This window comes from Aplidium turbinatum, chromosome 1, assembly GCF_918807975.1.
Source record: "Aplidium turbinatum chromosome 1, kaAplTurb1.1, whole genome shotgun sequence".
Classification (NCBI taxonomy): domain Eukaryota; kingdom Metazoa; phylum Chordata; class Ascidiacea; order Aplousobranchia; family Polyclinidae; genus Aplidium; species Aplidium turbinatum.
The window spans coordinates 28,401,273-28,473,361 of NC_137472.1; the positions used below are offsets into that span (position 1 = coordinate 28,401,273).

General features: G+C 38.5%; 3 protein-coding genes across 4 annotated transcripts in view; 1 reads left to right on the forward strand and 2 right to left on the reverse strand.

Moving 5' to 3' along the window:
* Positions 1-6,676: 6,676 nt before the first annotated feature.
* LOC145771685 (solute carrier family 22 member 21-like) lies at positions 6,677-24,890 on the reverse strand. The gene is made up of 12 exons (XM_082583420.1): positions 23,970-24,890; positions 23,270-23,343; positions 22,619-22,745; positions 18,891-18,994; positions 13,635-13,789; positions 13,145-13,316; positions 12,643-12,778; positions 12,078-12,190; positions 11,577-11,791; positions 11,141-11,323; positions 9,656-9,800; positions 6,677-9,296 (listed from the first exon to the last, which is right to left on the reverse strand). The coding sequence occupies exons 1-12, from the start codon at positions 24,210-24,212 to the stop codon at positions 9,233-9,235; spliced, it is 1,731 nt and encodes a 576-aa protein (XP_082439546.1). The 5' UTR covers positions 24,213-24,890; the 3' UTR covers positions 6,677-9,232.
* A 42,275-nt stretch (positions 24,891-67,165) lies between these two features.
* Positions 67,166-69,346, forward strand: LOC145771763 (large ribosomal subunit protein uL18m-like). Its single transcript, XM_082583497.1, has 4 exons — positions 67,166-67,321; positions 67,468-67,678; positions 68,461-68,550; positions 69,082-69,346. The coding sequence occupies exons 1-4, from the start codon at positions 67,273-67,275 to the stop codon at positions 69,344-69,346; spliced, it is 615 nt and encodes a 204-aa protein (XP_082439623.1). The 5' UTR covers positions 67,166-67,272.
* A 20-nt stretch (positions 69,347-69,366) lies between these two features.
* The window catches only part of LOC145771748 (required for meiotic nuclear division protein 1 homolog), an 18,451-nt gene continuing 15,728 nt past the window's right edge, over positions 69,367-72,089 (reverse strand). For both annotated transcript variants that reach the window (XM_082583490.1, XM_082583484.1), the window contains 2 exons: positions 69,684-69,828; positions 69,367-69,493 (listed from right to left, as the gene is read on the reverse strand). In XM_082583490.1, the coding sequence (XP_082439616.1) occupies positions 69,413-69,493; positions 69,684-69,828 (226 nt within the window). In that variant the 3' untranslated portion in view covers positions 69,367-69,412. The remainder of the gene's footprint in view (positions 69,494-69,683; positions 69,829-72,089) is intronic.

Here is a 72,089-nt window from a genome sequence, read left to right on the forward strand (position 1 = left end):
CAAGCAAAACCGTTTTAATATGCGACCAACTTTTCAAGCAACAATTTTAAGAATGAGAGAATAGATTACGATCAGGGTTGCCAGATTGATAAAACAAAAAAGGCCAAATGCATCCCCAAAAAAGGCCAAATTATAGAAAAAAAGGCCAAACCTGAGGTTTTGTTCTCTTTGTTGAAATCAGTGGTGTTTTTGCACTTACTTTCAACAACAAATTAGATAATATTTACCCAGTTTCTATTGTTCTACATGTTATCTGTTAAAGAAGAATCGCTTAGTAAAATTCCTGAAAAAATGCAATCCATAAAATACAAACAGATAGGTATGGAAACAATTACAATACAACTGAAATATGCATACAACATTAGGCTAAGCGTCATCCTGTAGACTAAAAAGCCATTAACGTCCACCAGTGAGACCTAGGTGACTAGTGAGAAGGAGTTAATATTGGCATATCACTTAATGCAATATGAAATAGTATATATATACAATATTTATACCCAATATAATTACTTGTAGGCTACATTAAACACCCAACACTGCAAAATCAAAGAAATCAATTGCATTTATGCCCAACATCTTTCCACAATGAACACTCCATATTATAGGAAAGCTAGCGCCTCTGCCATTTCGTTACTACTAGTTTCACCATAAACAATATCAGATGTGAAACGCCTTATCATTATGGCACTGCCATCAAAGTTTGTGCAACATTTTCCATTCAGCAGCCTGTCCGTTTGTATTCGCAAAATCGTTTCCAAAAGCTCAGTCTGCATTTTGTTTCGTGTTTATTTTCACTGCAGTAAGTAATAAAAAAATCCTCTCTGCTACTGCATTACTGACAGGGATGCAGAGACATGTTAAAGCATAGCTAGCAAGGTCTTTGAAATGGGCATGATGTAAAACGCTAAACCAAAACTTTTCACTGTTGCTAGGGATAACCAAAAGAACTATAAAAACCAAAAGAAAAAAAGGCCAAACAAATGCCAATCGGGAAACTAAAAAAGGCCAAAAAAAGGCCAAGCGGCCAAACAAAAATTGTCCAGCCAAACACTTTTCAAAAAGGCCAAATTTCTGACATTTGGCCGTAAAAAGGCCAATCTGGCAACCCTGATTACGATATTTCCAACGTACGTAACCATCTTCTGTGACGTAATAATGATAAGCATTATGAAGCTATTCAAGCACCTGTTAAATTTGGCTTACACCAGTGGTTCTTAACCTTTTTTTCCCCAGCGCCCCTTTTCAGAGATTTCCATAGTCTGGCGCCCACCATAATATAAGGGCTGTAGCCTACTAATGACATTTTCTTCCAAGACTATAAGGCTAGCCTACAGCCAGTAGTAATTAGTTATTAGTTAGTAAGAAAAAACTAGTTTAAGCCGATGTTAGTTTTAATACTAAAAAATCAGCACAGATGTGCCTTAAGGCTCTTAACTTAAAAGTCTTAAGGCACATCTCTGCTGATTTTTTAGTAGTTAGTAAGAGTTACACTAATAACCATTATTGACTGACTATTATTATGACCAGTCCTTATGGTTTGCTTGCACTGCCTGCCCGCTGTCCCTGCCAAAAGCTGACCACAAAATGCCATTTACTTACTACAAGGAAAGGGAAACAATGCCCATTATCAACAACAAAGGCCATGCACAACACCATCCGACGTCCACGCTTGTCGGATGGTGTTGTGCATTGTGCTGTATAGGCCAACATAGAATGCTCTGAGAGAGAATCACTACTTCCCTTGTTAAACACAATCTCTATACTGTATATAGCTCCTCATCCTCGGTGGATTCTCGTACCCCCAGCAGAACTACTAAAGCAAATTTGCAGTGAGGAAAATATCGTTACACCTTCTGAATGTAGCGCCCCCTATAACGCCCCCTGAATATTTCCGCCCCTCTAAAAGTTAACAGCGCCCACTAGGGGGCGGTAGCGCCCAGGTTAAGAACCACTGGCTTACACCATATCTCGTAATTCAAAATTTAACGATTATGTAATGTTTCACAGGTGTGACAAAGGTGATGCAATCTTTGCTTATTTCGAGCAACCGATAACAGTCCATGACGTAAGACGCAGGTTCAGTAGACAACGGTTTTATGTGACGTTTGATTCGAAGATTGTCCGTAACAAAGCTACCTTTAATAAGTTAATGGCTGTTTATCTACTAATAAATTTCATACAAAGATTGCCCTAAAAGTGTTTCCAGAAAGCACTATAATCCATTATTTGAGTGTAATATTGCAAAAATTTCCCGGGGGGGCATGCCCCCGGATCCCCTGGAAAACACGTGGCTTCGGCACGCTCTAATCCCCTACGAGTTTCATTGCTTCCCTTGCTAAACCAACCAGGATACGCCACTGGTAGGCTACGCTTATCGTGATCCTGCATAGTGCATGGTAGTCAACAGCATTGAACACTGCACCATATTATTCACATCTTAACTTGTTCATGATCAACTTCCTACTTTTTTTCAGGGATATCTAGAAAAGGTGATTTGTTATAACAACCTGCATTGCACTATTACAACCAGGTATGAATATTCAATGAATGCTTTACAGTACTGTACACCTATAGCCAACTGCAAAGGTTTTGTCAAAAAAACAGCTAAACTGGTAACCTTCCAACTGTCTTTTCAAACAGGTATTCTTTAAATATGTTCTACATTACACTTGCTAACTGTCTTGTGTAGCTAAGTGTACCAGCTGCACTGCAAAACTTTCTGCAATTTTAAAAAGAACCGCATGTTGAACGCGGTACCAACTACCGCCCTTCTAGTGTCATGAGAATCAGCAATCGCTCTGAGCCTTCGTATCCTCTTCTTTAGATATTCCTGCTTTTTTTGACCATAAACATTAAAAATAAACTTGTTTCATATAATTGTTATGACAAACACTTCACTTCAGATATAGTTCTAGCAAGTTGATTGATTGATTGAATCCTTATCCTCGGACTGGGAAAGCTTCTTGCGGAGCTTAATCCTGGCAGTTTCGCATACTTGTAGAGCAGAGCTTCCCGATTGGGGATGCTCGCACACCCTAGCTAAGAAAGCATTGTAAGTTTTGGTTCCATTTGCCGGTACCACTACCACCGGTACCACTTGGCTGTGTGAATCGGGATTTTCATCTCTACTTTACATGAAGAATAAATACCGCTACGCCCTGCACCCCGAAAATGATCTGCGCATTGCATTGTCCCACAAGGTTTCCAGTGTCGAACAGATAATTGCAAAAGAAGAGGCAGGAGAAAAGTCAAAGATCTTGATTAACGCCATTATGTTCTCAGTTTGTGTTATTTCTTTATTTAGCCTATTCGCTTTTGCATTTTGTGTGATTGCGTTGTTAAAGGCTGCCCTTTTTCGTATTCGTTAGCCATATAAAGGCCGGTGAGCTGCTTTTCTGCGTTGTTTTCGTAGGGGAAGTGCGGGACCGATGGGACACGGGGACCGAAGGGACAGCGCGATATCTTGCCCTCTAGTGAATAGTTTTTGGCAATATTGATTTTGGACACGAAATATGTATCTCAGGTTGCGCACGTGAAAAGAGTAGGATCTAGCTCAACTGTGTAAACAATGATGGCAAAATATTAATTTTAAGACACTAAAATAACTTGTAGCTATAGGATTAAAAAAAATCTGTGGAAAATATCAGACATAACAATGATTGACAATAAAGTTGTTTTAAATCAGTGATATAAGAAGCAAGGTTTGTGATACTAATGGAGTTTCAGATGTCAACAGCATGGACAGCAGAAAAATATTTTCCAAAATTGTTGATTGCGGGACCGATGGGACAAGGGCATTTTAAATAGGCATTTTAATTTGTCTTTCCAAACAATGAGGATGTTGCCTCAATTTCTTAAAAAGATAAAGAAAAAATAATCCTTGCCACAACCAGTTGATATGACAACACGCCTAAGCGGCATTCCACGTTTCTCAGAGATTGTTTCGTCTGTATAGACCAGAGGCGTGCAACATACGGCCCGCGGGCCAGAGCACGGCCCGCGGTACCCATTTACGTGGCCCGTACATTCTTCATCAAGTAGCCCATTATTTTTAAATACTTTTCACCGTTAGATCGGAGGATGTTGTTATTTGTTAACATATTTCCTCATTTCAAGCAAAACTACAACTCTTTCGATCTCAGTTGAGCAAAGCATCCCTGACTCACTTTCCTTGTCTGGAAAGTATAGAAGGGTTCAAGTTCAAGACTGTGAAAAATAGCCTATGTTGGAATGGTTGAAAAGTTAATTTCGGCATTTGAAGCTCGCTTTGAAGATTTTCAAAACACAATGCCGACTTTCAACTTTTTGCTCATCCATTTGACCTGGTTGTGGAGAATATTCCATCTAGCTTTCAATTAGAAATACTAAAATTGCAAGCAAACGTCGATCTCAAACGAGCCTACAATGAAAATGATTTACTTTCTTTTTACAGAAGCTACGTGTGTGGAAATTACACAAATCTAGAAAATCACGCGAGAAAAATTATCTCTCTTTTCGGAAGCACATAGGCCTACTGCTGTGAGCAGTTCTTTTCAAAAATGAAGTTGTTCAAGACAAAATACAGGAATCAGCTTACAGATGAGCACTTGACAAGTCAACTTCGAGTTGCCACTTCTTCTGTCAAAGCTGACATTGGCAAGATCTCTGGACAGAGAAGATATCAGACATCTCATTAATCACTCACTCAATGTGTAACTTGATTGTGTGTACTTTTCCATTAAATAAATTGTTCATATAAATTCATGTGTTATTCGATAAACTGGCCCTCAGCATCATTATAATTGTATGTTGTGGCCCATTGCGATAAACAGTTGCACGCCCCTGGTATAGACAATCTATACATGGATATTGCAATTGCTTACGAACATTGACGAAGGAACTTGACTTTTTATGTTGATTTTTCACTTTTAATGTAAATAACCAATTTCAGTTCATAAAATCATTTTTTGTACTTCTTTTGTGCAATTTTGGATATGTCCCATCGGTCCCATAACACTGTCCTATCGGTCCCATAGGTATGGGACCCACGGGACAACCAACAACATTGATGAAATGTTGAATAACTCAATAACTAATTATAACATTTCAATAATTTTTACATCATAACTTGTAAGTCTGTGGATCTACAAACTATGAAAAAATGGACGACGTAGTATTTATGTTGGAGTCGCTATTAACAAATAAAAAAATCTGTCCCATCGGTCCCGCACCTACCCCGTATTTTGAATTTTTTCTCAGAACCACTCCGCTTCAAAACAGGGGGTGCGAGATTGGCTTCATCAATCCCATGGGGTGTGGGGTGATAAACGAATCGGGAAGCCCTGTTGTAGAGGCTTTGGATCTGTTACGTTTGTGGGTATTGCAGAATTGCTACAGAAACTCACAAACGTAAAGGAATTGAAAAGAGGTCTTAACACGAGTAGAGCTAAGTGTACGTAGGGGAAGGGAAGGTAATTTGATACACTTTTAACATTTTTGCCTGTTAACTGAAAATTATCTGACACAAACTATTGATTTTAAGCTGAAATGAAAGTCTGATCCCTTACACACTTTTTAAAAACATTTTCACTTTTTTATTTTTGTTACTTTTTTTTTAATTGAAATTTTAAAAACGTCACTCAAATGTATCAATTTACCTTCCACGGAAGGTGAATTGATACACCCGGAAGGTAATTTGATACAGTAAAACTAATACAGAAATCCCCTTTGACAGCAAAGCAATAAATGAAAATTTAATATGTGGTTGGCGTGCTTGGGTGCAAAGATGACTGTTGAGGCCCATGTGTGCGGCGAAGCTTCTGCAGCGGGATGGTCATGGGAAGGATCATTGGCTGGAGTTCTTATTCAAGGGGAGTGCTTTGCACTTTTCTCATTTTTTGACAGCAGATAGCGTGTAGGCCTACGAAAGCTTATATACTCGTTGTTTCCCAAAGTAGCAGGTCTTGTTAATAAAGAATAACTTATTTAAATCAAGTAGATCAATGTCAACATTTATTACAGTCACAAAAAAGAATTTAATATACTGTATCAATTTACCTTCTCCACATGTATCAATTTACCTTTTTCAAAAAAAGTTATAAAATACTGATTTTTGTATGCTTAGATGCACATTGCAGAAAAAACGTGACATGCCCTTGAAGCCTTATCAATGAACTGTCAAATGAGTTTGGTTTCATCTTTCAGAAACTTTTCTTTAATTTTCCAGACGAAGATAATCATGAGTTAAAATTTTTACGAAAATACTCAAAAAACACACTTTCACAATTTTATGCCATAAAAGCACGAGTTAGCTGCATGGTGCAATTTTTGTAGGCATTATTTTCACAAATCTTTCACCTAATGACAATATTTTTGACCAATATTTTTTGTACATTTTTGTAGGGGGGGTGTATCAAATTACCTTCCGTATCAAATTACCTTCCCTTCCCCTACAAGTGACAAATCACTGTGTAGTGGTTACCAAGTCCTGCTGCTATAATTATAAACTACTCGCAGCCACAGAGCGGCACGACGTAATCAAGCGCACGTGACTCGGTGCAATGCACTAAGGCAATAACCTTAACGCAAAACTAACGTTACTGAGCTGTATCAGAATCACTGACGCCGGCCCGGTCACGAACTTTTTCCCCCAAGAACTTTCTGTCTCAGTTGCATATTTCTGTAAGTGTAATAATAATCGTGTTTTTATTTGCGACCATTGCGATAACATACAGTATCCTACACTGCGATCACAGATGCGATACAACCAGGGGCGCCGGAAGCGGGGGTCAGGGGGGCGGCCGACCCCCCTGACCTCAATTTTTCTGCAGATGGAGGGGCAGGGAGGGAAATGGTGCCCTTTCAAATTCATGTAAGCTACTGCACATTTTGCAATATAACAATTTCTGCTATTCGCTTTTAGCCTAATTATAATCTTTCATTTTTGCCTCAAAATAATATATAGGCGGCTAGGCCTACGGCACAAATTTTTGCAACACAGTACAGGCCTTAAAACTCGTTTTTTTTCCGCAACCATCGTGGTCTACCGGGAGCTCCTTCTCGGCGGCTAAATCTGCGTGCTTGGAGGCCAAAATACAAAATAAAAATAACGATAGCACAAGTAAATAGAATTAAACTTGAAACAATGCAAAAATGATCACTTAGCGTTGTTGAAGTCTGGGCCTGGGCGACGTCCTACAATAGAATCGTTGCACCACGCAATAACTGCTTTATCGGGATTGTAATCCAGTGCTGCGGGACCATCTAACAACACTCGCACGAGTGTCTCCAATGTGGCTGATTTTAAAGAAGTACGCCACTCCCCTAGAATTCTGTTTAGCAACGAAAAATAACGTTCGACATGTGTTGACGATGACGGCAAGGTAATAAAATAAGTATTTCAATGATGTGAAGGACATTACTAAAAGAAGCATAATTTTTGCAAAATATGATCAAAAAATGTTTTCCCCTCGGATGTCAACTAACCTAGTTCTCCTTTTTAATGTCCGACAACATCGAATCGACATAAAAACGACAGAAGAGACCGGCGGCCAAACTTGGCCGATTGAGGAGGTAGCACCGGCGGTCATTCAAGCACTACTTAGCGGCCATGGCCGCAGGCTGCTTTAAGGCTTGACAGTAAGTTACATCATTACAACATAGCATGATGCCCTTCTTTGTATACCGGACACTTGTAGGCTATCATTACTCAATACATAGTGAGCTGATAGATTAGGATTGTCGCTATATCTTATCTTAAAACTTGAAAAAAAAACTGGCCTTTTAGTAAACAAAAGTGCCCTTTTTTCGTAATCTTGCCCCCCCAGTCAAAAATCGTTCCGGCGCCCCTGGATACAACAGACGACAGAAAGCAGCGAAGTGACATATAGTAGCCATTAGGGAGGCTACGGCAGCCTTCACAAAAAATGATCTTGTTTCTTGATGTTTAAGATCACATTATTTTATTTGGTAATCTGATCTAGATCTTCAAGACAATATATTCTTGGTGATGTTGATCTTCAAGATCACTAAAACTGGTGATCTTGCCCATCTCTGTGCATAGCCTACACTATGTCAGATGTAGATCCCTAACTTAGCCTTAACTAGGCTACAGGCCTAGATATGGATTAGGTTGAATCCGATTGTTATATTCAGTTTCACAGAAAACAACAAGAATAAAGCAGCGGGCAAATTAGTCCTGACAGTGAATCCACGTCCGAGAAACAAGATTAATTTCCTGGCTGAAAAAATGCGATGGGCTAATAAACATGTTGTGAATAATTGGAATACACGTAGACAAACTATAATTGTAAACTACGATAATCATGTAGGCTAGTGTATTTTTACGGTAGGCTACATTTAACTTTAGGCTATATAATCTATCTCCATTAACACTGAAATTTAGGTTTGGAGTGAATCGATTGTGGCAGTTTATGGCAGGGGAAACAACAATCAGATAAAGACGAGTAGGCTATATTGCTTACGTTGCTAGCATAACATACTAAATATTGCGCCACAGCAGGTAGGATAGAATTACAGTTGTTTAGCCTACTTGTCATTGTTTGCATTTAGCCTACATATAATTAAATGGTCAAAGAATTATTAAGAGCTTGTGCTGTAGCCTACTATCCTACTACAGAAGATAGATTTGTTTCGAAACGACAATAGAAATTTTTCACATTAATTTTGATCACCATCAGTCGCCATCTCCGCTTGCAGCAGATTGCACATGAACATGGGTTAGTCTAATTGTTTCCAAAAGTGAGGATTTTAAGCTAACTCGCCCAAATTGAGACAGGACCTTGCGTGCAGAGCCGGATTTAGCTGATGGGGAGCCGGGGGCACTTTTAGATCTGGGAGACCCCGTGCAAAAAGTTTTCGCGCCACGGCGCGAAACACAGCATTATTTCAGCACTGCACTGCACAGCATTTTGCAGAAACTTCAAAGGCTGAAGGGAAAAAAATAATAACACAAAATCACATTTTTTCCACGTCGGGGGGCTTTCAAAAGGGGGCCCGGGGCACCTGCACCCTCTGCCCCCCTAAATCCGGGCCTGCTTGTCTGAATGTTGTTTTGCCACAGTTTTGATTGCCTGCCGCAATTTATTTCTCCTTCGACTTTACCTTCTTTGCAGACTTTAGGCTACTGATTCTGAATTTGATCTTTTGGTGTGACCGAACAGTTTTAAAACTTCAGATTTTATTGCTGCTGCAATTAGATGTAGCTTTGTCATTGTCAATAGATCTTATAAATTTAGATTTTTCTGTTTGGTAATAGTGGTGGCCTCTGCTTTCCAAAGTTCTGGATCCAATGAAACCTGAAAAGAATAAAGTATTTGTTTTGCAAAGCAGTAGTTGACAACCAGGAGCGTAGCCAGCAAAAAAATGGGGGGGCAGTTTCCATTGATTAAGCCTTGTTTTTTTTGTTGAGATTAGTGGCTGAACATGTATTAAGATCAACGATAATAACATTACATAATTCGACAATAAGGACCCGTGCTTCAACGGCTTCAACCAATATTAGAATTGAGCGAATAAGAGAGTTTTCCAACATTACTAAATTTATACAGTAGCCTATACTGTGTATTACGGATTGGAACTATGGCGTGTTGAGCCATTGAACGTTATGCTGTTCCTCCAATCCTATCAATTCAGTTTTCTCTTATTTAACGCATACCTGCGATTTTCTAAAGCAATTGCGTCTTCCAGAGTGTCAGGAAGAACAGCCTTTGAGGTTTCTGGTAACAGAAACGTCAGCAAAGGAGTAACCAAACATATTGTACCCAGGACGTAAAAAGGAATGGAAAGATCGAATTCTTCTCCTGCAACAGAATAAACACTAATAGCCTACTCTTTTGTAGAGATAAAGCTAAGGTAGGCTACTATTACATCAAAACGAGAACACATATGTTGGTTGGTTTTGAATCTTTATCCTCGGACTGACAAAGCCTTGATAGGTTATTCCTGGTAGTTTCGCATACTTGTAGAGGCTCTTGACGCAGTGCTGATTACCGAGATTGACAGAGTGAAGTTTTCCGATTGTTGAAGTGTTGTTGCCGAAAAAATTATTCCAACTATTAGGTGCCGTTAAATGGAGAGCAGTTAGAATGCGTTGCTCAAGCGCACACCCCGAGAGTCGAACCAGCGCCGCGTGATTTTGAGCCGGGCGCGTAACCACTGAGCTATCGGGGCGGACTATAATGAGCCATGCTGTTGAGTAGACAAGAGTAGTCTAAGTTACTTGAAATGCAGGATAGCATTGTATGTTGCAATGACAATACTGACTTGCATGATTAAGAATCGTGCAAGTTTTCAGCACTTACAATACCAAAAGCTGGTAGAAACTACATTAAGCAGGGCAGTGCAGGAGAAAAACTGAAAAATTATTTCATCCGTTAGGTGCCGCAGAATGGGGAACCGTACTTGAAATGAAATTGCTCAATTGCATTCCCGCAGAAGATAACAAGCCATGCTTAAACTTGATATTTCGTTGTTCACAAACTCGGGCGCTTATGCTGCTGAGCTAACTCACTTCGATCATGCCTGGTTATAGTCTTATATTGCAAAGCAGTTTCTTCAAAGACTTGCGGCTTATGGACTAATAGCTTGTATGATTGAATCTCGCTCCTTTTAAAAATCTGTTTAAGTTTGTCTGTAAGAAATGAAATCACCAAAGAACGAGTACAAGTTGGAGACCTGAAAGACAAGCTGAGAAAGACACGTCTTAAATGGTTAAGTCACGTCGTAAGGAAGACGAAGATTATGTCGGAAGAAGAATAAGACAATTAGAAGTTGGTAAAAGGAAACGAAATTGGCCTAAAAGAAGATAGAGAGATTGTGTGACAAAAGATATGGAAATAGTAGGAGTGAAGGAAGAAGATGGTGCTGACAGAGTGATGTGGAGGGTTGCAATCTGTACCGGCAACCCCACTTGAAGTGGAAATAAAGCCAGAAAAAGAAGAAGCATAAAACTTTGTCTGTGATTGCTGCACAAAGTTAAGCTGACGTTTTGATTCTAATTTAAATGCAAAACCTATCCGGTTCGTAAAGGCCTGTTTAAAAGAAAATACGCTTCAAAGCTGAAATAGCGTTTTTTCTCGCATCTACATTTGTTTTTCATTTGAAGATATACAATACTATCAATGAATAGCCGATGACTTACCAAAAAATATCACAAACGGAGATACTATACTTCCTACTCTTGCCGACATGGAAGCAATTCCAGCGCTTGTACTACGAACCAAGGTTGGAAATAATTCTCCAGTATAAAGTATTATCAAGACCATTGAAGTGGTTATGAAGAACCTACCGACCATAGCACTTGCAACTCCAGCTGCATTGTGGACTGAAACGACAAAGTTGATTTACGCAGCTAGAACCAAATTATTTCAACTATCAAGCTAAAAACTATTTTAAATTAAGCTACGTTTATTTTTAGGAAAATAAGTATTATGAATTGAAATTTTATAAAGTGTTAAAAATTTAATTTATGGGATATAGACTGCTTGTATGAAATTCTGCAAAAAGGCATTGAAGATAACTCACATGCTATCTGCGACGCATTATTTTAGGCCACATAAAACTCATTTTTTGATTACCAGATTTCAATGAAGGAGACAAAACACAAAACAATCCACTAAGACCAGTAAGAAATGCAAAAGAATTTCTTCTTCCAAATTTATTAACCATTGCTGCCATGAAGAGAGCAGACACGATATCAACTGCGCCTCCCACAATATTATTTACGTATATATCTCCACCCAAGTTCGATGAATTCAACGTTAAGGTGTAATATCCAAAAAACGAAATGTTCCTTAAAAATACAAACATTAGAACAAAATTAATTTTTTCAAGAATTATGTCTATGAGCATTGAAACTTTAAGATACTTTTAGAAAAGTATTTAACATTAAAAGAAATTTTAAATCAAAAATACAAACGCAAGGCAGACATTTTATTGTTATGAACTTTTTATTTTTGAAACTATAGCCTAGTAAGTGTAAGTTTTTACAAAGAGTAAAACTATGGCTACATTAATACTGATAGCCTATTATGAATTGCAACGGATAGAATAGAAGTAGGCCTACTGGATAAACTTACCATAAAAGACAAATAATAATAATTCTTTTACGTAGTACTCTATTCGCCAGGAACAAATAAATAGCACTTTTCGATTTTGTTTTCTTTTCCTTTTTAATCGTTTGTTTTGCATTCTGAAAAGGAAAACGTAGGGTACGCTGTATCCTAAACGTTCCAATATGAGGTAGTCATAAAGCAAGCTAAGGCTTAAAAAATACTCACACTTGGATTATATTTAAATAAGCTAAAAATAAGCTGAAGGTGCTATTCTATCAAAGCAAGAATTCTGTTGAACATGAATATTAAAACTCTTCGTCGTCAAGTGAACTTCTGGGGCCGAGGGTCTATCCTTTTACCACGCCAGATTCACGATGGTCCAGGACTACACTGGAAGGCTATTATAGAGCAGCCAGTTTTGGTTTCATCTTCCATGACGCGCGCAGACCTTCCACTCCGTTAGGTGGGTTGAAGATGGTACAGTCATTGATGATGTGGTCTGCGGTCTGTTCCTCGGTACCACATTCACAGGAGGAGAAATATTAAAACTGAAGACACTGATGCAAATACACGTGATAAACTTCTATACCTTGAAAAGTTGAGGATCTTTGACCCAGATCTCGCTGATGTCAATTTTATTGACTTTAGCCATCTTTTTCAATAGTTTAACGGCTTGAGAGTCTTTTCGTTTTTGAATCAACCACTTCGGAGACTCTGGAACAAGACTGCAAAACATATGCTGAAAAGCTTCATGACATTTTTAATATTGTTTGCTGAGTAGTGTAAATTTAAGGCGTTTTTTAAACTGCTGTACGAGAAGTGATCGCTGATGAATGATTAGCCACTACATTCTATTAATATAGCCTTCTTTAAATTACTGTCATTTATTTACTTTTATCTATATTTCGTGTATCACAAGTTATGTACTTTTATCTATATTTCGGGTATCACAAGAGTAAATGCCTAACTTGTAACTTTTTAGGAAACTTCAAGAAAAAATAGCCCATGGGTCGACGTATAGAGGCTAATATGTTGCTATTGAAGCCAGGTCAAAAATGCAACCACGAGTGAAATATTTTAAAAGTTTGTACCAAAGAATAGGAAAATATGCTGCAGAAGCAATAGCAAAGCAACGATAAATCCATTTCCAATCTCGAATAAAATAAGCTACCGAAGTCAATAAAGCTGTGCCGAAAGCAAAGCTCACATTCATTGATAAAGCCGCCAAGCTCCTTTTCTTTCCATCTTGAACAAATTCCTGGGCTAAAAAAAATTTATATTTGATGACAACAAAGTAGGCTATAGGCTATAATCTCATTTAAGCGATTGTGTTTTCAAAATACACTGGTTGCCAAAATGATAGCAGGTTCAGATAGGTTACAGCTTGACAACTGGAGCAAACGCTTTGCTTCTGACGAAAATTTTTGTACGCAATGCATGAGCCTAATTTGAAGGTATAGGCTACAATAGCCTACCATAAATATACGTTTTTCTTTTGTAAAATATTCCTTTAGCAATCAACAACCAACCAAATATTCCTTTAGCAAATTTACATCAACCAACCAGAAAATGGTAACTTACACCAAACAAATACGGTAATATAGACAATGATGTGTGCCAATCCCAACAAAAATAGGAATACCACGTAAAGAATGTAAGACTTGACGAACGAGATGGCAGCTTCAAGAATGGAATGTATCGCAAACCCAACGAGAGCAGTTGTTTTTCTTCCAAATCTAGATTAAAAAGCAAATGTAAAGCGTTGCAATTGAATATTTGTTGTTTGTTTATTTTTATCCTGCATTGCGGGAAAGCGGACTTGAGCGCTATGCATGGGTGTACGCCTTCCGACATACACCTGACCCACGCTGCAGCCGACGGCAATGTCTGTTTCCGGTTGTCTACTTTACTTATGACTTAAATTTGGTACTACCTATTACTCGAAATCGATCACTGGGTAGAGGCAATTATCGTAAAGTTTCTTGCCCAGAGAAACAACAGCAGGTGCGGGTGGCTGGAGTCGAACACGCAGGCTCTCGACTGCGAGCCCAACGCGCTAACCACTCGGCCACTGCTGCCGACGGCCACTGCGACGGCCACTGCTGCCGATTTAATAGAAGGATGAAGATTTAATATTAAGTAGTAGACAAATGTATTTAGGCTAGGCCTAATATAAAAGAAATATGACCACAGCACTACAGAGTCGGACTACCACACAATCTGCTTTGCTTAAGCGATGAAATGATTTTGCTATTTTAGACCGGGTGTTCTGAACTTTATGCTCACTTGTTTTTGATAGGAACACTCTGGCACTAAATTTGACAGTCTTTTGTCTGTTTGCTTGACCACGCTGACGAAACCCAACTAACGCGAACCAATCTGTGCATGACCTTTTGTTTAATTCTGTGGAAAAGTGGGTGATTTGTTACCCGTAAGATAGGCCAGTACCTGAGTCCAGGGTTATGCGTTGACAAAGCTTTGCATAGTAGCCCATTAGTTTGCACGGTATTGTCTTTCAATAAAATTTCGAAAAACTCGTCTGAGGTGTCTCCATCTTCCTTTATAGTAGGCTAATAAAAGGCTGATTTTTCCTCATATCTCCACTCTACTGGAAGAGTTAATTTACTGTAATTGTGAACAGGGCCGGATTTAGCTGATGGGGGGCCCGGGGCACTTTTAGATCGAGAGGCCACCGTGCAAAAAAATTTTTTGCGCCTACGGCGCGAAAAACCACCTCTACGTCTTCAGTAGCATCAGTCCAGTACTGCACAGCAAATTGCAGAAACTTTAAAGGCCAAAAGGAAAAAATAAACACAAAATCACATTTTTTCCACATAGGGGGGCCCTTCAAAAGTCGGGGGCCCGGGGCAACTGCCCCCTCTGCCCCCCACTAAATCCGGGCCTGATTGTGAACTAGCTGAGTGAGTAATGTATTCACTTCGAATAAATTGCAGCATTTTCTTAGCCGTTAAAAGACACATTAAAAGCTTCTACCGGTACCCCTTATTACTCCATTGTTGGAAACACGGTTAACCAATTCCAAGGAAGATTAATCCAATATGACGGAGAGAGTGAGGCGAGCGAAAACTTTTCGCAAAAAAATGCAAAAAGGATAAGCTCGAGTCCAGGTTCCTCCTATGTGAGCTACTATCACAGACCGTAGAAAGTAATTATGGATCGGGTATTTAATGTACGGTATGTATAGAGCTTTTGTAATTACTTGTTATCTCATTAATATGTATACTGTGGTATTATAATATTAACAACATTGCTCAAGTGCATGACGCTAGCTCATGGTAAGAGGTAGAGCAAGTTCATGAAAGCAAAATATTATCAAGAAACCAGAACAGTTTGTTTCGTCTCAAAGTGACATCTTCAAAAAATTCTTTCTCTAAATATCCCTTTTGTGACGGAAACAGAGGTGTATACTTTTACAAGGTTTCAAGCTGTCATGCAGCAACATCGATTGAATAAAATGTTGCACAGACAGCAATACTTGAATAAGCGGAAATGCTGCTCAAAGTAGGCCTAGTGAGAAACTTTTAAAGCTTTGGAATTCGATTACCGGACCTGCATCCGTGATTTAAAGCCTAAACAAAAATACGAAGCTGCCATGATTAAGCTTTTGTGCACAGGCAGTGGAATGACGCAGAGAATAAGGTAATCGCTTTACAATCATGCAATCCTGGTTCGATTCCCGGCTTAACCTGGTTGTTGAAAGACACTGCTCAGAAAAACACCAGAGTGTAATAAACAGGGTGGGGTAGTTGCTGAAGGAAAATCGGCCGAGAGAAAGGAACTGCCACCCTACTCTCGTTAGTGCGAAGGCTTAGTGTGCTATGATTCAAGTGTGAGACTCACCTTTACCTTTACCATATGCAACCACTTGCTCTTGCACTCGTCTATAGCACTGTTGAATATGCTGCTCTGGCCTTGTGTTGCACTACACATGTCACAACAGTTGATGCTACCCTCAATGACACGATGAAGATGATTACCGGTTGTCTTCGCTCCACTCCCACTGACTTCTTACTCCACTCCCACTCCCACTCCACTCCCTTAGACAAATTCGTACACCAGCCATACACATCAGCGAGCGATACTGCATAAAAAACAGCCCTTGAATAAATTGATTTTCATGGCACAAATTTCAGAGTCTGAACACCACAAATCTTTCCGACCCTTTCCTCACTATACTACACAGTAGGCCTACACACCTCCATGACTCCAATTTTAACCTCCAAGCAGCGTCTGTGGATGAAATAATATAACTGCTACCAATATAACTACCGGCTTATATGTAAAAATATAGATTAAACCATCGAAGAAAGCTTTCTCAGTTCAAGGATAAAGATTACCACAAACAACTCAATTAACTCATCATCATCATAATCCATCGTCGGTTTGTTCCCCACTAGTGGGGGTGGCCGATTGTTTCCGCGCAGCAATTGTTTTAATCCCTTTTCTCCATTTCACTCTGTCCCTTGCATCTTTCTCCTTCAGTCCGACTTTTTTAAATTCATCCTTAACTAGCATGTTGATTGTTGAAGTACACAGTAGTTTACCACACAGAATACCCTAGACCAGGGGTGTCCAACCTTTTGACCAAAAAAACACATGGGGTTTAAGAATGATAGCGCGGGCCACTTGAGTGTTTACTGCTAATTTGTAATTTTAGAAATGGCTGTCTTATAATTTCTAGATAAAACCCTCACACCAAAATTCTAATCTGAAAAATGTGTAATATCCTCTTTTACAATTTTAAGAAGAATAAACAAATATACCAAGATATGGTAAAGTCAACAAAATTTCTACTACACGTCGACATTTCAATGTAAAGTTTGGCACTTTTTCTATAACGAGTTTGGCAATATGTGGTGAGATGGACGATGTAGCAATGCGAAGCGAGTTTTCCATGTGGCTGTCAAACATTAGTGATCTCACATCATTATGGGATTTGACATGGTTCATCCGCGAAAAAACTTGCTCGCACAAGTTTCTGCTGCCGAGTAATGAGGTCATAAAAACTGCTTATCTGTAAATCCTCTGATATTTTTCTACATAGAGGCATATTTTTTTGTAAAATGTAAAAGCGTTGCTTGCTTTTTAATTCAATTTTATGTATTTTTGCATTGCTGGCGCGAACCTGTAGAGAACGATGAAGTAAACTCATGAATTTGGCACCTACAAAAGGGAAAGATGGCAAAACCAAAAGGTTTAAAATAAGTTTCGATAAAACAGTGGAAAACACTATCTTAAAAATGCACAGCCACCAAACCTAGAAAAGAAAGATAAAAAAGGAAACTTTTATTTGGTCGGTTGTTGTAAAAATAGGCCTACAAAATAAAGTTGCGAAAATAGGCCTACAAAATAAAGTTGCGAAAATAGGCCTTTTTGTTTCCTATTTGACATATTCTATATCATTGCAGAGTGCAGAAAACATTTTACTGCTAAATGCGTTTTAGGCGAGTCTCTGATATCAGATGTACCTCAATGAAGTAAGAAATATTAAAGAAAGGTATGGACCAATGAGCCATCTTTTCACATTAAAGGCTATAAATGGCTAACCGATCATTCTATGATGACAACATTTTAACACAATATAATGTGATCACTTCAGGAAATTGTATAAAAAAAATCAACCACATATGATTAGAGGATTAGAAAAAATATTTGAAAACACTGACGGTCATCAGAGCAACTTGAGTGTTCAAACGTGTTTGGACTCTTGAGCTGCCGGGTATGGACCGTTGAATCACTCTGATGACTTCGACTTCAAAAATATTTAGAGCAAGTTTTTGAGGTACAATGAATATAATTGTCAAATGCACACATTGTTAACAGTGTGCCGATATCATGTAACGGTTTTACAATCTTCCACCGCTCTTTTCATTTCTTCTTCCTCAAACTGACCCTTCTTCTTGTGTAATGTCAACATTGAATACTCACCAGCTTCACTATTCATTTTATAATATTTAATACACCACTTACAGAACACAATAATGTTTAAAATAAATTAAACGTGTTTATTGTCTCTCATTCAATAATGTGTAACCCATAACCCATGGCTCAGGAAAAACATTTTTGGTGGATCAAGGGTCACAACAGTCAGTGACTAATTTTCATCTGAGCTTAACTTGATTATGATGAAGTGAAATCTAAAATAACTTGATTAACTCCTACATTAGATAGCTAATTACAATTTCTGAACTTTAATTAAGTTACTGATGCTAGCGCTATTTAAATTTGTCTAAAACTCTAAACGCAAACATGAAAATTAACTAAAACATCCCAAAATCACACTTCACCCCTTAAACTTGCAAAATTTTTGAAACTTTAACTCAGAACTTTCTACGAATCAAAAATGAACCAAACACAACGTATTCAATCCACAAAAAAGTGTATGGTAACCTGTTATTTGAATTTAAAAGAGGGTGGCTGATGGGTCAAGCATGGTCATGGGTCCATACCTTCCCTACTGACCGAAACGATTTTGCGGAAAGGATGTGGACGTAAACAATGTGGATAATGTGATGCGTAACAATGTGCATTATGATGCCATAAAATTAACTTGAACAGTTGTGCACCCCTGCACTATACAGTAGAAATTATAACGTAATAGACAAAGAAACCAAAGAATAAATGCCACTATCTCGGAATGTAAGTTCGCCATAAATTTCGTGGACGATTAAGTTGATAATATAAGCCATTTCAAAAAATACCACGCGGGCCACTCAGAAACTTCCGGCAGGTTGGAAACCCCTGCCCTAGTAAACTATAATAGGCCCACTATGACAGGAAAAATAAACACTTCAACGAAATATAGGCTAATGCTACCTGTCTGCCACATGTCCACCTATCGTACTGGAAATCATCATGCCAAACATAAACGCCGATACAGTGATTGGTCGTTTCCAGGCAGCTTCACAAATTAGATCGAACTGAAAAAAGCATTGGAATTTGTTGAGACAGCCGCTGGCATTTTCATCATAATCAAAATATTTGTATTGATGATAATAATTTAAGCGAGAACATCTTTCCAAGTTACAAAATGATATGAAAATGCAAAGACCCATTGAAATGAACACCGTCTTTTCTATTCGAATTACAATCTCCTGACGACTTATTAAAGTAAAAAGATTGATTGCTTGTGAGAATCTTTATCCTCGCACTGATAAAGCTTCTTCAAAAACTTAATCCTAGCAGCTTCGCATACTTGTAGAGGCTTCTGGCGCAGGTCCGGTCAACGAGTTTGACTGAGTGAAGTTGCCGATTGTTGAAGTGTTCTTGTCTGTAAATTATTACATACAACAGGTAGCCTACCACTGAATGGAGAGCAGTCTTTGAAATAAGTTGCTTAAGCAGCGCATACCCCCAGAGTCGAACCAGTGTCGCTTGATCATGAAGTTTCTTTGTTCGTAAAGTCGTTTGCCTAATCAACTGAGCTATCGGAGCAGGTTAGCGTTTCTCAAATTGAAATCTGTGCTTGGCCATGGACGCAAAACAATTTTTACTAGTCTTACGTAAAGGTTTTTAGCATGGACTTCTAAATAGTAGCATCTGGACTGGAAACGCAGTGGGCAACAGTAGGCCAAACAGTTGGTACAACAGTTGGCCAACATGGTTAGTTACTTGGCTGTTGGCCCACTGTTGGCCAACTGTTGTACCAACTGTTTGGGCTACTGTTGCCCACTGCGTTTCCAGTCCAGATTCTACTATTTAGAAGTCCATGGTTTTTAGAAACACATTGATTATGCCCTCTCCAGCACCATCGAGTAATGTTACATTTTTTATACCAAAGATCCGAAACCATTGATACTAAAATAATTCAAACCAAGTAGTTCGAGTAGTGATTGAGGAAACCGCACCTCGAAAATATAAGAAAGTAATTTTATTCACCATATATTTGTAAGATCGGAATGAAAACATCGTCTGTACATTTATCAGTCATTTTTTTTTTTTCACTATTGCATTATCACAGCATGATTTTGGTGCATTGTTGAATGTTTATCTTCCTTACATGAGCAGTGCCGGTTTCAAAGTGCAGAAGCAAACTATTGCATGTACTTCACAATGTAGATTTTAACGACCTGTTTTAGCCTGATGCTGCGAGATCGCTGTGGTAATAGCGGATTGCACTGGCTTTTGGAACACAGTTCCCTATAGTCATGTGCTATGACGAATGGTGTTGAAGCCAGTGATTCGTTCTTTCATGCGTTTTTTTTTTTGTTTTTTTGTTTGGCTTGAGGCTACTGGCTGTTGAGTTTCTGTGTTGTTAGGCGTTATTGGTGTGAAATTTTGTTGAATCAGTTGATTAATAGATTAGGTGACGTAGTTCTTCCCTTTAGGCACGGTTGTTGATTTTCAAAAATAGCTTCAAGCCAAACAAAAGAGCCACATAAAAGAACGACTCACTGACTTCAACACCATTCCTCATAGCAACCAGCTCAGTGGCCGAGTGGTTTCGCCTTCGGCTCTGGTGCTGGTAGATCTGAGATCGATTCCAGGTCGGGTCAAACCGAAGACTTTAAAAACGGTACCGATTGTGTTCTATCCTGCATAGCGCAGTGAGAATGAGTCGGGTAATAATGTGATAACATCGTAAACCTGATATAAATTAAAAATGAGCCCTGTCGCTAAAAGACCTTAGCTGTTGTAGAGCGACAATAAATAAAACCATAACATTATTATTATTCCTCATAGCAACCAGCTCACTGGCCGAGTGGTTTCGCCTTCGGCTCTGGTGCTGGTAGATCTGAGATCGATTCCAGGTCGGGTCAAACCGAAGACTTTAAAAACGGTACCGATTGTGTTCTATCCTGCATAGCGCAGTGAGAATGAGTCGGGTGATAATGTGATAACATCGTAAACCTGATATAAATTAAAAATGAGCCCTGTCGCTAAAAGACCTTAGCTGTTGTAGAGCGACAATAAATAAAACTATAACATTATTATTATTATTCCTCATAGCAAACCAGCTCAGTGGCCGAGTGGTTTCGCCTTCGGCTCTGGTGCTGGTAGATCTGAGATCGATTCCAGGTCGGGTCAAACCAAAGACTTTAAAAACGGTACCGATTGTGTTCTATCCTGCATAGCGCAGTGAGAATGAGTCGGGTAATAATGTGATAACATCGTAAACCTGATACAAATTAAAAATGAGCCCTGTCGCTAAAAGACCTTAGCTGTTGTAGAGCGACAATAAATAAAACCATAACATTATTATTATTCCTCATAGCAACCAGCTCAGTGGCCGAGTGGTTTCGCCTTCGGCTCTGGTGCTGGTAGATCTGAGATCGATTCCAGGTCGGGTCAAACCGAAGACTTTAAAAACGGTACCGATTGTGTTCTATCCTGCGTAGCGCAGTGAAAATGAGGCGGGTAATAATGTGATAACATCGTAAACCTGATATAAATTGAAAATGAGCCCTGTCGCTAAAAGACCTTAGCTGTTGTAGAGCGACAATAAATAAAACCATAACATTATTATTATTATTCCTCATAGCAACCAGCCCATTGGTCAAGTGGTTTCGCCTTCGCCTCTGGTGCTGGTAGATCTGTGATCGATTCCAGGTCGGGTCAAACCGAAGACTTTAAAAACGGTACCGATTGTGTTCTTTCACTGTGTTCCGAAAGCTATTGCAATCTGCTATTACCACAGCGAACTCGCAGCATCAAGCTAAAACAGGTCGTTAAAATCTACATTGTGAAGTAAGCAACCATCATGCTGCTAAAAGCGAAACTCAATCAAAGTATATATAGCATGTACATTTACAGTTAGGCTTATCAGCAAAATCGAACAACCTAGATTGTACGAAGCATTTTATTTTTATAAGGAAATATTTCACAAAATGGACACCTACTGAGAATTACAAAACTCGACTGTGAAAATATCAATTGTCGCTTTGGTGTGGCATCTGATACCACATGATCTATAGCCGTCTAAAAGGCATTGGAGACACCCTTCTTGAGAAACTTGTGGGTAGTGGCCAGGAGGAACTAACATTTTTCTAAGACAAAAATTTGAACAAGCACAAGCCCTGTGACTCTGTAAGATATGCCTGTCGAAGTTGCAAACTCAGTTTAAGATTCATAAAAGATCGCATTGGTATTGAACGTCATCGTGTGCAGACTTACGTCAGGTGGTTAAAGACTTAGATTAAGTGAACGGGAAAGAAGCTAATCTTCATGTCCATGTTCAGACACGTTTTTAAGTGTTTTACCAAAGACACAGCTGCAATGCTGCATGTTGTTGAAAGGTGTAAAATCGTCGGCTTTTCGAGTGTCGTAAGGTACAAAAGCTCTCACTAATCGGCTATGCAGCAATGCAGACTGATGAAGTGGGGCAATACTTTAGAAAAACAAGTAGGCTACTTGCGGACGGATGACGTATATAGGATAGGCTACACGTGTCTTTCGTAGGTATCAAAAGAAAGAAGTTCAAATACAATATCTGTTGATGTTACTTTTATCTCATTGTAAATTTTATGTCAGCTAACATTGACAGTTTTTCGTCATTCAAACCTTATTTCATCATTCGATTTAGATAAGAACATTGAACAACCCACTTCCGAAGAAACGGTGTTTCCCCCGAAGGAGTAGTTGTATGTGAATCCATCTGAACAAGCTTCTTTTTGTGTTGTTACTGTTCGATATGAAGTGGCACTGTGGTTATTGGTACCCACAATCGTAAATCTGCAAAAAAACATGCAATTAGAATGCTATTGCCAGTTTTAAACGAAAAATACAAATTAAGGAGAAAACCTGCAGATGGTTTTAGTTTGAAATTAGAGCTACAGAGAGAAAGGTGACAAAAATGAAGCACTGTTACGCATGTTCAATTGCATAGCACGTTTGAGTTGTAATATTCTCATGTGTTTCTATTTCGGTTCGAGGACATAGCTAAGCATAATTATACAAAATTGCCAGAATTTCAACGAAAAAAAAAAGAAAACCAAATAATTATGGCGAAGTTAAGACATAGCCTACAATAGATAGGCCTAAGGAAACAAAAGGAACGAAACAATTTTATATAAAAACAAAACAATATATTTCAGAGTGTTTTATGTTTCAAATATCCCAATTGGTAGCTAATGGCTTTGCCCTGAAATACTCTTTTAAACAATTTTCCAGATTCATTATGATAAAGTCCATTTTAAATCGGCTTGACCTTACGTTACATCACAACAATTAGCCTACGCCACAAAAATACCTCTTACTTGTAACACTGGTAAAGAAGATTATTGCTTAAATTGAAGTTCTCTGGTAAATCTGAATCGCTGACATCATTTGTCTGAGCATAAAAAATTAAAGTGCAAGCAGAAGCAGTAGCGGATGTAGAAAAAAAAATTGAGAGGGCACGAGAATTTCAACAACTCAAAAATTCTAAGCGCAATAAACAATGGAAATTTTTAGATCTAAAAAAAGTAAACAGGTAGAACATGATAGGGGCTTGCCGTCTGTTCGCCTAACACTCCCAATTGGTCTTACACTAAATTCGTCCAATCAAACACTAAATTGATGTAACCAACAAGCCAAAGCCCCCAAGTTAGCTTTAAAGTTAACGTTAAGTTTCAACTCTTTTGTTACAAGGCGACAGAAGGATTGCAATTTCTTATTCTTTGACGAAGTTTATCCAAATTTGTACAAGAAATTATTTCGGTCTCGAGCATGCTCTAAAGTTTGAGTTTTTTTTTTTTTCATTTTCTAGATCCCTGCTATGTTATGGTAAGTCGGTCTAAGTTATTATTTTTTCATTGAACTTGTGTAACTTTTGCATTGTGTATATTGCTTGCATATTTCAAACATGCACTATGCTCCTGTTACTGACAAATAAACCATTGATTGATTGAAGGTCAGAAAAAAAGAATAAAACTGAAACTGAGTTGTGTATTTAGAGCTACGGTATACTGTACTTACCGATAAATTTTCGTCAACAAAGGATTTCCTACAAACGTGAGGTGGAACGTAATTCAAGTAAACTGGAGATTGGACCAACATACCCCAAAGGATGAAGACAGGACATAGCATTGCCACTGAACGGATTTGAAAAGTTCCAAATTTGCTCAGTATTTGTGAAACTGTTTTGCTGATGTTATTTTCTTCTGAAAAAATTTTCCTAGTTTCTAAACAACACTCTTCTTCTAATTTGTCAACAGACATTTTGAAAAATCTTACACGATAGCTGTAACCCCACTATGTTGTTCTCTAAAAGAATTGTTACAATTTTGATGAACCAGCTAAATAAATACTTTACTAGGGTCTAGCTAGGCCATGTAACCAGTTCTTTGAGTGTTACGTTTCAGAATGTTTACTCTTCTAAACACTACGTTAACAAGGGTCTCAGACTCAAATTGCTCTGAGGGCCAAATGACCATTTGTAAATTAACCCGAGCTACGCAATAAGCCTACGCAATAAGAAGTCAATAAACAAAAAAGATGGCAAGAACACACCAAGAACGCGAGATCGCAAGAAAAAGTAGTAAAAACAAAGAGAACACCGTACGAACGCAATAAAACGTAAACGAAGAAATAAAAGAATTCAAACGAAACGATGGATCTGGAGTCTGGAGAGTAAAAATCTAGCAATCAACTTTCAAAAGCGCGGAAAAAACTAAACCCTTAAAGAATTGACTTCAGAAAATACAAAGGTTATTGTTAAGGTAACGACCCAATAAATAGGCATTGTGATTGTGATGTAACAATACAAGTTTCTTACACGCAATAAAATGATGGACAGTAGTGCTGAAAAGTCATGTGAAGTTTGATGAGCATTTTAATAATAATAATAAACACAAATAATAATAATGTTAGTTTTTATATAGCGCTGTATCCATCGCAGAATGCGTTGCTCCTCAGCGCTTTACAAACCAGACATTGAGCAATTTTAGAGCTCATTTTATCTTCTAAATCCATAGAATAAATATGTAAAACAAGGGTAAATAGAATAAATATGTACCGTACTGTAATTGTGAATTATTTCAAAGTATAAAAATGCATCGCGAGCCGTATGTTTCAGAACCTTGATTTAGACTTTTAATTTAGAGGATAATTACGAATTATGTAGATTCATGTACAGCAAAAGTTTGTTGTAACTTGTTAGTGTGTATTTTTGAATGCGTTTAATTATGTGAAACATGTCCTACACGTGCATTGTAGTCTTCATTTGTTTATTCTATTGGAACATACTCTATCCATGTTAAGCTTTTTTTTCAGTAAGCCACGTCATTACTGAGCAGCAACAACTTGTGAGACAATGACAACTTCTTGTTCCCATTCAATGTCGGGGTAAAGCATCAGTGTGTAGTTATTGCTCTGTTTGCCAGAACAATTAAGTTTGAAATCATTGCCAAATGTGCACACTCTACACTACAGTCTACAAACACCAACATAGTATCCACCAAGAAAAAAACAAAAAAGGCATAACTTACTTTATATCAAATACAGTTATTACTAGGGCCGACAAAAGTCAATAAAGTCAAAATTTGTTAAGGACCTCGTCTGTCCATGAATCAAAGAATATAGTTGTTTTCAGCACCTAGGGGAGTGTTTTTAAAAAGTTTATAGGTCAAAATAAAGTCAAAATGACAATAAAGTCAAAATTTTGAATAAAGTCAAAATTTGTCAAATTATGGCTTTTGACAAACTTTTTTGTGTTTCTTGAGAGTAATTTTTGTCAAAATCCTCGTTAAAGCTTTGTAAATCAGGAACTGCGACACAACTAAATCATATTAACCCATAAAAGCAGGAAATATGTCACAATGCCCACTTGGATCAGCAGTAACTTTTATCGCAAATTGTCCATTGTTTATACATTGTTACGTGTTTAAATAATTCTTAAATACTTCCTTTTCACAAACGAGGTCTTTTCGAAGATCAACAGTTTGGATTTTAGGAATAGCCTACTGACATTCTGTAATGCAAAAATGCCTAAGCAAGCTCAATCGTCTTGAGATTTAGACCTTTATCGAGATTTTGCTGATGAATTTAATTTACCATGCGAAAAAAATCGATCAAAGTGCCCTCCTTTCCATAGGACAAAATAACACAGGCTACCTAAATCTATCGCCAAGAAACACGACACACTTTTTATAATAATAATAACAATATTTATATAGCGCCACATCCACAGTCAAACTATGCTCTTGGGCGCTGTACAGAACATGGCAATGGTGATAATTAATACGGTACTTTCAGTCATAATGTTCATTGAAATAGAACGTTTTCAAGCGAGCTTTGAACTCATTTAAATTATAGGCAAACAATTCCAGCAACTGGCAGCAACAACTGGGAAGGTGCGATTTCCATATTGTGTCTTACATGAAGGGTTGGACAAGAGAAATTGATGTTGAGAACGCAAAGTTCTGGCAGGTTTATGATGAACAAGCAAAGTGTCCAGGTAGTTCGGAGCAAAACCATGGAAAACTTTATAAATTAATAGACATATTTTGAAGCATATTTATAATAATCGATAAAACACCTTGACTTTTCGACAAAATATTACGTTTGGGTCTGAAATCGACCAAATATTATGTTTGGGTAACTGGTACCAATTCAAGGAAAAACTGTGGCCTCTTCAAATAAGCAATTTCGTTAGGTCAAAATAAAGTCAAAATTTGATAAAAAAAAAAAGTTAAAAAAATGTTTTTTAGGTCAAAATAAAAATGGCCCTAATTATTACATTCTAAAACCTTTACAGCCTGTTTCACCCTAAAACGGGGATCATCAGAAGGTTCTAAAAAATATGCAAACACAGTAAATCGGTAAGTTAATACCTAAAAAGATATTAAACAATATAACCTTAATTTAATTAGCAAAAAAAAAACTCAGAATTGCAAAGGGCTACCTCCATCGGATGCCACAAAAGCCTCAAAAGTGCCAGAAAAGTTGAAGGGAAAACTATACAAAAAGATGGTAAGACCAGCAGCTGTGCCAAAAAATGGCTAGGTTCATGGATTTTTCCTTAACTTGGATTTTTTCCTTAACTTTTGTACGTTTTAAAAAATAAAGCTTACTTTTCTAGCAACAGTATGTTACATGTACGCTCCAAAAGTCATTTCAACAAAAATAGTGAATTTTGGCTGTGGCGGAAAAGAGTTCAATACCCCCCTCATGACGACGCCTCTTACACAGTTAAGAGCTATTGATGTAACGTTAATTAATCTTACTTTGGCAATTAAAATGTTTATAGACACTAAGTATTATTATTTCACATTTTTATGTGCTTGTTTTTGCAAAGAAAATGAAAAAACATGTTTTGTTTTTCAATGTTTGCTTGTGTATAATAGGTCCTTCAGGGGCAGGACTGATGATACACTCTTCAAAAAAGTTTGTATAAGCTTTAACCTCACAAAAATAAATTCGATTGTCAAGATATCTACACAGTCAATAAACATTGACCTTGGCCGTATTCTCTAAAAATTTTGTTTTATTTTGATATAAGCTGAATAAATGAGAGCAAAAAAGAAAAAATGTCTAATAGGTCCTGCATCTCCCCTACTACAAAAAAATAGTAAAATTGAGTTTTTTGCTTATAAATATTTTTTAAGTAGTCCTAGCATAAAAAGTGTTCTTAAAGCAGATATGAACATGCCCCTTTTGCAGCTTTTGATGTAACGTTCATCTTTTTATCTTCAGTGGTCTTCGAAATATGACAATTTTTATGAAAGTGGGTACTGGTAACCATAGAAACGCCCAGCGCGACCGTGTGACGTCATTATTTTCATTTTTTTTCACGTTTGTGTTTGTCCACTACAACTTTTCAGAAAGTTAAAGAATAATTCATGAACCTCGCCATTTTTTGGCACAGACTAATGCAGGCGGTAGCCCTGATAAAGACACAGGAGGGGAAAATGCAAGTGTTTTAAATGAAAATCCTGCGTTGTCTCTGTGGATGACAAAGCAGGACCGAGTGAAAAATAAAATGATCAGAAAACGAATGCAAATCGGAGAATTGAAAGATATAAGCTGAAAGAGACACGCCTTAATTAAATGGTTGGGTCACGTAGTAAGAAGAGACAGAGATTATGTCGGAAGAAGAATGACACAATTGGAAGTTGGTAAAGAAAGCGAGATAGGCCGACAAGAAGATGGTAAAATTGTGTGACAAAAGATATGGAAATAGTGGGAGTGAAAGAGAAAGATGCTGTTGACAGAGTGATGTGGATTGTGGAGGACTATAATCTGCACCGGCGACCCAACTTAAAGTGGAAATAAAGCCAGAAGAAGAATATATCATTGAAGTACTTTGTCTGGCGCAGTACAAGTAAGTCACTACAAGATCTTTGATGTATTCTTATCTTAACTCACAGGAAAATTCTTTTTGTAGACTACTCAGGAAACACCGACCAACATCGCCTGCGATAATTAAGTTATTTGTGGGAAATGAATTGCATTCTCAGCATACACATTGCTCAATAAACCAAACAATTAAGTTTACAGATACCTTAAATCCAAAAGTAACTTTGAATAGATTCACTAAACAGTCTAGCTGTCTAGCAGTTCTGATCATGAATATAATTAAACCTAGGCCTACATTTTTTAACCTTTCATAAGCCTAGATTTGTTTCTGCCGCGAAGTAGCAGGGGTCTTCATTCATCTTTCAAAATCAGTTTTAAAAATCAAAAAACCATGGCAAAATTTCTCATATGTCTTCATTTTTGTCTGTTATGAGTCGTTTTCGTGTTGTTCGTAGGCTATCTTATTAGGCTATTATTGTAAAATTGTTTAAAGCCCAGTAGGCCCATTATTGCAAATAAGTTAAATTAGAAAGAGAAAATGGCCAGGGTTTATCACCAATACGTTTATTGGATGATGGTTAAAATTGGAAAATTACCAGTGACAACATTTTTCATGTTAAAATAAATATTTGTGCTTCTGAAGTGCTCTCCCCCATAATTAAATGAGTCACGCTACGCCACAGGCCGAGGCTACAGATTGGTGTGCAATTAAGTCAGTGGAACGTCCATAGTTAAAATATCATGAGGTATTGTAACACGTAGCCTAACACAAAACAGAATCTTGCACAAAAATAAACAGAAAAGGAACATTCGAGTGCAACTAAACCAGTAGGTCATGAAAAGAGGTGCGCAAGCGCTATAACAAGCCAGTTCTTTCATCATTGCCGTAATCTACAGTGTACACTGTACAGTTGTCGAACAAAAAACAAAGTAGTCGACTAGTTATAATAACTCTTCGTAAATCGACGGAAAATGCATCATGGGATGTCTCACCCATTAGGCCTACCATGTATTTTTAGATCAGGAAAGCACTCGATCACATCGTTTGTCTGAAACTCGTAGTGACTGCGCAACTTAACCACCAGTCTACCAGCAACTAGCTGATCGACTCGGTATTGGTGTAGATTAGAAGTGTTTCTCAACCTTTTTTGGCCCAACGCCCCTTCATGAACTAACAAAATGTTACCACCCCCCCCAACAAAAACGATTAATTACGAAAAGCGAATATAAAACAATAAATACCATTAATACTACAAAAAGTGCTCAGTGCCAAGCAAAATACCAATAGCAGAGCGAATTACATCAAATATAGACTAGCTACAAGCAGTCTCTAAAACCCTTACAGCCTGTTTTACCCTAAAAGGGGGATCATCAGAAGGTCCTTATTCAAATAGAATTCTATTAGAATAAGGACCTTTTCAAACTAAGAAATTTAGAAGGTCCTGATTCAAATAGAATTCTATTTCTATTAGAATAAGGCGATTTTGATGATTCCCTTTTAGGGTGAAACAGGCTGTAACGGTTTTAGAGACTAGTAACTATATTTGATTAAAAGCAAATATTTGTTTGCGAGCATGAAAACAGTAGGCCTGTATGCCTACTGGTAGTCAGTGTGAACCTTGGGCTTGGTGAGAAAGTGCCAGTTTCTTCACATCCGGTGTAAAGCCAGTGAGAAACATTCGAAGATCACCTCTTATGGATATGTCAAGTGGGTTTCGCTGTTTGGTATGTAGCAGAACAACACAGCTGAATCTCTTTTCCACAAAGGTACCACGAAGATACGAGCTCTTTGACGAAATCGTTACGCTGGGTGGTAGATGGGTTAAACCAGAATGCCTCCTAATAATCAAAACGCCCCCCTTAAGCCGAAGTAATCATACCGCCTCCCTACAAAATCAAAACGCCCCCGTTGTGAAACACTAGTGTAGACCTAATGGCGTAGTAATCTCTAAACCCAACAAAACATTTTGCGTAAGTTATGACGAAAGCTTTAAAACGACGCACCAAGGCATCACTCACAACGCCCATTTGGAAACTTCTTGCGATATTATCATTTTCACTAGGCATTATTGTATATTACAACATAGTAGGCCAACGCTACATCAGGCACAGCATCAAAATATAAACTGCTATTTTATGCCTACTTTCTGTTTCTAATAAAAATGCTACTTTTCTGCCTCATTTTAAAACATATCATGGACCGGCATTAACCTTTGCGCGTGAGCCGACATTCAGTGAAGCATGACATAGCTCATGGCCAACCAAGCAGTGTAAGATTACGATATCAACAATGACTTCCACAGACGAACAGTCTGTCCACATAAAGCGAATGTGCTGTAGACTGTGGTACGGTATGCACTTTCCTATCATATGCTTCGGTCTTACGGGAGTATTAATACAAAGTGACATTACTTTGCAATAGTGTTTGAATTACGACCACTTGCAATGGCGAAGGTGGTACCAGAAGTGTGCAAACTTTGCATTCAACCAGAAAAACGCTCATAAAATTTCTCTTCTAAACACGTAGCCAGCCGACAATATTTGCAGCAAATATCTTATGTGTTGTTTCTTTGTAATTATAAAAGCAGAATACTAACAAAACTAAACAGGTTCACGAATTCGCATCGACCTCCTCGCTACCGACTCTCCTTCGTTACTTGAAATTAATATGTACGGTACATGAGAAATCTAACGTCTCAATTTTGCAATAGATTTCAAGATTTTCAACACTTTGGTTCATTATTTTCTTTTCTCATCAAGCCCGAGAGCAGCTAAGACTTAAACTTATCTGCAATTGAATGGATGGACAACGAAGACTTCCAGATGCAACCGAACCATTTCAAATCATCCTTATTGTGGACATCGAAGTTCGTCGAATTGCGAAAATCGCTGGGAACGATGAAAACAAACAAACAAGCATTTTGACGTGCTGGGAATCTTTGCCGGATAAATTTAGCTGTCTCAAGAAGATGTAAATAGCTTTGCTATCTGCATTTGGATTTACTTATGTGTGAACAAGTATTTTCACACATGAATTTTATTTTCAGTCCACATCGCAGCCGACTTACAGAAGATCATTTGGAAGCATGTGTTCTACTTAAAGGGTTCAAATATAATCCTAATACTACAGAGCCAAGCATGAAAAAGCAAGGACAAAGATCCCAATAAAAAGTGATTTTTATGACTGCATTCGACGTTATCCAATAAAATTAATAAAACACATTTTCTCTTGTCTGTTAACAGAGTCAACCTTACTGTTTAATTTTCACATCAGATAGTTGCAAGTGCAAAACCAAATATACAAAAATGTTTGGCACGTGAGTTGTTGATATTTTGACGTTACTTATAAACTGGCACACTGCATACGAAAGGTTGCCGACCCCTGTGCTAATCTCACAGAGTTGATAGCAACACAATCCAATGGCTGCAGCCGTCATTGTGTCTCGGCCCTCGGGACGTCGGTTTCAACAGTGCGGTCTCTGTAGGTCTACTCAATTACTAGACGTGAAGCGGGCTAAGCGATTTATATTGTGATTGCGCCTTCATGCGCCACTCAATTCAGACGACTATTATTCCTGAAGCTTTAACCAACTTAAATTGCGCCATGCCGACTAAACTAAACGAAGCACGACTTTACAACGAAAACAAGTCGCTCACTAGAACACAAAAAAGAGCTGAAAGGTAAAGCACGCCGTTGAAGAATGATTAACAATAAGAATGAACGCATGGGGAAATAGTACATTAAATAAGTTCGCACCACAAAACGCAAGAACACAAACACGGAACAAAATGTTATCTACAGTAGTTGCCAGTACAATGCGCAGTTTTTCACCAGACGTACTTCTCTTTTCATCTGAATCTTGCGCTGTAACAATCTTAATTATTGTCTTAATTATTGTCTAAAACAGTGGTTCTTAACCGGGGAGGCGCCCCCCCCCCCAGGGGAGCATGAAGCATCTCTCAGGGGGGGCGCGAGTTCTACAACAATTTTAATTTTTTTTTAATTATTTTAATGTCCTAGGACCTATGCTGTTTGTCATATTTTGTCTTATTTTATATTGTATTCAGTAATGCTTGCTTTATTAGTTAGACCAGAACTTCACAAAACTATTTTGCGCTGAACTCCTTCAGATTTATATAGCCTAATTTTCGACGATGCTTCATTTTTACTTTTTTGTTCAAATTGCTTTTTCACAGCTTTATTTACTTAATACTTAATGCTTAAACTTCAAGGGAAAAACATCAACATCATTAAGCATCATGAGATCATTCGAACTTTTATAGCCAAACTCGACCTCTGGAAGAGTCGAATTGAACAAGGAAATTCAGCGAGCTTCAGTAACTTGGATTCTGCTCTCAAAGATGGTAACTTTAAGTCTGATTTGAAGAAACAAATAGAAACCCACCTTCAGAGCCGGATTAAGGGTTTATGGGGCCCTGGGTTGAGCTGAAAGTGGGGGCCCTTATCAAGTGACATTTTTCGCTAAAAATTAATGGTGGAGTGGGGCTACGACACGGGGCCCAGTTGCATGTATCTGTGGCACCGAGCCCCAAACAGCGGACCAGTGGCGCAGCCAGAAAAAAATTTTTGGGGGGCCAAATATTTGATGAATTAAAGAGAACAACAAAGTGTTTGATTTAAAGCAGTGGTTCTTAACCGCCGGTCCTCGGACCGGCGCCGGTCCGTGTAATTTTTTTGCCGGTCCGCAAAAGATCTTACTTTCTGCAAAGCTTATTTTAATGTAGAGTCATTAGCATATTGTAAAATTGTGATCGCACTGTGAAACATGCACAGCTGTAAAACTGACATATCTCCACGTAAAATTGTTTGATAATAAAGGTGAACTTTTTGATGACCTAATTCTATGCCGTTGATAATGTTTTTGTGACAAATTGCATACGGTAATACAGTAGGCTAGTTTTCAAAAAGTTTTGAAACACAGAAATACATAAACAAATGGGGAACTTTGTCCTTGATTTTGAAAAATTTCAAAGTCGTTGGAGACGAAAATTTGGAATTAGATAAGTTTGAAGTTTCGGGATAAAGTCAGGCCTGCAATGGAAATTTGCCAGAACCGGAGTTGGAGAAAGCAAAAATCTTGTTTTTCAAAAAATGGAATGAAGACAAGCTGATTTGCTGTGGAAAATGCTGGTGAAATGGAGTGGTGAAAAAAGTAAAAAAAGGTGCTGAGCGTTGTGAGTCAACAATTGAAAGAGTTGGCTAACAATTTTAACGATTCATTTCGCGTAACATGAAGATCCTCGACAAGAACTTTTGGATAAACAATCCATGCATCGATGATGTCAACACATGCGACCTTAATCTTCATGAAAAAGAAAGTCTGATTGAATTACAATATGTTATGCTTCTACTTTGCAGTCCAGATTCGAAAAACATCATCGTCACACTTCTGGTTATCTCTTGCAAACGAATTCGTGCCTAACTTTCAAAACAATCGATTTGATGGTGATTGTTTCAACGAGCTATTTAGAAACGACAGTTCTTTTTCATGTCTGGCTTTTACAAAGCAAAGAAATCGCCTGGATGCCGAAACAGAGCTACGTCATGGACTTCTAAATAGTCCATGGCTACGTGTTTTAGAAACTTTTTTGATATCTCGTTTTCCTCACATAGGCTACTGGCAGCGTAACAGTAGCAAATTTCCCACTGTCATTGATTTTGTATGGAAATGGATTGACATTTTTCTGTTTGAGTTGATTTGATTGCCGTTTTATTCTAATTTTCGTCCTGAATACAAATCATATGCTAAAACCTTGCATTATGGTGCGCAACGACAACTTTGGTTAACAAAACGTTACAAATATTCATTCTATTCACTACGATCTTTGGTTGCCGGTCCGCAAACATTTTTTAAAAATTTTGCCGGTCCCCACTGCTAAAAGGTTAAGAACCACTGATTTAAAGCCATCGCCACTTGATGTGCAGTGGCGTATCCTGGTGGGTTGAAGCAATAAAAGTGGTAGGGGGGTTAGAGCGTGCCGAAGGCACGCGTATTCTAGGGTGGTCCGGGGGCATGCTCCCCCGGAAAATTTTTGAAAAATTACACTCAAATAATGGATTATAGCGCTTTCTGAAAACACTTTTAGGGTAATATTTGTATGAAATTTATTAGCAGATAAACAGCTATTAACTTATTAAAGATAGCTCTTACACACGAACGGGCAAAAACTGCGGCTAAAATTAGAGAACACTAAAACTCAGCTGCACAAAAACTCAATAACTACACAAGAACCCAACAGAGTAAGCCATTCTGAAATTGCTTCCACAAATTAATTCAAAGAAACGTAAATCGCGTAAATTTTGCGCGATTTACGATTCGCAAAATTTATTGGTGTCTTTCTGTGTGTCTAAAACAAGTCCTTGAGGGTGTTAATAGCCAGATGTCTTGGAAAACGATATAAATTTCTACAAACTTTATTATATTTTCAACAAAGGGCTCAATATCGGAATCCAAACTTGGAAAATTTGGGGGGGGGCATGCCCCTCCCCTGGCTACGCCTATGCAGTGGATCACCTTCTTGTTTGCCCTCGGCTTGCCACCCGGTGCAGTAGGTGGGACCTGTCAGTGTATAACTCCGTTGCGGAAGAATGTGTCAATCTGTGGTGTATCAACGAACTTTATAAGACTCGATAGAAGAAGAAGAACTGCATCATATCTAACTGACCATCTTGTATCAGATAGGCCCTAATGTCTTCAAAACAAGCAAACCATCTAGGAATTTTCGATGGACTTGCCAACGATGAGTAGACGAGAAGAGCCATGAATAAAGGCTTTGTAACAATTCAAAAAGCTCAGCGGCAGAACGGCATGTTTCTACAGGACAATTAGGCTACCGATTAAATTAAGTGAATGTGCTGTGCAAGGGACATAATGAGCTACACTACATTTCTCGCGCAGAAGAGCTTGAAGACCGTTATACTTGCCACTCATATTGGCAGCATTATCATAACTTTGACCCGTAATCCGTACCATTTTCGGATATGAAAGTATCAAATAAATATGTTTTTTGTTAAAAAAAACGAAGAAAAATTGAATAACTGGGGCTGGGCAGGGGTGCTGCAGCACCGCAGCACATATGGGTGAGCCGCCCTTTCTTGTTTGAGATACGAATTAAAGCAGTAATCTCCAGCTGTGCAACTAAAAAAATTAGTAGATTTTTTTCTTTGAGGTGGGGGCCCCCAAAAGTGGGGGCCCTGGGCTTCAGCCCAGTCCGCCCCCCCCCCCCCTTAATCCAGCACTGCCCACCTTAATGAATTGAAAGCGGAGTTCATCAAATACTTTCCAGGTCTGGATGAGAAGCGTGAAATCTGAAAGTTCATCAGAAACCCGTTTCAATGCGAAGTAAGCTTAGTTGATATTTTCGAAGAAGGACAAGAGGAGTTTCTTGAGAAGTTCAACTCCACAGCTAAAGAAGATTTCGAAAGAACTGGAACTTGAGACGTTCTGGGCCAATTACTTTCCTGTTTACCCTCTTATCGCAACTCGGGCTCTTCGAATTCTAACAATGTTTGGATCCACGTATCTTTTGTGAAGCTGCATTTTCAGCTCTCGTTGTTATCAAGACCAAGTACAGGAACAGGCTGAGAGTTGGAGGAGACTTACGTTGTTCACTCTCTGGAGTTAAACCTCGCATTAAAAATCGCTAAGAAGCAGTGTCAAGTATCTCACTGATGTGTACAATAAAGAGACAAAAATGCAATTTTTTTGGTATGATACTTATTTAAAATCTAGGGGGGCGCGAGGCAAATGACTATTGTTGAAGGGGGCTTGATAGAAAAAAGGTTAAGAACCACTGGTCTAAAAGTCAATTATCTTCTCACCTCACTACTGTTGCTAAATTGCTATCACCTCACAACAAAGAATCAAGAAAGCCAGATAATTCCGAGAAATTACATTGCCTTTGAAACTTTTAATGCTCTTGCATCCCTCAAAACATCCGATGCCGAAGAACAAAGAAGTATCAACACTCAAATTTGCGCCCGACAACGTAAGATAATCTTTCGGCCACAGTCCTACAAGATCGCTCAAATTCATTTAACATCAATACTATTTTTGTTGTATCCTTCTAAAAAGCTACAAACGCACTATCTACAAACCTAACGCTACTTGTCACTGTCAACAGTGTCACTTGCTACTGGGGACATTATGCTTGAAGGTATGGCCTGACTTTTACTTCTCATACTTAAACGAAACGTCACCAGACGTGGTAACAATGCAAAAAACGCGTTTAATTGAGTGATTCAGATTGGACAAACAAACTTCCGAGCGCTAAATTAATAATGGTAATAGCACACCGTGTGATGATCGTGTGGCAGTGACATCACAATCGTGTCTGCGTAGTCTTGGCAAATAGTGCCTGACAAACACCAGCTTGCGCGATTCCAGGCCTAACTAACAGTAACTGTCTGCGCTGTGCAGTGTGCAATTCCGTAAGCTCATTCCAGCTTGCTTACCAAACATTTAGCCTTGAATTTTGTCTTTCTTTTCTTTAAATGTTATTACTCCAGAGATAATTTGACGCATTATCTGACTAGCAGGAGTGTATTTGAAACCAATAGTTAATATACCTTCAGAAAAAAGAAAAACTAAGTCTACAGTAGCCTACTACCACTGCTACTAAAGCAGAAAAACATTTAGTTCGATCGTACAGACTGCTTTTCAGTCGTCACTATCGAACAAAAACGTAGTCCTTGCTGCTGCTGCGTTATTGTCACTGTGATAGGTTACTTTAAGGCTAAACAAAACATATGTGTAAAAGTAAACAGGAACTTAAAACATCTGACCTGAGCAGGGAAGCTGGGCACGTATTTGAGAATCTTTGTTGCTACTTATCAGCAATAACGGAAAAAGCATTCAATCACGTCCTTAGTGCTCAGGTAATCTTACAATTAGGGTGAATAAAATTTGTTAAACAAGTTAGCAGTAGCATTGTTTGAAACAGAAGTTTTTAAAATACTCTATTCCGTTTTGATGTAGGATTCTTTACTTTAGTTTTCGTTCGATTTCGTATTGTAATTGTTAGGCTACGTTACATCATATTAGTTAGTAAACGATATTGTTATTTCGCAGGGCTACCAGCACTTGGTGTAAGAATATGTAGGCCTAGTTATTTCAAGCTGTGTTTCGTTAAAAGCAGGGCCGGATTAAGGGTTTATAGGGCCCTGGGCTGAGATGAAAGTGGGGGCCCTTATCAAGTGACATTTTTCGCTAAAAATTAATGGTGGAGTGGGGCTACGACCAGGGTTGCATTTCTGGGGGGGCTCGGGGGGGCTCAGCCCCCCGAAAAACGAAAAGGCTTGATGTAGGGGGGGCTCAGGGGGGGCTCGTTCAAGCTTCCATTTTTCAGCTTTTCTGGCTGAACAACAACTTCTCGACTGAACAAGTAACTCTTTAACAGCTTTCTCACAACAGAACTGCAAAAAAAACACGAACATAAGTTGATAGCAATCGCCAATTATCACTTTTGTCAGAAACTCTCCAGACTGGGATATCAACTTCGTAGTAGCTAATCGTCATGTCAAATGGACTGTTAATTCTCTACTTCAAATAAAAAAAGCTATTCAAGAAGGAAAGTATTCGTTTGATGAAGTTGTTAACTTGAGTCCCGGAAGTACAAAAAACTACTCCTTTAAAGGCACAACATTGGACCAGTTCAAAGCTCGACGTAGAGACTAGCCTACCCTTCTTTTGATCGTAAACAGTTTATTCAAGCTTTGGTTGAGAACATTGGAAGCAGGATGGTGGACACCAACATTGAAAATTCTGTGAAGAGCTTGGAAATTATTGTACCAGAGCTATGGCCTGCTGCAGTCGGAGTTCCATGGCAAGAAGGGGAGCAGAGATTACGAAAAATGGAGGAGAGATTTCATGTCATCACTCCTATTTCCAATTTTCGATTGTATGTTGACAATCCTTGTCATATACCAGATACGATAAAGTTGCTCAAGAACGTAGTAGCCTACTAAACATGATTGCTATAAGTTCTGCTGAAGCCGAACGTGGATTTTCACAAATGAACTTGGTCATCACACAGCTACGATCACGGCTGACCATATCACTTGTTTCAGCATTGTTGTTCATCAGCATCAATGGACTCCTCATTTATGGAATGGCACTGCGGCAACTCAGAAGTGGTTGCAGACTCATCGGTCGGCTGTGGATGTTCAAGTTAAGCATTCTAAGCTGCCCACATTGAATGAACTCAGATCTCCGCAAAAACTGTTTGCTGGCTAAAATCAAGGACTGTCGTGGTGCTTTAAACTTAGCCCATAAAACCAAAGACCTGGCAGACAGGCTGTTTGTTTTGTGTAATCTCGTTTGCACCAACTTGGAATATGCTTTTGCTGTAATTGGAGTTTTTTAAACTGTTCGTTAATAACTAAATGAGATTTTAGTGTAACTGTCACATTGGCAGCTTATTGCTTCTTATATAGCAAATCTGCAACCACAAGCGCTCATTTCAAGAATTGCATTTCCTTACTTTCCTATTGCAGTCAATGTTTTTGCAAGTGTGCTTAGGATTGGCTCATACAAATAAGTTTACAATTGAGTTAAGAGATTGGAATTAGCTCATGCAAATCGAGTTTCAAGTGTAGGCCTACGCAGTAAAAAAAAAGCAAAGGAGATTGTAGTGTAGCAACCAAGCCAAATTTCAAACTTATAATTTTATATCGGATTCAACCACGCTTTCACGTTTTGTTGCTTCTACCTTTTTCTGTACTTCAAGCTATGTTTTAGCATGGGTTGTTTTTCGACATGATGTTCAGAAGTAAAAACATACTGAACAGTGTTTCCTTTTAAAAAAGGTAAACATTGTTGGCTAACCTACACCGATTACTTATACATACTTTGTCTATAACAACACAGCTAAGTGTTAGAGCCCCCCCAAAAAAAATTTTAGGAATGCACCCCTGGCTACGACACGGGCCCAGTTGCATGTATCTGTGGCACCGAGCCCCGAACAGCGGACCAGTGGCGCAGCCAAAAAAATGTTTGGGGGGCCAAATATTTGATGATTTGAAGAGAACAACAAAGTGTTTGATTTAAAGCCATCGCCACTTGATGTGCAGTGGCGTATCCTGGTGGGTTGAAGCAATAAAAGTGGTAGGGAGGTTAGAGCGTGCCGAAGGCCTGCGTATTCTAGGGGGGCCGGGGGCATGCTCCCCCGGAAATTTTTTGAAAAATTACACTCAAATAATGGATTATAGCGCTTTCTGAAAACACTTTTAGGGTAATATTTGTATGAAATTTATTAGCAGATAAACAGCTATTAACTTATTAAAGATAGCTCTTACACACGAACGGGCAAAAACTGCGGCTAAAATTAGAGAACACTAAAACTCAGCTACACAAAAACTCAATAACTACACAAAAACCCAACAGAGTAAGCCATTCTGAAATTGCTTCCACAAATTAGTTCAAAGAAACGTAAATCGCGTAAATTTTGCGCGATTTACGATTCGCAAAATTTATTGGTGTCTTTCTGTGTGTCTAAACTCTAAAACAAGTCCTTGGGGGTGTTAATAGCCAGATGTCTTGGAAAACGATATAAATTTCTACAAACTTTATTATATTTTCAACAAAGCGCTCAATTTTAGAATCCAAACTTTGAAAATTTGGGGAAGGGCATGGCCTCTTTCGCCTTCCCTGGCTACGCCTATACAGCGGATCGCCTTCTTGTTTGCCCTCGGCTTGCCACCCGGTGCAGTAGGCAGGGCCTCCGAGAGAAATCAGCACTGGTCGGGAAACAATACGAAAAATGGGCCCCATAACATTTTTTAGCAAATGTACAACTAATTTGTATCTTGCGTTGCATGTTCGTGTTAAGCTGAAATTAGCCTACTTTCCTCAGCATGAAAAGAACTTAGTTCAATGTAAAAATCGTCAAACTGGATTACACTTGCAGCAAAAATGCCATTTAGGCAAACTATTTTGTCTAGAAAGCTTTGTAAACACACAATAGGCCTACAGGCAACGAAAATAGTTCAACCAAGCATTTAATTCAGGACTGTCCAAACTTTTCCCACGCCAGCCAGATTTGATAATAAGAGTTCGCTGGCCAACAGCCACAATAATTTTTCTGAAAACTGCAAGTTGAATTTATATGATTTTTGAGTGTCTGCAGGCCAAAAATAACACATTGTACAACAACAGGCGCGGGCCATACAAAAACTTCTCGTGGGCCGGAGTTGGCCCGCGGGCCGGACTTTGGACATCCCTGATTTAATTCAACCCTTTCTGGATTTTTTGCAATGCAAAGTTACGGATCACAGCATCAAATGATAAAATTTTGCGACGTCTGAATTGATGCACAACATGTCTAGTTAGGCTTTTCAATCGGTTTTGAGTCATAGGCCTACTGGAGCGCAAACGATTATTTACAGATTTCAGTAATTGCTAAAACCACGCTCTCAAAGCGCAACCGTTGGAGGTAGCTACCGAAAGACCAAAAAATCATAACAAAACTATTTGGAAAAACCTTTCGAAAGTTGCAATCAATGATTCCTTGTGTAGAGATTATGGGGTGGTTCGTTCTGGTTTGCAGCTGAAGTTTGCTGTGTGGCTTTCTGTCAAAAGTACCAACTCATCCAAAATGTCTTGAAAAATATCATTGTTGTAGCCTACAAATGGTTTAAATTTGTCCCACATGCCCGCAACTGCACAACAGACATACGATGAAATTTTCATGGAACTCAAACTCATCGACGATATGTTTGAGTTTGTTGATACATTTGTCAATTCCAACAACTATTGAATCCTTTGCAATGTAAGACGGTAAAATACATTTCCTTCGAATGATTCAGCTAGTTAAGTGGAGTTATAAAAGCGTTCTGTCCTCAGGAAAAGAAAATCATTTTATTTTAAATTTATAATTGCCGCTGCAACTTTAGCTTGCGAGTAGTAGCCTACTCTTCTCAGCTTTCTCTTACTTAGATTACATCTTCCTTTAATTTCATTAAACTCATCAGTGAATCTTGTTTAGGACCGTAATCCACATAATGCAAAGCAGTCACAAATTTAAAACTGCTAGTTGTAGGCTACTTTAGCATTGACTCAGCTTCCGATCAAGCTCTTGTTGGTTCCAACTTGATGCATTTAAGAAACGTCTTTAAAGCTTCAATTGCAAGAGGGTAATGTAAAGCATTGGGTATGACTGCACCACGCCTTGATTACCCTCTCGAAGTAAATTTTCTTTGCAAGATGATAGGACAGCTTACTTTAGATTTTTCAGAATTTTTCCTCTGACTGGGCTATAACTTTAAAGATGTCACAAGCTTACAGATAATCAATTACTCCAAAAATGATAAGACATTGGAACAACGCTGTCTGTAGGCAACATTTTGCATTCCAACTAGACTTAGCCTAAGCAACAACATCCATATACAAAAAACTCAAATAAAGAAAAAACTCACTACCTTCCAAAATCAAATCATGAGAAGCATGACTAACAAAAGTTTTAAAACTGTTCGGCCACACTAAAAGATCACAATTCGGAATCAGCAAAGTTTGCACAGAAGGAAAAGTAGAAGGAAAAAGAAAAACGTGGCAGACAACCAAAACGATGGTAAGACAACATCCAATCATAGACCGGACTCAACTTGGCGACACTGGGCGAGCTGGCTCAAAATTGCCACTCTTGGAAGCAAATAACTCATGTTGATGCGCAATCTGCTGCAGGCGGAGATGATGACTGATGATGATGATGATCCATAAACAAAAAAATACGGGATTTACTTGTTTAATCGTGCTTGGACTGATACCTTTAACCTTCCCTGATAACTTATGTTGGATACAACATCCTATGCCTGGTCAAAGCAGATTTTGAAGTTAAGGTTCAGTTGTCAAGCAAAAACAGTTCTCGCTTAGCTAAAACAGCACCAGTTTTCAAGTTGAAACTATCAGTACAATCGAAACCGTTCAGTGATGCAGAAATCATTTCAGCTTCAGATTTTACGTCTTGAAGCTGTTCAACATCGCCTACCTTAACACGAAAATGATTTGTTCTTGATGAGAAGCATCGAGAGTGACATTTACAATGATTGAGAAATACTTGGAACTACGCACTTCATTTAAGAATTTGTTGATTATTTAGTTGGTACATTTTTACTTTAGTACTAAAAATGGGCCCCCTCAAAAGTGCAAAAACAAAAAACTACTCGTTTTTCCTTTACAATGTTTTGCTAGGGGGGAAACTGGCCCGACTTCCCCCCCCTCTCGGAGCCACTGGCAGTAGGTGGGACCTGTCAGTGTATAACTCCGTTGCGGAAGAATGTGTCAATCTGTGGTGTATCAACGAACTTTAGAAGACTCGATAGAAGAAGAACTGCATCATTATTCATATCTAACTGACCATCTTGTATCAGATAATGTCTTCAAAACAGGCAAACCATCTAGGAATTTTCGATGGACTTGCCAACGATGAGTAGACGAGACGAGCCATGAGTAAAGGCTTTGCAACAATTCAAAAAGCTCAGCGGCAGAACGGCATGTTTCTACTGGACATTTAGGCTACCGATTAAATTAAGTGAATGTGCTGTGCAAGGGACATAATGAGCTACACTACATTTCTCGCGCAGAAGAGCTTGAAGACCGTTATACTTGCCACTCATATTGGCAGCATTATCATAACTTTGACCCGTAATCCGTACCATTTTCGGATATGAAAGTATCAAATAAATATGTTTTTTTGTTAAAAAAACGAAGAAAAATTGTATAACTGGGGTTTGGCAGGGGTGCTGCAGCACCGCAGCACATATGGGTGAGCCGCCCTTCCTTGTTTGAGATACACATTTAAGCAGTAATCTCCAGTTGTGCAACTAAAAAAATTAGTAGATTTTTTTCTTTGAGGTGGGGGCCCCCAAAAGTGGGGGCCCTGGGCTTCAGCCCAGTCCGCCCCCCCCCCCCCCCTTAATCCGGCACTGGTTAAAAGCACTTGTAGCCTACAAGCGACACTTAGATTTTCAACTAAATAAGCAACCTTACACTTCCCAAAAAACGCTTCCTGGCTATCAGCATTATTCAGCTCTAGGCCAAGCAGCGAGCTTACTTTGTTTCGCTAGCTAGGCTAAAGCAGTAGGTAGTAACCGAAAACAGTGCCACTCAGTGTGGGCCTGTAGCAGATTGATTTGATGTACAGATAATGACTGGGAAGTAATTGAATAATTTATGGATTTGATATTTTTTGATTATAGTGTAGCCGCTCTTGCCCCATCGTGTTTCGCAGATAGGCTAGTTTTTAATCAACTTCAATTTTGAAAATGATCTCTCTCCAGTACACTTAGTTACCATCATGCATAGATAAATGCGTAACAAATTGTCAATGTTAGGAAACGTGGTTGTAGTAGGCCTACTTCGTTATATTTCCCGCTCATGTTGAACGCGTTGTAATAACTCTGTCCAAAGCAATCGGCAAGATTGATAGGCCTACTCTTCTCACAGGTGTACAGTACAGTCGAATAATCTTTCAAACAACTAGTATCGTGGGCTCGTGGCACTCGATTAGGCAGTTGCCTCCAGCAGAAATTACCAGTTTTTAAAGTTTACAATAATTAGGAAGGGATAAGACGTTGGGACTAAGTAATTTGATCCTACAACTATAATATTTTCCCATGCCATTCCAGTTTGCAAACCAAAAAGTAGTTACCAACTATGTTCGACAGTTTTTTGCAAAAAAAGTTTTGCTCACCAAGCGCGGGGCCTTGTGAAGCGCGGGGCCCGTATAGCAGCTGCTACATCTGCTACTATAGTTAATCCGGCGCTGGTGCCACTCAAACTTTTTGGTGTGGCGTACCGGCAGAAGTCTCATTCGGCGTACTGGCTACACACTTCAAATAAAAAAAACTGACAATAACAAGTCTAATCTTGGTTTTATAAATCTACAATGAGCACATTCACATCATTCACAAACAGTCTTTCACTGACACTTTGCCAACGGTGCGCGGTTTTCGAGCTTTTGTAATCCTTAGCGCTAGTTCATGCACGCAAAAGTTATATATTTATAAAAGTGTTTGTATATCTGTTTACCACAGCTTTTAACTCGTTTCTCTTACTTTCAAAAAATTCTTTGGCGTAGTTTTCATTTCTTTTCTTTTTTACACAAGTTTTTCTTTTTTCTAAAGGTTTTATTGAGTCATTGTTGAGCACAATTCCACAAACACCGCATTGGGGTTTGCGAATTTGTTAATTACAGGGATATCTGTGGGAGAAAATTTGAGCAAAATTCTCTATTTTTCTTGGAGAAACTTCTATTTACGCTCTCCTTTTCAGCGGGAAAACTAAATCCGTTCTTTTCAGCTTTCAAGGGAAGGGTCAGGTCAGGGGCGCCGGAACGATTTTTGACTAGGGGGGGGGGGCAGGATTATAAAAAAAGAGCACTTTTCATTGCTGAAAGGCCATTTTTTTAAGTTTTAAGATAAGATATACCGATAATGCTCATCTATCAGCTCATTATCGAGTAATGATACAAGTGTCCGGTATACAAAGAACAATGACACGAAAGGGCATCACACTATGTTATAATGATGTAACCTACTGTGATACAGAATTTGTGCCGTTTAAGGAAAAAATGCAAGATTATGATTAGGCTAAAAGCGAATAGCAGAAATTGTTATATTGCAAAATGTGCAGTAGCTTACATGACCTTAAAAGGGCACCATTGCCCCCTCCCGCTTCCGGCGCTTCTGGGAAGGATTAATATTAAAGTTGCCAGTTTTGAGTTAATTTTGCTTGAAATTTTTTTAAATACTTTAGATATTGAGAAAATAACTTCACTAAACGTAACGAAATTAACAGGCGTTGGTTTTAACTAGTTTCGAATAAGCAAGATTAGAAAATAGAAATGTTTTAACGGTGATATATGAAATTGCATAGCACCTGGCAACGCTACTCTGGCAGCGTCTTAAAGTTACGTTCAAGCTTAGTGACAAATTTCTGCCTTTTTCTCAAGTTTTTATTTTTTACAAATTCAAGTAATTTTTTTGCACAACTTTTGTCAACAAATTTCCACTTTCTAATTGACGATAAAATTACATTTCGCTGAAGTCAGAAATTAAAAATTAAATCTTTCTTATTGGCTTATTAAAATCACTCTTGGAAACCATCATCTCAAAACTTTAATACAACTCTCTACTTTCATTTTACTACACTGAAGAGGTCGGAAGATTGAAACTTTGGCCCACTGTCCGTAGTTAACGTTTAACAATGTCTTTTTAGACATTATTTTTAAAAAAACAAAAAAAAGAGTCAAAAGTCATGTAATTTTCACTTTGTGTGGAGCTACATGTAGCCTACTTGAGAGGTTACTGTTATTTTTTTCATTCTCTTCTTAAAAGTTACCTTGAAATTGTGTTAACCCTTGCATCGTTTGCAACAGCTACTTGTTTAAAATTTAGTTAGCACTAGCCACACATGAAATAGGTAACAAAGCTGTATGGTGACATGCGTACGACGCAAACAAGCAGTATCCTAGCAGCTTGACTCCACATAATTTTAATTAATCCTGCTTCACTTTTTAAAACTTAACTTACCGCTACAAATTAGTAAAACTGCTCAACATCAGACATCGCTTATGGCTAATGCAATATTTGAAAACATTCCTATTTCACATTCTGAGCGACTAGTTTTAAGTATTTTTTTTATTTATAAGCTTGTTGTGTCAATATAATAACAAGAAAATGACAAGCTATTTTGAGTTTTACTATTCAAACTTTACAAACGTTTCAATACAAGTTTATTTTTCCTTGTTGGCTCGAACATGAAAAGAGCGTCAAAGTAAACACAGGAGTTTGGCACCAACAAAAAGGAAAAGATGACAAAACGAAAAGGTTTAAAATATGCAACGAAAGAACAGTTTGCACAGCCACCAAACCTAATTGATATTGCTTTGTTACTCGATTTCTGATAAAGGCAACAGAGATGCTCAAAGCACTAATATGATAGCTAAACTCTATTTTGACACCATTGCAACAACGAGAGACGTTGCAACGATATGAAATAATACTTGTAAAAGAGAGTTTAAAGCCTAATTAATGTAACATACAAGAGAAAGCGAAAAAAGAAAATTTGCTCTTTAAAAAAATATTTTTTTCTATTTAGTCAAATTCTTTCCGTTTTGTGTCTAGCTACCTACAATTTACAAATTTATGGTTTGTTTTGAGCACACCAGCATCATCTGTTGCAATAAAGCCAAGTTGTAACGATGATCACATGCATTGTATTATAGAACATAACTTGAACGTTTTTTTTTTACCCCAACACTTTGGTACTTTCAATGCCACTTTTGTCGGAATCGGAATCAATTTGGTCTGAAATTACAGTATCTCTTGTTTCTGTCCAATTTCCATTTGAGTGCGACCACACTTTGCTATTTGAAAAAAAATAGAACCTGAAGTAAAACAACCTAAGCATGGTGAAAACACATTCTGATCAACACAAAACAATACTCAATATTTTTTTAATCTAATTGCGTACCAGCAGTCAAGTGCTTGCGTGCCAGCACTGGTATGTGTATCGCAGTTTGAGTAGCACTGGCCTACAGCTCCTGCGTCAGCATTGAAAATTCAAATCCATTTCTACATTGATATAACGTTTTCTAACGTTGAAGCAATTTAGAAAAGCGTCCTACGCTTGCAGTAAATTGACAATCCAGTTTGCAAATCCGATCATTTTACATTGATACAAAATCTGTCAACGTAAGATCAATGAGAAAAGAACCTATAAATTCCGTTTATTTCATTCAGTTAAAATAGAAGTGTTGGGCAAGTTAACGCTTCAATGTGAAAGCAAAGATGATATAACTTCTTTAATGCGCTAAACTGTTTTATTATTCACTTTACTACATGGTCTGCTGTAGTTTAATTACTACAGGTACAGTACCACCAAACATCAGTAGTTTACTTTCATTGGCTTATCACGTAGTTTTCTTGGTTGTGGGTCTGGGCTCTCAGCAAGGGCCTAGTCAAGGAGGGGAGCAAATGTTTCACTTTTTGGCAGTTTCTTCGCTTTAAATTGCAAAACAAAATTATATTGAGGTCAATCAGTTTTACATAAGAAAATTTATTTCAAACGTTAGCCTATGGATCAGTGGTCTTCAAAATTTTTCTCATGGTATACTTTTTCAGAGTTTTTCAAAAACTTTGCATACTGTACCTCACAAATAGAAGTGTAAGTGTTCAATTGCGCTTAAATTTTTTTTTCTAAAAATGAAAACTAGCAATAGATGGCTCGTGAAGTTATAAAAAATCATTTAGTTTGTATTGAACTAGGTTACAATAAATTAAAAGACAAAAAAAATGTTCGAAATGTTGTTTTAAATTAGCATCGTCAAAAATTGATTTTAAATCATTTAAACATGGGATTGCTAAAAGCGCAAAGACTTCATGCCACTGATTACGAATTACGATAAGGTACATGAAATGTGATTGAGAGGGCAAAGCGAGCCAACAATTTTTACACAAAACGGCGAAAAATTACTGTTGTTACTCAGTTTTGAGGAAGATACGCTACACGTGACCAAGTTCTCACCTGAATGAGCTATTGTAGGCTAAAAGAGTAACCTATAGGTTACTGTATTAATTTCTTTACATTTATGAAAATTTATAATTAGAAACCCAGAAGTAATCTGTGTACCCTTCGTAGGCTATACTCTTTCTCAGTTGTAGCCTATACCGTATTTGTGATCTGGTATACACTTGGTTACAGTAGCCTATAGGCTACCCTGTTGAAGGGCACTGGGCTGGTGGGGTGGGCTAGGTTACCGCATAGCTTTCTAACGGCAACCTGTTCTTACAATGTAACGATAATGACTTGCAAACGTGTCAAAGTAAACAGAAGCCTAATCAAACCATATCATAACAACTACAGTACCGGTAGTTGCAATACCGGTAACATATTTGTTCAATAAATTGAGTTTCGGTTTTAGCAGTATGATCGTTGCTTGCCTACTACACAATGTAGATATTAACGACCTGTTTTAGCCTGATGCTGCGAATAGCGAATTGCATTAGCTTTCGGAACACAGTTCTCTAGTCATGTGCTAGACTAGGGAACACGGCTAAGAAACTGTGTTCCGAAAGTTAATGCAATTCGTTATTACGGTACCACTGCAAACTCACAGCATCAGGCTAATACAGGTCGTATCTACATCATGAATTAACACATTTGTTGCTGATCATATCCAAGACCGATAGCCTAAACCTTAACTTTGTGAGCAAGTTTCGTCAATATACTTAAGCTGCACTGTTAACGCCTGCAGGTATGCAACAACAACAGCACCATACGGTAGTTGAAGAAGGAAACGCAGGACAGATAAAAATACATTTGTGGTAGCCTATAGTGCAGTTGTTTTTAAACTTTTCTGATTTATGGCACATCAAAGAATTTCGGAATCTACCGTAGCCTATCAAGAAAATGAAATATCTTCTGACAGGTGTCAAACCCACAACTTTGCATCTACCGTAGCCTACTGCTTTTCCACGTCATTGTTTTTTTTTTGTCAAACTACAGTATTGCCTTTCACCAAGGTTATGATCGATGCTGCTACGTTGCACAAACTATAGAAGAAGTTGCTTAAGCTAATACTTTGCAGCTTTGCGCTGCGTCTGCAACATTCAAATACCAGACTTTCGCAACTTCATTCTTTTTTATCAAAATGCTGTTTGAAAGTGGCATTCCATCTCCAAGTAAAACTGAAGTGTTGCTATTATTATATTGATTTCTGAAGGTGTTATTGTTAATTGCAGCTGACTCGAAGACGATGTCACTTCGCTGCTTCCTGTCGTCTGTTCTATCGCATCTGTGATCGCAGTGTACTGTATGTTATCGCAATGGGCGCAAATAAAAGCGTGATTATTATTATTATTATTGCCAATTTGCCATTCTCAAGTGCACCCACAACAAGCGAACTTGTTACTTTTATCCACACTGCGCAGTCTGCTTTAAAGCTGAAAGTGATATAAAGAAGCAATAAACACCATTTTTTAAGTCTTTGGTATGAAAAACTTTAGGTTTGTTAAAACAACCTGCTATCGCTTATTAGAGGTGAAAGATCGTTGGTCTACCACAAGATACTTTTCTCTTCTGTAGGGTGCCTCAAGTCTAAACAGGTTAGGAACCACTGGTTTAAGGAATTTAATGTACATGTTTAGACATGTAGGCCTATAGGAAGGGTTGCCATCGACATAGACCCCAAAATAAGGACAACCGAAAAATAATTTTGTATAAGAAACGAAACAAACTTTTTTTAAACAAATCTTTGCATTCACACAAGCTATGACATATCACATGCCATATTTTTTGCCAGAAACAATCTGTTCCAGCAACCCCTTGTTTGTAGAAAATAGTTTGTGCATCTCAAGACAGCTCAGGTCTACCTATCAGTTTACCTTTACATGTAGCAGGAATTTGACTGTCATTTTACTAAGTCTGTTCCTTTCCTTGGTCCAATGAGCCGAAACAAGAGAGGACACTCGCCCCACAAACGCATTACTGACCGAAAGGAAGAAGATAATGCTAACGAGCTTGTAGAGCAACGGAAAAGAGTCGTCTTCATTAAAGACCTTCATCGACTTGTCCTCATGTTTATCCTTGCGGAGCACATCATCGGAAATGTTCTTGAGCAGATATTTAACAGCCGTAAGCTTACTTATCGAACAGCTCATCCTTTATTGCCATGGGCGGATCAATTCGCTTTGCCAACCCCTTAACTTCCTTGTCTTTAATTGTTTAATCTCTTAATTAGCAGGGTCTAGCAGTCAATGTGTGTTGGGTGTTGGCTGTGTGATACTTTGACCTTGAACGATTCAATTATCTCCGCTAGTTCTGGAAACAAGGCAGTTGACTGTTGCAGTTGCACTTTTGGTCACAAATGAGTCTGTGATAAAGTTAACTATGAATAAAAATAGGTATTCTTTATTATAAACAAAATGTGCCCAGTATTGCAGATATTTTAACCTTGAACGATTCAATTATCTCCCCCAGTTCTGGAAACAAGGCAGTTGACTGTTGCAGTTACACTTTTGATCACAAATGAGTCTGCGATAAAGTGACTATGACTAAAGAATACTTTAGCTTTTCTTTATCATAAATATAATGTCCTCAGTATTAAAGGTGTGCGTAAAACGTAAGGATTGTAGATCATGATGATGCGAAACTACATCCGCTTATGGCTTATCCGCAACACTAGAAGCCAATTGTAGCAAGAATTGACAGCGATAGACACCTTGTTTCGCCCATGAGGCTGGGCTTTTTTTCTTTTTTTCGCGCAACGCTCAGAATTCATTGTGGATACCACTGCACCTTGCAGGTTTACATTTTTCAATATAAAATGGATTTTCTGCCTGACTCATCAATCATTATTAATGCGTCCGCTTCGGGAGCCGTCCAAACACCCAAACACTAAACAGGCACACCATACTTACATGGAAAATACCTACCAGGGGAGGCGAGTGGCTTACTCTGACCAAAGGGACCTACACCGTTAGATGCTGATAATAGCCTATGTAGGCAGGCCCGTAGCCAGCCGGGGGCCAGGGGGGCCTCGACCTCCCTGAAACGCCCCCCCCCCTGGCAAAATCCCAACGTTCTCGAGCAACAGCTACAATTATATTGATTTTGCCCATCTTTCCCGTTTTTTCTTTTTTTGGCCCCCCCCCCTAAAAAAAGTTGTCCCCCCTTGCTCTGCGGTCTGGCTACGGCCCTGTATGTAAGTAAATAAAAAAAAGTTGTTGGCTGCCTCAAGCTTACAGTATCTATACCTGTCTTAGCTTTCCTGATGCTGATGTTGGAGCAAACTAGGAGGTGGCGGGTCAAGCTCAAGAACTAGCACGTTTTGTTAAAGTTTTTATTTTTTGATGATTTGTGTGTGTGTGTGGAGCTACATCTTCTTGGTGCACGTTTGAAGAAGGGCACCGGTGCATGAAAAAAGGGCCATGTAGCAGTCTGAGAGTCTCGACTGGTTTTTCTTTCTGACCGTTAGAGGAGGTTTAGAAGGAAGGGAAATGTCAGATAACAAAGTAATGTTATGTTTTTGTGTTATGTCTTTTGTTTTTTTCATGAACACCTGCAAGGCTTGTAACTGTAGGCTACAGTGGACCGTTTTGTATTCCATATGTATGTGTTGTCAATATACTGAGATACAGAGGTGGGCAGTAGCGCGCTACTTTTGTAGCAGCGCTACTTTTTTGGTAAAAGTAGCGGTAGCGGCGCTACTTTTTAATTGGAGTAGCGGTTGCAGTAGCGGCGCTATTTTTTTTTCAAATTAGCGGTAGCGGGAGAGGTGCTACTTTTTTTCAGTCGCACTCCCGCTACCCGCTACTTTTTAATTTAAAGTGAAAAAATACTCGTTTTTTTCGCAACACTGACGTGGTCAAGCAGCTATATCATATCATATAGCCTATATAATCGGTTTGGTTGCAAAGTTTCGGTCTTTTGGGAATCTCGTTTTCTGGTGTGGAGCTGCGATCCTACGATCAAGGTATGAAATCGATAATGTTCATTTTAATTTTAATACTAGCTGAAGTAACGTTGTATATGGTTTATATAGACTGCATGCAGTGAGCATTGCATCATCGGTCATCACCTATGCTAAGATGTCCAAAATAAGGTTTTATCGTATTGGTTAAAGTAAAACTGTTGACAAATGGTTAGCTAAGATATTTGTTACTGATAAAATTTTCTCACACGATGGTTTTTGTTAAAAGAAATCATTACAGGGCAATTTTGTGATTTATTTTGCTTACAACTTAGAAGTTACAACATAGTTTATCTTATTTCTAAACAGCTCATTTATTTCTAGCTAACGTCAACTTCTTCGGCGAATATCTTCGTGTGATAGAGCCTATCTGCCAGGCTTTATTAGACATTCTTCAGGGCGAGTCCAAGGCGTATTACGGAGTCTTGCTTCCAACCATTACAATTTGTGCGAAGAAGTTGACCGGGATCAGTGATCTTGTGACCTGTGAGGAGTTGAGAGTGAAAGTTCTTGAAGAAGTGAAGAAACGATTCAACAAGTGCTTCAAAGACATGAAATGCGTTATGGCATCATGTCTTCATCCCTCCTTCAAGACGTCGTGGCTACAATTTCTGCACTACATTTCCACGGATGATGCTGACGCACTGCGAGAAAAAGTCAAGACAGATATAATTCGGCTGTTGCGGGAGACATCAAGCCAGGTTGATACCGCACACAAGTCAGTTCAATCATAAATAGCTAAAATCGATTTCGATCAGCCAGCAGCTAGAACATCTTAGATATAGAGATGATTCTATTTGAATAAGCTTAACTGAAGATGTTCTAGCTGCTAGAATCTAGATAATCGAAATGAATTTTTAGCTGTTTACGATTGAACTTGTAGTGACCCGTGATGAATATTCAGCATTTTCAACCTTGTGCAAAATGTTTTTCTCCTATAAAATTTGGGTTTCTTAAAAACTCACATGTTCTGAACAAAAATAATTGATAAATGGTTTTCCAACACAACGCACCAACTCAACAACACAACTGCAGCTTTCAACAGTGTCAATGATTATGTTCAATAGCGATTGAAGGCTCCACTTTCTCCGTTTTAGCAAAACGTTACATTATGACGTCAAATCGGTGATTTCATCAAAAACAACTTTTAAGAAGTAACGTCAGTTTCAAGTTATTAGTAGTTATTCTTATTTAGATATTAATCTCTGAAACCTCTGCACAGTGCACAGCCTGTTTCACTCTAAAAGGGGAGAGAGAGAGAGTCAGAAGGTCCTTATAGACTACCAGGGCTACTCAACTAATGTTAGCAAAAGTCAATTTAAATAAGTTGAATATTTTTTCTGTCCGGTGAATATTTCACATGCAACCATGAAAATTAAACAACCAGTACGAGCACCGAAACACTTTTCAGGTAGTAGCCTACGTAACACGACTTGGATTTTTGTCTGACACAAACAAGAAATAAAAAAGGAAAAAATGTCTTTGTGTTTATTTGTAGTGTAGCTGTGTAAATCGCATATCAGAGAAGACGGCAAAGGGTTGGGGGGTCTGGAGGCGAAGCCCCCAGCTCCTTGAGTAGTCACAAATAATTGCTTTTCCCTAATGGAAATCTGTTTAAAGAGGCCCTAAAATGTGGCAATGAAGTAATTCTTCCAGAAGCTCGAGGTCCACCTTCAACACCCAGAAGGTCCGGATTCGGACCGCTGTCCGCCAGTTGAGTAGCCCTGGGTTATTCACTTGTTCTATTTAGTCCTTGTCCTTTTTGAATAAGGACCTTCTGATGATCCCCTTTTAGGGTGAAACAGGCTGTGTAGAGGTTTTAGAGATTAATAATTATATTTGATGTTATTTTCTTGATATATATTTGCCACCTGTAATATCAAACTTTGGTAAAAAGATGCTATGTATCAATGGAGTTACTTTAGATTAGAATCAAATATAAAAAGAAGCAAAAGAAACATCTGACATACTTTTAAATTTAAAAATAAATGTATGCGTAGGCTACAATAATCACGCCTAACACAAATCATTTGCTTATCTCTTTGCCCAGTCTTTATGTTTTATGTTCCCTTGCTTTGTTATTTCATTGTTATGTAGCCTATTAAAGGCATACAAAATGAAATTTTCAAACCGGAATTAGGCCTAAGCATAAAATGCGTAAACTGAACATTCAAAAATACATTTCAAAAAAAAAGTTACCGAAAAAAAATTGTTTTCCATGGCACTGCCAAGGCCTAAAGTCCAATGTTTCATTTATTTTTAATTTTTTAAAAATGACCAAAAAGTGGAAATACTGCTCGAGAATACGTCACTATCGACAGCAATAACAAAAGCCACGTTACCACATGTGATGTTTTGAGCAAACTGTCTGATGTTTTGATGTTAAAGTCTGACGTTTTGACGTACATACATACATAGCCTACAGTAGGCCTACCATATTTCCATGGCCTAAAAAGAGGACACGTTTCGTCAGCAAGTCGAATTTTACGCTTGAAGAATCTTTTACACGTTCTTAGATCATTCCGGTATAGGCCTACGCAGTAAAAGTTACTAAAAAAAAAAAAAAAAAAAAAAAAAGATTGACTGAACGTTTAGCTTATTTTTTCTCATTTCTAGTGCTTCCTTAAGACAACAAATGATTTTATATTTTTAAGAGTCAGCAAAAAGTGAAAAAAATACCTAATTTTTAGACAGTTTCAGTCAGACAGCAATGATCGCAAAGCTTTGCAAAATGTGACAAATCAGGGACGACCTCCAGCCACCAGGGGCGCCGGAACGGTTTTTGACTGGGGGGGGGCAAGATTACGAAAAAAGGGCACTTTTGTTTACTAAAAAGGCCAGTTTTTGTTCAAGTTTTATAATAATCTATAGCGACAATGCTAATCTATCAGCTCACTATGTATTGAGTAATGATAGCCTACAAGTGTCCGGTATACAAAGAAGGGCATCATGCTATGTTATAATGATGTAACCCAGTGATTCTCAACCTTTATTGGCCCATGGACCATATTAAAAAAAAATGTCCGATGGATCACTATGATATGTTGACGCCTCATGAACGCCACTAGTCGAACTGTACTGCACATAGGTCAGAAAACTCAAAAGCGTGTTCTATCCTAGTCCTTAATAAAATAATACGTAATTAACCAATTAAGCAAACCCTCTTAATTTGCACGCTCAACCTTAACTACTTGAATACACATAATTTTAATTTCAAATTTTATTCTAATAAGACATCACGCACATATTGTTTCAATAGAATGGTAATGTCTGTTACTGTCTCAGTTTTGCCTTCTTAGCAACAGAAGCTTCCAACATTTTGTTAATTTAAAAGCACTGCAGAATACAGTGCTTAATTTAGCGTCTGAAAATATATAACATGTGACATTCATAAAATAATTTAGTTAACATTCAGAGAAACAGCGAATAGCTCCACTCTCCCAAAAGAAATTTTGTACCATCAAGAAGCGCAGTCTTCGTGCAGCGACACCACAACAATTATAGCTCAATATGATTTATTGATTAGGACTGCCAGCACTTCACTTATGCCTTGAACAGTTCAATAGCCTTCTCGTCAACTAACTTAGTAAAATAAGTTCAAAAATTGCTGAGCTTATGCTTATCTAGCATTTCCAGAAAAATCGATCAAAAATCACACGTAAACATGATTATTACGTCACGCTGACATCTAATCATACATGCTGCATAATTATATTACACCTGTATGCAGTCCTCACATGTAATTTACTGCAGTAAATGATACAATTTTGAAGAACGTTTTATCAAGGATTTATAGAACTCTCTGTGGACCAACAGAGATTCCAAGTGGACCACCAGTGGTCCATCTGGACCACGTTGAGAATCACTGATGTAACCTACTGTCAAGCCTTAAAGCAGCCTGCGGCCATGACCGCTAAGTAGTGCTGGAATGACCGCCTCCGCCGGTGCTACCTCCTCAATCGGCCAAGTCTTGTTTGTAATCCCCGAAGTGCTAATTTACATGGGCTGGCAATATTGTCGTTTTTATGTAGATTCGATGTTGTCGGACACTGAATCGTTGTTAAAAAGGAGAACTAGATTAGTTGACATCCAAGGGGAAAACATTTTTTGGTCATATTTTTCTAAAATTATGCTTCTTTTAGTAATGTCCTTCACATCATTGAAATACTTATTTTATTACCTTGCCGTCATCGTCAACATAGCTGCCGGCTTGTCGGCTGCATAGCCGATTGGTGAGAGCCTTGAAGCGGCAATCGTAAGGATGCCGGTTCGACACCTCTCAAGAGCATGCGGCTGTGTCTTTGGCAGGACACTTAAAGACATGCCTGAAGGTGGACACGAAGATTGGCTTCCTTGCCTTCCCGTCCACTTAATCTAAATCTTCAACCACCGGGTGTAAGCCTGGATACGACGACATCGTCAACACATGTCGAACGTTGCTTTTCGTTGCTAAACAGAATTCTAGGGGAGTGGCGAACTTCTTTAAAATCAGCCACTTTGGAGACACTCGTGCGAGTGTCGTTAGATAGTCCCGCAGTACTGGACTACAATCCCGATAAAGCAGTTATTGCGTGGTGCAACGATTCTATTGTAGGACGTCGCCCAGGCCCAGACTGCAACAACGCTAAGTGATCATTTTAGCATTGTTGCAAGTTTAATTCTATTTACTTGTGCTATCGTTATTTTGTATTTTGGCCTCGGTGGGACAGCGCAGAGGGTAAGGCGCTCGCTTTCCAATTATGCAATCCTGGTTCGACTCCCGGCTTATGTTAGTTGTTGACAAACACCGCTCACCTCTACCCAGGGTGTAATAAATTGGGTGGGAGTAGTTGCCGAAGTAAAGGCGGCCGAGAGAAAGGAACTGGCCACCCTACTCTCGTTAGTGCCGATGGCTTAGTATAATGAGAACCTTATCTTCTCATCCCTCGATGCTTGGATTCAATTATGAGACTTACCTTACCTTATTTTGGCCTCCAAGCACGCAGATTTGGCCGCCAAGAAGGAGCTCTCGGTAGGCCGCGATGGCTGCCGAAAAAAAACGAGTTTTAAGGCCTGTACTGTATTGCAAAATTTTGTGCCGTAGGCAAAAATGAAAGATTATAATAAGGCTAAAAGCGAATAGCAAAAATTGTTATATTGCAAAATGTGCAATAGCTTACATGACTTTAAAAGGGCACCATTGCCCCTCCTGCCCCTCCATCTGCAAAAAAATTGAGGGCAGGGGGAGCATCCGCCCCCCCGCTTCCGGCGCCCCTGCCAGCCACGTCAAGCCTTAACATTTTTCAACAAGGAATGGTCAGCCTTAACGAAATTAATAAATTGTTTGCAAGAAATATGACTAAAACGGTAGGCTGCACATTACTGTTAAGATGCTAAAAGCGGCGTGAATTAAAAAGCTGTTCTTTTCCTTGCAAAGCTGTAGGCCTATCCATGCCACGATTCTTTTTGCTGTAGCCTAGCTGAGGTGTTATACACATTACACTTTTTGACATTCGTTTCGATTTGTTTCAAGTAACAAACGAGCTAAACTCAGTTGGTAGCCTAATCAACAACGTCTACAAGCGTTGTGTCAATATAAAACGTAGGCTATAAAGGTAAAAGAATAATTTTTTGTGAAAGTGTGAGCATGGACTTTAAAATGTCGTTTAATATCTTACAGTGAACCAGGCAATGAACGTTCAACAACGGTTCCATAAAATGCGCCGATTTCTTGCAGAATTTATAAATCAGCATGTTTAGAAAACAAATAGCCTACAAGTCGTCGCTGAAACGTCATCAAGCAATATAATCCCGTTGAAAATACAAGCATGAAAACCCAAACTGTCAAGAAAGAGCACATTTTTCTAGTGCCCTCGGAGGACGATTCATTTTTTTTGGAAAAAGAGGACAAATCCTCTTAAAAGAGGACGTAGCCTATGGTAGCCCTAGCACAGTTAAATCGCCCGCAGTAACAACTAGCCTATTGCTCTATCAGCTGATTGCTAGTCTATAGTGACGTAGACTGTCCACAGTCGCACGCTTCGCTGCTCACGCCCATTCCCGTTTTGAAAGCTCTGACAAAAGCACGCGCGGAATGCTGATCAGGCCGCAATGGGGCAAAATTACATTGAAAATCGTTTTATGGTAGCATGTTAAACACAAAGAACGTGTACAATTGCCAAGTCAGGTTTTTCCTTTAGTAGCCTATCCCTTTTTAAGTACCAGTCGGCCTGTTACCTATGTATTACTGTCTGTAGTGGAACCTACATTGTTATGGCTATTTTATTCGCATTTTTTATAATTGTACCTTAGGCTACTATTCTCGCAACAGACGAAATAGGCTACAAACTTTAGCTCTCTCTCTCTCTCTGATCTGTGTTATCTATCAGTATTATTATTATTATTCCTAATTTTGGTGTTTTGTTTAGATGTTTGGGTGGCAGCTGACTTTGGTGACTTTTCGGTCTTTCGCTGCCATCCTTGTTGTGCGAAATATTTGTGCTTATTGTATTTTTGTATATTCGCCAAAAAAACAAAATAAACTGAGCTTTCACCAAATGTGAGAGCAAAAACATGTTTGGTATGTTAAACAACACCGGATGCCAGTGATAAGAGATAAAAGTTTTGTAATTGTTAAAAGTAAGACAAAATACGAACTTAAATCCAGTAGGGTTGACAGGGGGGTCTAAGTCTACTTTTGGACCGGGGAAGTTTTAGGGGCCCGTAACCTTAAAACAATCTTTGCATATTCTTTGAATATATTGTGTTTTTCTTAGAAGTGCCTTAATTTAGGGCTCGAATATCTCAGTGCATCGGGCCTAAATTACCTTTTCAACGTCTCTGCTCTAGTCGAAAACAAGAACAATAAATTTTTCTAAGACATTGTTCTTCAAAATAAGGACAAATCTAGAAAATAAGGACAGTATGGCAACTCTAACATATGTATAATTGCAATTTTCATTAAATGCAATTTTCATTGTTAAGTTTTTTGTTTGTAAAGCACTGAGCTGAGGGGTAATGAGGTCTCTCGCCTCCTTCCTCTCTCATTTCGCTTTGCAAATTGCTATGTGAGGTGATATCTTGAGAAAAAATAGGTCAACCAGTCTTCTTCTTTTTATGTAAAATTGTGTTACCTACAGTACAGGATTATATGAGATGCCTTAGGCCTAGAATGTTGGGGTTGACCAACTTAAAGCAAGTGACACACATGTTCTGTTTTAAAAGAGTTCTTACTTTCAGGTTTTGGTAAGTGCAGTAAATCTTTTGTGCCTAGCTTCATTTTAAACTGACTTTTTATGCGAAAAGCCCAGCATGATTTTGCAGTGATGCTTTTTAATGTGTGACAGCAAGCTTTGCTTTTGCAGCAGAATATCTATAAATTTACTGATCCCTTTTAAAGTTTAGTGATATTCTAGCTGCTGGGTAGAGTGATGTTGCCATAAGTTAGGGACAAAATTTAGAACTAAGAAATATCTGGGTACTACTGTACTGGAAAGTTGCATTGAGCTCTACAAGGAAAAACAGTCAGTGTTTTTTATGAACACAGTAGCCTAGCTATTCTTACCAGGATGCAACCTATTCTGTCTCCCGATTTTGTCCCCTTAATAGATCGAAAAAAAAGTAAAACCAAGCTGATCGGAGTATCCGTTAACATTTTAAAGTTTTCCCCTTGAATTATTTATGGCAGTGGCTATTTGACCGGCTCCGGTCTTTGAATCTGAAACATTATTTGACCGGTCATGACGTCACTATATAGGCACTTTTTTCTTTTAAAGCAAAAAACAAGAAGAGTGCCTACCGTATATAAGTTCTAAATTCGACAATTACGTTCAACGGATTCGGTGGCGCGTAGGATATGTCTCGGGCTGGTGTTCCAGAGGGAGTGAGTTCGAAGCCACGCGGAAGCGTCCTTTTTTTAATTTTAACAAAATTTTGACCCAAATTGACTCAATCGTTAGGCTGCTTCATTTTTGTGGTCAATTTTTAATTTAAGTAGCCTACAGCCCAATTTTTTATGTCTTTTTAACTATGAGTACGGTGTAATAAAGTTAGAGTTTTTTAATTTTCTTAAATTTGAGAATTTCTCTGGGTAATTTTCCGTTCGTCATAAGAGGATGTGACCGTGTTTGCCGATAACATGCATGCAACGGCAACTCCAATCAGCAACTTTGGCGCTTCTGTACTGTATTTTTAAAAACTTTGAAATGTTTGCGGCGACCCCGATCAGCCACTTCGGCTCTGTTGTATTTTTTTCTCGATTGTTTTAGGGGACGAAGTCTTTGGTTGACGGAATAGGTTGCACCCTTCTTACCATATATTGTTAATATAGCCTTTGAGGCTACATTTGTACACGTTCACTCAAGCATATTCTTGTCTTTCACCTTCTCTTGTAAAACGAAAGAAGAACAATGATAAATAAATTGCGTGGGCTATAAATAACTTGTAAATTCAAGAGCATTTTTTAACTTAACCGATGGCTTGTTAAACGCTGTTTTTTGGATTGATGTTCCAAAGGATATCAGTTTGATACTGCTCAAAATGCCTATTTTAAAAAATGTTCTAATTTGAAGCAACTTAATCGTTATGATACTGATTTTTTTGTGGTGAATGTTTAATTTGAGTAGCCTACAGCCCAATTTTTTATGTTTTTCAAATGGAAGTGGCTATTTTTCCACACTTAACCCATTAGTGCCCAGTCATCGTTCTAGTCGGAATATTTTTACAAAAAGTTTCATGAAAGGTCCTTATGGGTTGAATATGAATATTCAAAAGAAAATTTTCTGATATCTGTACCAGGAATGCAGAAAATGGTACGTCCCTCTATGGACGCTTGGGCATTCGTACGAAGGCTTGATGTAAAATATCAGAAGTTAGCATTTTCCGGTAATGGAATTTTTGAAGTCATAAAAAGCAACACAGCTGCCCTAAAATGCGTTAAAAATGAATTTCTAATCAAAATGCATCGCTTTTTCATTAGATTTATTGAGAAACGAACAAACGAAACTCGATCTAAACAGATAATATTACAAATTTCTTTCAGTTACGATACATTTCGAAGCAATCTGAATGCAGTCGAACATAACACCGACGGCATCTGTATGACGTTCATTTGTGACAGTGTTTGCAGACACCTTTTTTGTCCGTTTTGATGATCAGGTGATTGCCCTGATCCCTTCTGATCTCTTCACGGTTGGCAAGTGCATGCGTCGATGCCTCGATGGTAAGAGAGAAAAGTCTTGTTCCCATTGATCGTAATTGTCATTTCTACACATGATCGCATAAAGTCAAGGAAGCTAATATTTTCCATGTCTCTCTCTCCTCCTTGATTGCCCCAGTTTTTCTATAAACCTCAAAGCTTGCACCATACTGACATTTAGAATCCAATTGTACACACCCCTGTACCATCAGTTGCGGTTTCTTGAGCGGGTGGAATAACAGGAACTGATATTGTCCAGCAGGTCCACACCTCCCATGTTGTTATTGTACTGTAGATCTTGAGTAGGCTAAGTAAGGCCGATCCACGTCCAGTTTCATTACTGCATCACGAGAGTATCTAAAATTTGGTAAAATGATTAGCCTACCTACTATAACTGAAAGACAGTCCGTGTTCAAGAATTTTTCCACACAACAGTGGTTTCATCATCTCCAAGGTAAAGTTGCTTCATATCTCCCTTCTTCATATAATTAGTCTTTTTTTCAATAGTAAAGATAGATTGTTTATTCGATTTCACCTCATTGTCCCAAAAATACCTAAATCCCCCAAAATACCTTTCTTAGACAAATGATCTATCAAATCCAGGCTCTTGAAAAGATTGTCGCAAACAACCTTCGAACCAGGAATCAATCGAGCACTTTCCACAAGGCCATAAACAACGCCAAACCCCTGACTCAATCCATGCTTGACGATGTTTGTTTTTGATCCAGTGTAGGGGACACATTGGATTAGCTCTCCCGAAGAGATGCACAAATTGCACATAGACTAAATTTTAAACCCGAATCTTGTTGGTTTGCCCTTTATGAATTACTTGAGAGGGTGGGGGCCAAAACAACTGATCATTGATTCGTCTACAGCTACACACTCATTTTTTTTCTACCAATTTGGCTGCTATCTCATTCAAAGTCTCAAAAAGAAAGATATTTTTCAAAATGAGTCGTCTTTAGAGTGGTTTAAGTTGGAAAAATGGCTATAGCACATTACCTCATCAAAAATATTCATTGACATGGCTCTTCTTGCCATTACATTGCTTGTATCATCTCTCCTCTCCCAATACATCCTGCGTGTGAAAGGGGTGATGTATTCTGTCATAAACATTATTGCATGACTTGCTCCTATAAAGGAATTATCCACCTTTGACTGGAAGGCCAATTGGTTTTGTTGTGCTGCATACCTCTGGGTCTTTCTCACTACTTTGTTCACAAATCCATCAGTCAGAGATGAAGAGTTTCATAACATCATACGGCGTTTTCACAATATCAGGATCAATGGGTAAATTATCATGGTTTCTCAGCTTCAAGAAAAGGAGGAATTTTTTCCTCAGTTGATGTTTGGCTGTAGACTGGATTCTATCTTTGTTTCTGACGCGAACATTACAGGTGGTATCTTTTCTTCTGTTAACTCTTCTTTACTTGATGATGAGTTAGGAGACACAGTTCTTCATGGACGGCTCTTGTTTTTTTTAGTTACAAGTGTGACTTTTTCAATTAGTTTGTGTAATTCTGTAAACTTTCTCTTGGCAGGCTTGTTGTACGATAGTTCTTCTTCCAGGTCATGTAAGGCAACGGGTGTTGACCCACGTTCTTGTGTTTCCAGTACTTTCTTTACGTTTCCTCTTGGGTTCCAACGCAATGGGTTGGCTTTGGATGGTCCCGGTAGCGGCTCTGTCTCATCGTTATCAAATGTATGCCTCTCCTTATCTTCAACAAAATTCATGTCCTGAGTATCTTCATTGTGATGAATCACTATTTCGCCTTTCTGGTTCAGGATTCCTTTTCCAACATTGTTAACGTTTTTGACAACCTCATCTTCATTAGCACTGTCCTCATCGCTCACGTTGCCGGATTCATCAGGAGGAAAAAATTACAATATCTGTGGGCTCCTTGGGTGGAGCCTCTTCCAAAGTTTCTTGAACAGTGAAACGAATTTTCCTATAAAAAGTGCAAAAATTTAATTATGAACTTTAAATTTTTAAAAATAAAGGTAAATTAAAGATACAAGAATATTTATAACAAGACCTCAATTTACAGTACAAAAACAGTGAAAGTGCCTACTCCTAGATTCTAAAGCACCACCGTCCGCGTACGAAAGTGGTGACCTAACCTAACCTACTACTCCAACTAAAACGCCCAGTTTTGCAAGTTGAATATCAGAGCGTTACAAATAACGTTCCTTTTTGCCCAAAAATGAAAACGTACGAAATCCTATAGCATAGGCGAACCTGCCTATATGTCTACAGTTAGCACAAAGCGTCCGCGCCAGTGCCCAAGCGTCCCTACAAGGACTCACCTAACTTCTAACTTATATTCAGTAAAAATAATAAGAGAAAAATAAAATATTTCGCTTTGGGCACATAGCTATACATATTAATAGATTTATCAAAACACAAAGTTGATTAAAAACAATTTTACATACCTCGATTTTGAAGGTCACAGTTCGTGTATCATGTGCTGGCTCCATATTTTACAAAAAGTCCACATTGAACGTTGCCTAGTGAACACTAAAACTTATTTATGAAAAAGCTCTTGCGCTGTTTCTATAGCTATAATGTTATTCTAACCAAAGAAAAAAAAAGTTGAAAAAAATTAGCAATCTGAAGAAAGCAATTCGGAATCTAAAATACCCACTTTTCACGTCCTTGTAAGGACGCGCGGGCACTAATGGGTTAATGTCATAGTTACAGTCTAATCAGGTGTTGCCAGAGTTAGGAAGGGTTAGAGTTAAGAAAAAGGTTAGGGTTGATTTTTGCCCGGCGTAGCAGTCCAAGAGTTACTGCAGGCCAAAAGTTACAAGGATTGCCAAATATTTCATTTAAATTTTATTTAATTTTGTTTTGAAAAATAATTAAATTTTTACCCTCTCAAAATGTCAGATTAATAATTATATGTATTTGTAATGTTAACTGAAAATCTTGCATTAGTTTGAGAGCAATGAATTCTTTACACTTAGTTAAAACAATTTTCGCTTTTCCATCGATTGCGAAAACGCCAGACACCCCTGGTAACTTTTGGACTGACGGGAACTTCCAGACTGCAACGCCGCAGAAGCAGTCCAAAAGTTACTGCTACTGTAAGTGGGTGTCCTTTTTCAAAATTCATTCGGGAAAACTTGGAAATGGACTGAAAATTTTGAAAAAAAAGTTTAAACTTCACTTGGTCAGTTGATTAAACCCTCTGCAAGTATGCGAAAGATGAATCCCAAGGATAAATATTCTCACCACGAAACCATTAATCTTGACTTTAAGTTTCGTGCCATGTGTTTTCGATGGGAGTACAACGGAAATTCATTGGAATCTCAAAGTGTTCAACACTTCCGTAAAAGTGAAAGCCTTCCTCGCGTGTGAGACTGTGATAGCCTACTCACTGAAGGTTGATGGCGTTTTGACTACCGGTTGGCCTACATGTAGCCTAAGTTACTTTATATTTCTTCAAAATGATAGTTATGAAAAACTAGACCAAAAATAGGCTCAGTGCTTCATTCACTAGAAATGAAGGTTTTAAGTTTCATGAAATACATAAAATATTGTCAAAGACTATGTTCGTCAACTACGACTCAAGACCAGCGGCTAACAAGTCAGCCTTCAAATGCAAACTTTGCACAATACATTAAGGCCTGTAGCTTATTAAATGCCACCGATTCACATATAGCCACGATTCAAACTTTGAAATGTTTGGAGCGATGATCAGTTAAATTATTTGTTTCAACAGCGCCATATAGCCTACAACGAGTCAATAAAACACTCATAACACTACATTGTGAATCGTATGTTGCATCATAGCACAATGAGGATGACAGCAAGTGGTCATCTAGTCAATCACCTCCCCATGCAAATTTATTTGCCAACTCACGTAAGGCAACGGACACAACTTCAAATGGTATAATACAAACAAATCAGGTTAAAATGATAGCCTATGTAAATTGTTAGGTTACAAATTAAAATTTCATTCCAATACAGCAACAATTTCTGGTACAAAACTCATCTTTTAACTTTCATCTTATTTTCGCTTCATTCCCAATCACGTTTCTGCGGTAAACCATGTTGTTAAAATGCAATGGTGGATAAGTCTTCAAGTTCAACATGTTTCCAATGTTGAAATCATTTATAGGTTACAAATCTGCTGCAAGCGTCAAATCTGACAACCCTGTTTTAGTAACTTCTGGACTGGCAGTAACTTTCAGACCGCGTATACGCGGTCCAGAAGTTATGGTAACTTTCAGACCGCAGTAACTCCTGGACCGTTACACCGGGACTAAAAAAAATTCCCAAAATACAAGTTTTTGTTTTCTACAGCTTTAAACTTTTTTCAAATTAGGGCAGAATTCCTTATCTGGCAACACTATTGAGGCTATTGTTACACTATATAGTGTAAATATGGTACTCGGTCATTTGGTCGACAGGACGTTAGGTCGACAAAACGATTCATTTTAGGGTTAGTTAACTAACCCTAACCCAAATGTCCTGTCGACCAAACGATCAGCTACGGTAAATATAGCCACAGCCTTTTCTAACACAGTAGCATTCGTCTGCTTTGGCTATAGTGACACTTTGCCTATAGTGACACCTGTTGCAAAGTCCCGTTTGCAAACCATATGTTTTGCATAGAAATGACTTCGCCTATAGTGACTTTGTGTATAAGAACACTTTGCTTACAGTGACACCACATTTCTGTCCCTTGGGCTCAAAAATTTCCGTGTAAGGACACTCGTTAGTTTGTGATGCAATAATATATACTTTATCCATGCGCAAGCAAGATGATGAAAAAGGTTTATGAGCAGGCTTCATAGTTGTGATGTAATAAAAGCGTAGGCAAAGTGGCTGCTAGGCTAGTTCCAGGCTTTGTACAGTAGAACTTGCATATAATGGACATTGGACACGTATATAACGGATAACCGTATACGATGGACTAATTCTCCAGTCTCTTTGAGGAAAACAATGTAAAATACCTCGTACATAACGGATATCGCATATAACGGACAAATTTCGCTGGTCCCGACTGGTCCGTTATATGCAAGTTCTACTGTAGTCATCTGCGGCCATTTTACTTTGACTTTGTCTATAGTGACACTTTTTCCGCGTTCTCTTCAGGTGTCAATATAGGCGAATTCTACTGTATAAGTATAAGTAGGGTGCATATTTGCGAGTGCGACCATCGAGGTAATTGTGTCAACTTCACAAATTGTACATATTTTGCAATTGAAAACAATTTGACAGAAAAAAATTTAACAGTTCATTTATCAATAATGTTATCACAATTTGTGCAAAATAACATGATGCGTTCTACTGGTGCAAATTAAGCTGAACTAACACAAGATGTATAAAGTGAGAATCTGCTTTTATTCCGACGTTTCGTCAATCAGACATGTTTCACCATAAGTAAATACCTGGTGAACAGCATCATTCAATTTTCAAAAACTTAAACATTTTATTTTTTTACGCTAACTTTGTGACCTGTTTTCAAATTGTGTTTTTACAAAAACCTTGTTTTTTTATAAAAAAAGAAAAAATAGGGGTCCATGCTTTTATTAAGGTCCACGTGTTTTTTCTGTCATCGCATTACTTACCGTACCGTGCAGTTTTTATGGATTGTTTATTAAGCGGATCGCGCAGAATTATTCCGCCAGAATGACAGTAGTGGCACCTAACATCGTGGGGGCCAGGCTGGGTAGTCAAGATACCTGTGAAAGGAGAATGTGGGTCGAAAACTCTACGGGACCTGCCTGCAAAAATTTAGAATGGCGTAACGAGCCAAGGAGAGGCTTAACTTTCAGGCAATACAAAAAAGCATTATGGCCATGGGGTTAAATTACAAGTACTCATTTGGCCCTCAGAGCAATTTGAGTTTGAGAGCTTTGATCTAGCCCAACCAGATGTAAGCAAAGATGTGACCTACTGTATTGTAGTATAAATCAAAAGCAATAAAATTTTTGTTATTGCCCTTAACTATCAAGAAATTATTGATTTAAACTGGGTACCATAAATAATGTTATAAGAACGCATTCTTTTAATTTTCAACGAAAAATCCTGTGTAGCCATTTTCCTTCAAATCCCTAGACTGCACCTGTATTGATTTCAATACAAATGTTATTGCAAAACTCGAAATGTTTGTCACTTGATGAAGGCTTTGCGGTATCTTTCTCAATACATAGATCTTTAAAATTAAAATTATCGTACTGTATATGATTTTATAGCCTTTAAATAAAAGTCATTAAAGTACCATATGTTAAAATGTGTTTGTGGTAACAGAACTGATTGCCAATAAAGTATACATGCAGCAGTCTATTACCTCACATTAATTGATCATGTTCAGCAGCAGAGTATCTCAAGCCAATGTACTAAAGTCTGTACAAAGTAAGTACGATTAATTTTTTTGGTCAAGAATATTTTTTTATGTTTTGAATTTCTAGATGCTATGTGAAGAAGCATGTTTTACTTGCTATTGTAAGTAACTATGATGCAACTAATGCGCGTTTCTGTTTTTTCTTATCTAAAAACAGATACCAAAGTTCGATTTCATTCTGCAACAGCAACTCAAAAGTTGCATGAAGAAACCAAAAACTTCACGAATGAAGATATTAAACCAGTTCAAACACTCATAAACCATAACCAGAGGAGTTTGGAACGTATTGCGTATGCTCATCAAGATATAGGTTGGGGAAATGACGACAGCGAGGCTGCAAATTATCCCAATAGAAAATATTATCACAGGTGAATACTGAATATATGCTTAAAAACAGGTAGCCCTAGCATATGAATCTTTCTCTTAAGACAATGAAAACTATTTATACTACAAAAAGTGCTCAATGCTAAGCAAAAAAAAACCTTAGGTGAAACAGGCTGTTAAGGATTCAGATAGTAATAACTATATTTGATTGAAACTTTCCCTTGTAATTTATGAAATGGAGAACACCAATCTTTATTGTGCCTTTTGTCTACAAATATGAACCTTCTGAAAGTTCTACCAATGGTGAAACATATGTTTTATATGTGCTTGAATTTGCTCTGCCTGAATACCTTTTTTTAAAGTGTTGATAATATTTATAGCATTATGATTAATTACTATTTATAGCCTAGGCACCTATTTTTATGACTTCTAGAAAAACTTTAATTTTTTTCTTGTAGTTTTTTTTTAAAAAGATCACCATTGAATGTTCTATAGTTTTTATTAAAGAAGTGTTTCATTTTCCCATAAATTGTACGCGTGTATTGAGCATTGTGCTTTCCACAATGCGTAGCATTTGATTGCAAGCATGCAATAGTAAGTCGAGCAGATCTCGGCAATCAGCATTTTCCAACCTTTTTTACGCTTTGTAGCTCATTCTCAACGAACAGTACCCGATAGGAATCAATCTCAGTGTCATGTTTTCTAAGATTGTACTTCACATATGATCAGAAATAGTCCTATTTCAACTAATAACAGAGTGCGAACATCAACAATAGGTCATTTAATAGCTATTTGTTTACTTAGCAAATGTGTTAATTTTTTGCAGGATCTGCTTGGAAAGAACGTCTAAACACGCATATGCTTGGCTGGAGCATTATTATGGACGAGAAGTAATTAGGATATCTACTAGAGACTGGTAATAAAAAGTGATTTATAGTTGTACTGCCCAGCTAGATTCAGTTACCAGTGTGTTGAGAAAATCTTTTTCGAAAAAAAAATTCCGCACTGTTGTTACCATCAACAGCTTAGCAATTTGCTTCGTACCGTAACACCTTTTAGTGTTCTTCTATTTAGTGGACGATATTGCCTTTTGTATTCAATGTAACAATACTTGTGCATTGCTTGGTTTCATACATCAACGGCCAACTTTGGAAATCTATTCAGTAAATTGTTGTAACCTAGTTGTTGGAATTGTTTGCTTATTTGTGTAAAAGAAGCTGAAAATTTAAATAAATTAAAAACTCGCTTGATAACGTTTTATTTCACTAAACATTATGAATGAAAGTACCGTATTAATTATCACCATTGTCATGTACAGCGACCAGGAGCATAGTTTGCACTGTGGATGTGGCACTACTACCGTACCTTAAAACTTTTTCAGAATATCCTCAGAGTACAGAAGGCTTGTATCTTGGCCATTATATCTGAAAGTCGCAATGTGTTGCAGGCACATTCGTAAACACCTTTACAAAGCCACTGACGTCACTGCGTGTGCCGCTCTTGGTTCCATCCTTGTGGAACTGTGTATACGAGCTGGAATTTCTTGTGCCGCTTTTTTTCCCCATACCTCCAATTCTGAATCAGAGGCGCAAGCTGCTTTTTGCAAATCTATTGAAGACACAGGTTTCAAGCTACAAGAACCAGAACAAGTGCTTCGGAGAAGGCTGCCGCACGAAAAAGTGGTTGGTCCGAAACCACCCCACATACTCTGACCAGTTTACGTCGATGAACTGCGTTTTTGAATATTTTTTATTGCCAATAATAATTTCTAACAAGACTTAGCTTGTCGTTTGTTGGTCAGCTTCTTTCAGCTCGGTGAAATATGGTTGGACGTGAAAGTGCATAATTTCGAAGAGAACCTGAAATATACGAAAGCGTTGCAATAATGTTTAAAACTTAAAAGCTTATTAAACCCAATGCTGTGTAGCCTATTGCCTGAAACCTACGAGTTTCAAATGAACAATAATGATCTAGGGATGTCTAGAAAAGCCTCATAGAATGGTTAAAACTGCTGAATAAATGAGAAGTTGATAGTTACCAAGCACCTACCTCAACCAAGATCAGCAACACAATAAGAAGTTCGATTCGCATTGATTTTTGCTCTGCCATGTGCGACTTCACAAGTTCTATCATGTGGGCGCAGTACGACAACTTTTCGTTCATGATCTTCACTCGGCGCGATATATTTAAATATCTACACAAACACGGAGTGATATGACCACGCCTACTCGTTAAAGACAGCATCGAAATTGTTTTGAATCAGAGTTGGATTGATCACACATTTTCATTAAGGCTACCATATGTCTTCTTTGAAGAAGATTTGTCGTATTTAAAAAAAAAAAAATAATAATGGTCCTTCGAAGACACTCAAAAGTGCTCAAATGTCTTCCTGTTTAGCATCTTGAGTTTTCTTGCTTATATTTTTTCATACTTCAGCAATCAGCAGGATTTTATTGTTTCTAGCACACTTTATTGTTGTGACTTCTCGACAACGGCAAGTGTTTGATTTCCAAAACTTTTTTGTAGGCCTACCATTGTAGAGTAGACCTTGTTGAACTATTGTAAACAATCTTAGACGCGCATTACAACAAAAATGAGAAACAGTAAGTTAAAGGTTTAATCAGACAGTTAGCAAGTAGCTATCAGTCTGACTGCAATTTTCTGGGTAGAATAGTCTTCGTTTTTCCAGTCCTTTATGTTGAAACTCATACTCGTCGTCGTGTGAGCGTCTGGGGCCGAGGGTCTATCCTTTTACCACCCCAGATTCACGATGTTTCCGGACTACACTGGAAGGCTACTAGAGAGCAGCCAGCCTTTGGTTTCATCATCCATGACACGCAGACCTTCCACTCCGTTAGGTGGCTTGAATATGGAGCAGTCATTGATGATGTGGTCTGCGGTCTGTTCCTCGGCACCACATTCACAGGAGGAGGAAGAGGCCGTTCCCCATTGGTGCATGGTTGAGCGGAAAAGCCCGACGCCCGTACGGAGGCGGTTGAGGCGCACCCATGCCTGTCTTGGTAGTGTTAGACCGATGGGGCGTGTGTCGGCGTCGGGGATGAACGAATAGAGTCTGGTGGCAGTTGACTTCCATTCAGAACTCCATTGATGGTCCGCCCAAGCAGCCGCAGAGATGTCTTGTACATCAGCTTCGTTGATAAGAAGTTGAGCGGCTGACACGAATGGATGTCTTGATTTGAGTCGACGGGGGTGCTCGTTTGGGAGAGCAGAGATCTTGTGGTGGAGAAGATGGTTAGGCTCCAGTGCCCGTCGACCGAGGGACAGAGTGGCTTCTTCGCGACGAAGCTCAGTGGGTTGGATGCCAGCGAGAATGGGGAGATTGTCCAAATGTCCAATGGTGTGGGACGCAGGCATCCGGTCACTGTGCGCAGGGCGCTATTTATGGCAGTGAGCACTGCGGCACCAAACAGGTGCACAGTACTCTGCTGAAGAGTAGACAAGGACTAAGGCTGCTATACGCAAAGTGTCAGCCCTCGCCCCCCAGCTAGAGCCTGCCAGGCGCTTGAGTAGCGCAGCGCGGGATGTCAGTTTCTTGCGCAGTGACACCAAATGGTGGCGGTATGTGAGCGATCTGTTTAGTGTCACCCCAAGATATCTTGGTTCGGGGCAGAAGGACAGAGATTTTCCGTTGTTCTGGACGTGTAGCTCACGATCAGCTTTCCGATTATGGAGGTGTAAAGCTGCTGCCACAGTTTTGGTTTCGCTGAGTTTCAGTCGCCAGTTCTGGAGATAGGCTGAGAGAGTTTTCATGTCCTGGCTCAAGGTGTTTTCTAGATTTTCCCACGACGTTGTGGAGTGGAGAATTGCCAGGTCGTCCGCATAAGCATATTTTGCGGAGACCGTAGTTGGCAGGTCGTGGGTGTAGATGTTGAAAAGAAGTGGAGTCAGGACCGATCCCTATGGGACGCCGTTTTTCAGGCGCCTCAGTCTGCTTCGCCGTGAGCTACCCGTGGTGAGGGTGAAGCTTCGATTCCTGGCAAGTTCCATAATCATATGAACCATATGTCGGTCAGGAAGCAGGCGAAGCAGCTTGCAAGTAAGGCCGCGATGCCATACGGTGTCATAGGCAGCTGTAAGATCTAGAAAGACAGCGCCGGCCTTCTTTTTTGCCTCAAGGCAATCCTCGATGTCATGGGTTAAGAGTGTGACCTGATCTACGGTGGATTTTCCGCGCCGAAACCCAGCTTGCTCTTTTGGAAGGAGCGGGTCGATGATTGGGTTGACGCGTGCGTAGATCAGTCTTTCGAGGATCTTGAAAGGAACACAGAGGAGGGATATCGGACGATAACTCCTTGGGTTCTCTGGTGGCTTGTGAGGCTTAGGGATCGCAACTACTAAAGCTCTTCTCCAGATTTTTGGGATTGTGAGGTGGTGCAAGCAGGAAGAGACAAATCTACGTAACCAGGACCTTAGGGCATGGCCAGCATGGAACAC

Coding starts and splice junctions, on each gene's coding strand:
- LOC145771685 (XM_082583420.1), bottom strand. CDS start 24,212: ATGTCTGTTGACAAATTAGAAGAAGAGTGTTGTTTAGAAACTAGGAAA. Junction 13,790..18,890: donor GGTGGACATGTGGCAGACAG/GTAGCATTAGCC, acceptor TTTTTAATCTAG/ATTTGGAAGAAAAACAACTG. Junction 11,792..12,077: donor ATTATTATTTGTCTTTTATG/GTAAGTTTATCC, acceptor TGTATTTTTAAG/GAACATTTCGTTTTTTGGAT.
- LOC145771763 (XM_082583497.1), top strand. CDS start 67,273: ATGTTCAGCAGCAGAGTATCTCAAGCCAATGTACTAAAGTCTGTACAA. Junction 67,322..67,467: donor TGTACTAAAGTCTGTACAAA/GTAAGTACGATT, acceptor ATCTAAAAACAG/ATACCAAAGTTCGATTTCAT. Junction 67,679..68,460: donor AATAGAAAATATTATCACAG/GTGAATACTGAA, acceptor AATTTTTTGCAG/GATCTGCTTGGAAAGAACGT.